At 44.4% G+C, this 64,092-nt stretch overlaps 9 non-coding genes across 9 annotated transcripts; 4 read left to right on the forward strand and 5 right to left on the reverse strand.

Annotated features, from left to right (window-relative positions):
* Positions 1-616: 616 nt before the first annotated feature.
* Positions 617-690, reverse strand: trnan-guu (transfer RNA asparagine (anticodon GUU)). Its single transcript has one exon. It is a non-coding gene; the product is annotated as a tRNA-Asn (tRNA).
* Positions 691-13,078: 12,388 nt separating this feature from the next.
* Positions 13,079-13,161, forward strand: trnal-cag (transfer RNA leucine (anticodon CAG)). Its single transcript has one exon. It is a non-coding gene; the product is annotated as a tRNA-Leu (tRNA).
* Positions 13,162-17,363: 4,202 nt separating this feature from the next.
* Positions 17,364-17,436, forward strand: trnak-cuu (transfer RNA lysine (anticodon CUU)). The gene has a single exon. It is a non-coding gene; the product is annotated as a tRNA-Lys (tRNA).
* A 7,418-nt stretch (positions 17,437-24,854) lies between these two features.
* Positions 24,855-24,927, reverse strand: trnav-uac (transfer RNA valine (anticodon UAC)). The gene has a single exon. It is a non-coding gene; the product is annotated as a tRNA-Val (tRNA).
* A 1,133-nt stretch (positions 24,928-26,060) lies between these two features.
* trnan-auu (transfer RNA asparagine (anticodon AUU)) lies at positions 26,061-26,133 on the forward strand. Its single transcript has one exon. It is a non-coding gene; the product is annotated as a tRNA-Asn (tRNA).
* A 78-nt stretch (positions 26,134-26,211) lies between these two features.
* trnal-cag (transfer RNA leucine (anticodon CAG)) lies at positions 26,212-26,294 on the forward strand. Its single transcript has one exon. It is a non-coding gene; the product is annotated as a tRNA-Leu (tRNA).
* A 10,552-nt stretch (positions 26,295-36,846) lies between these two features.
* trnal-cag (transfer RNA leucine (anticodon CAG)) lies at positions 36,847-36,929 on the reverse strand. The gene has a single exon. It is a non-coding gene; the product is annotated as a tRNA-Leu (tRNA).
* A 78-nt stretch (positions 36,930-37,007) lies between these two features.
* On the reverse strand, positions 37,008-37,080 carry trnak-cuu (transfer RNA lysine (anticodon CUU)). Its single transcript has one exon. It is a non-coding gene; the product is annotated as a tRNA-Lys (tRNA).
* A 10,885-nt stretch (positions 37,081-47,965) lies between these two features.
* trnag-ucc (transfer RNA glycine (anticodon UCC)) lies at positions 47,966-48,037 on the reverse strand. Its single transcript has one exon. It is a non-coding gene; the product is annotated as a tRNA-Gly (tRNA).
* Positions 48,038-64,092: the final 16,055 nt, after the last annotated feature.

Raw genomic sequence — 64,092 nt, forward strand, 5'->3', positions numbered from 1 at the left:
GAGACAGTATTGGAAGCAGCCTTCACCCCCAATATCACGCTGGCTTTCATAGCCTGCTCCGAGCGGACTGCACTAACACGGCTGGGAGATATGGACTTTGTTCACATTTAATCAGCAATGTGAATCGTAAAATATTTACTCATTTTTAATGGGAACAAGGTTTACAAAATGTTTCCACGCAGTTTCGAACCGAACACTTTTTAAGTGTTAGGGATATAACCCCTCAGCCAAACTAATTTCCGTATCACTGTCCAGGAGCTGATTTCACAGAGATACGTTTACTGCGCTGTATTTAGGAAGGCTGCAGAGAAGGATAGTCAGGCAGGAAATCCCAGAGCATCGCGGCGACACAAATCGTTCACAGTTTTATTTCATGTGCCTGAAATCCGACCGCAGTGTAAATTATGGCGAATGAGGCATGCTCAGATGACATTGTTCACAGAGTGCTTTCTTGCAGCCAAATCACACATTAGAAAACTTGAAATGAGATTAAGAGATCGGAGCCATTTAAAGTGCTCCCAGTTACTGCAGATCAGGAATTAAAACCTTGCATCGGCTTCAAGGCGATCAGAATGAGGCAATGAATAATAAAGTGGGAAGAAAATTGTGCAATTTTCGTCCCTGGGTGGGCTCGAATCTCTAACCTTTCGGTTAACAGCCGAACGCGCTAACCGATTGCGCCACAGAGACTGCCCGGTTCGCTCTTTTGCAAGATACACTAAAGTAACGTGTCACCTAGCCAAAATTTCATGTTGCAGCCACAGAAATGCAGTTGTTCACTGTCAGTGTTAATTTTCAAGAAATAAAGGAGGGGTCATTGTTTGTGGAAACAGTCTGGTCTCGCTCACAGCATCGATATCACCGCCAACCAGCTCTCCTGCAACCGGCACGCTAATCAGTGCTTTGTCTATTACTAAGTCGCACTGTGGGAGAGCCTTCGCCACACTGACTGCAGCGGTTCAAGGAGGCGGCTCACCACCACCTTCTCAAGGGCAATTAGGGATGGGCAATAAATGCTGGCCTCGCCGGCGACACCCACATCCCATTGGGACCTTGTCAAAAGCCTTGCTAAAATCCATGTAGACTGCATCAAAGTACTCCAGGTGTGTTCTCACCCAAGCCCTATTTAATTGCAGCAAGACTTCTTTACTCTTGTACTCCAACCTCCTTCCAAAAAGGGCAACATACCATTTTCTTCCTAATTGCTTGCTGTACCTGCATGTTAACTTTCTGTGATGTGTTTACAATTACGCCCAACTCCCTCTGAATACCAACATTTATTGGACCCTCACCTTTCAAAAAATATTCTGCTTTTCTATTCTTCCTACAAAAGTGGACAATTTCACATTTTCCCACCTTATAATCCAACTGCCACCTTCTTACCCAATCACTTAAACTGTCCACCTCCATTTGCGTCCTCCTCACGGCTTACTTTCCCACCTACCTTTGCATCATCAGCAAACTTGGATATATTATACTCGGTCCCCTCTTCTAAGTCATTAATATAGAATGTAAACAGCAATTGCAACATAAATTATCCGCCCAGGATCGAAAGCAGGGCCATTTGTGTGTAAAGTGAACTGGTAACCACTACACCACAAAAAACCGCTGGTGACTTATACCGGACAGAGGGGAACCGACCAGTCACCTCTCTCTGCTCTGATTGGGACAGTTTTACTTCTCTTGAAACAACAACTCTCCTGTCCCACACTAAAATCATGGAAAAGAATCATAGAATATTACAGGACAGAAGGTGGCCATTCGGCCGTGTTGCCCTGCCTACTCTTTGAAAGAGCTGTCCAATTTCGTCCAAAAAACCCAGCCTTTTCCCCGTATCCTTGCAAATCAGTCCTCTTCAAGTACCTGTCCAATTGCCTTTTGAAAGTTCCTATGAAAGCTGCTTCCACCACCCTTTCAGGGAGTGGCTACCAGATCGTAACAACCATCTGTGCGAAAAAAAAAATCTCCTCATTTCCCCTCTGGTCCTAAAAGCTCTCAATCCTTCTCCACGGATGCCTTTTTACAAACATTTCATTCATCAAAACTACACAAGCTACACAGGAAAAATACTTCATTTTCAAGTAATTAACGTTCCGAAGGAGCTCCCTAAGTTCCCTCCCCAAACCTTATGAATCAGATGATTCTCGTCCGGATCCATTTCCACCTGAACTGGTCTCCCCCCGCCTCAGGAAGTAGCCATTCTGATTCTGTTACTGTGGCCATCTTTGGTCGGCAGTTGGTTTGACAGGGACCTCACACCGCACCCTCCTCCCGTGTTTTCTTTCACATCCGCAGATTGGGGTCGGGCCTGGTCTGATTTTTTTTTCTCTGTCTCACCCGGGGCCGCTGACTCTCCAACTCAGATCACAAACCAGCTCTCCTACACCCGATCATCAACTCACCGAGTTGGTAAATTGAAACCGGAGCAAGTGCCTCGTCAGAGGGCAAGAGATGTAGGGGAGGCAGCAAATCTGACAAAATATCAGGCTGATCAGAGAGGTTTGTGTATCTGAACCCCGAATGACCTTCTGCTCCTTTTAAAGTTTCAGACCATTGCACAATATGCGGCACTGACAGACTCGTTTCTTGCACTGACAGTCAAGCAAGCGGAGGGTTCACTCCCGAAAGCAGCGTAAAAGTTTAAAATAGAATTCGCCCAACGTGGGGTTCGAACCCACGACCCTGAAATTAAAGGTTTTATGGTTCACTGACTGAATTAGCCGGAACGGTATCAAGTCCCTAGCCACAACCACCACATATCAGTTAACCTCAGAAGCAGCCTTCACCTGTCCGCGGCAGCATGACTGCAGCAAATCCAATGACACACACCCGGCCCCCAGAATCATCACATCACAGGAAAGGAACTGCTCAAAATGCAGAACAGGACGGGCAGCATCTGAAAAAACGCTGAGACTTTCGGTGTGTGGACTTTGTTCAGGGCTGCGAACAGGACGGTATGAAAATTTAAGCTATGGATGTCATGCTTCTTCATGAAGTGAGTGTTTATGTTATGTGTGCCATTTATAAATGTATTTGATTATTTTTAACAATATGATATATCTTGATATAAATATATATGATTGCATCTGTGAGACTTATAAATACATTTGGGTGTAACTGTGTGATGGTTATCATTATATCTCTGTGTATCTGTGTTTTGTATTTGTGTGTAATAAAAAATAAGACATCGAGAAATAAATATCCAAAATATATTTACAATATATACACCCCATTAAATGAATAATTAATACAGATACATGTAAATACATTTACAATATATACACCCCAATAAATGAATAAATAATACAGATACATGTAAATACATTTACAATATATACACACCAATAAATGAATAAATAATACAGATACATGTAAATACATTTACAATATATACACACCAATAAATGAATAAATAATACAGATACATGTAAACACATTTACAATATATACACCCCAATAAATGAATAAATAATGCAAATACATGTAAATACATTTACATTGTGTACACCCCATTAAATGAATAATTAATACAGATACATGTAAATCCATTTACAATATATACACCCCAATAAATGAATAAATAATACAGATACATGTAAATACATTTACAATATATACACCCCAAAAAATGAATAATTAATACAGATACATGTAAATACATTTACAATATATACACACCAATAAATGAATAAATAATACAGATACATGCAAACACATTTACAATATATACACACCGATAAATGAATAAATAATACAGATACATGTAAATCCATTTACAATATATACACCCCAATAAATGAATAAACAATACAGATATATGTAAATACATTTACAATATATACACCACAATAATTGAATAAATAATACAGAAACATCGAAATACATTTGTAAGCAGCAGTCATGAAATGCATTTACATCTAACAAATCAGAAATATATTTTTAATCTAACACGGCTGCAGCCCAATATATTTATAACTATAGCAAACATCCGTTGATAATGTAACAAATAGAGCTCCCTGGTGGTCCAGTAGTTAGGATTCGGCGCTTTCACCAGCCTCGGTTCGCTTTCACGTCAAAAAACGTGTTTTCACAAAACAGTACACTTAATTGCACAAAATAATTCAAATGTCTGAGTTGACTCTTTCAATTACCATTAATAAACCCACAACTTTCTGTTTCACACTGAACGAAATGCTAACAAGTTTGCCTAGTGACTGTCGAAGCTAAGCTGACATTCATCCCTTCTCATTTTACGCACTTTATTTTTGGAGTCTGCTTAAAAGTGTTCAGTGGTTATGAGACCAGGAATCTGGTGCAGCCGTTGTTGAATGTGAAAGGATTGCAGCCCAATTTACCCGAGAGAAAGCCATGGTTTGTGCCTCAAGTTTCTTTAGGGTAAAGAGCCCGTTATTTTAATATAAAACTAAACCTTGTGGAGATAAACAGTCATTGCCCCAAATTAAAGTGTAAAATCACTTTGTACCTTTTTATTCCTCCATCTGTATCACGTGTAACTTTCCCAGTGAGCTGCTGGATTCTGTAATAAATCACAATGTACTCTTACCCCTTCTGCTGTGTTACTAAACTGCTCTGTTACTGTTACAAATACTGTTCTTGTTTCAGATTAAAGAAAAAATATGAATAATGGAGAAATTAACCAAATCCCAGATCAGAACTACATTCAGATTGAGTCCAATTTTTTACTGATTTATTTGGTAGAAACTAGAATTACAAACTCTATTCAAAATGGCTCATTTGACCTTTCCTCCGAATGTCTGGTCTCTCCTTCTCTGTCAGAATTAAGGCCAAATAACCAAATGTTAATCCATTGTTTGCAGAAGTTCACATTTTGGTCTTTATTTCCCTCACTGCACCGCTGTCTTTGTGTTAAACACCAGCTAGTGCCAGTCTCACTCAGTTTGTATTGTTCACAATAGTGCAGCTGTGATTTAACAGGAACACCAAATGAACTCTCTCCGTGTATCTCACCATAACAAGCTCCACCTTGCCCCTCAGTAAGATGGCTGCCTTATTGGCGGCCATTAGATTTCAGGATCATGGCGGCCATTTTGTTTAAGCTTCATGGCGGCTAATTTGTTCAAAATATCCATCTTGCCCCCAGTAAGTTGGCCGCCTTGCCCCTCACTTAAATATCTGCCTTGCCCCTCAGTAAGATGTCCAGCTTGCCCCTCAGTAAGATGACTGCCATACTGGTGTCCATTTTGTCTCAGGTTCATGGCATTGAAGTTGTTGTTCAAATATTCATAGTTCCATGGAAAGTATGGGAGAAGAGGAGGCCATTCAGCCCACTGTGCATTTGCCTGCTCTTTGAAAGGGATGACGAATTAATCCCATTTCCCCCTCTGCTCTTTCCCCACAGCCTTTATGGAGGCTTTGTAATAGCAGTTGTATTATGGAAATACATATATATGTATATTTGCAAATTGATGTTGTAGTAGTTGCTGTAATATATAAATACAAGTTGTTGTAGTCGATAAAGATTGTCTCTCAATCTTTTACTCTTCAGATTCTTCTCCTTTATAAACTGAACTTTGTTTCTGTGTAAATGAATGTTGCTGAGAGATTGTCCCTGTAACTGAGTGAGGGATCATGCTGTGTATTAGGTTTTTCAAAAAAACTTTTTAACCTTGGCTGTTTTAAACGTCATGAATTTGTTTGAACTCTTTGGCTATTTGGAAAAAGCCACGAACTGTAAGTTGACCACAAACGACAGGCTTTTTGTCCACTGCTCATTAAAACAAGAGAAAAGTGCCAAGGTAAAGATCGTTCACCTTTGCAAACTGCAACATAAAGGGTGAAGTAGCTAAAAATGCCCAGGGTTTTTGTCCCCTGCTCCAGGGACAGAAGTGAAAATGAGCACGGGAGCAATTTGGACCAGGCAGCAAACACTAACTTGAACAGACAGACATACCAGCACCTTTTAGGGGAGGAGTGGGGAGCGGGAGTTGGTGGGTGAGGGATTGAGTGGCAAAACAGGAGAGAAAACCCTGCAACTTGTATTAGAGAGAGAGAAGCAACTTGTGCTCTTCAGTCTGACCAGAGTGCCTTTCTGTCTCTCTCTATCTCCCAACTTTTCTCACTTTTCTTTCGATTCTCTGCTTTCTAACTGAGGATTTTGTTTGTCAGTGGTGTTTGCTGAGAGATTGCCTGCCTGTGTAATGGAATAAGTGAGTGAGTGAGTGTGAATGTGTGTGAGTGAGTGAGTGAGTGAGTGTGAGGGAGCTCTGGGCTCTTGCTGTGCCTTTTTAATCGCTTACTTTCTTTTTAATCAATTCATTTTCACTCTCTCTCTCTCCCTCCAGAGGATATTTTTGTAGAAATGCTGTAACATGAAGATGTGGAAAGTTAATTTTTGGGAGGAGGAGGATTCTTTGGGAAGAAGTTTGCTCTCCACAGGGGACTGGTCGAGGCCTTCACCACAGGCTGCACGCAATGGGGCTCACGTGAGTTGTGTCTGGGTCACTGTTGGATAACGAGGAGCACTGTGGGATCACGGGTTGCTATGGCATCACTAAGATACTGCAGGTTCACTGGGACATTGTGGGACCACTGGGACACTGTGTGATCAGTGGGACACTGGGACCATTAGGTTACTCTGGGATCACTTGGTCACTGCAAGTTCACTGGGACACTGTGGGATCACTGAAACAACGTGGGATCACTGGAACAACGTGGGGTCACTGGAACACTGTGGGATCAGTGGAACACTGGGATCACTGGAACCACTGTGGGATCACTGGTTTACTGTGGGATCACTGGGTTACTCTGCGATCACTGTGGAATCACTGGGTGAACTGTAGATCATTGGGACACTGTGTATGAGTGGGGCCCTGTCACTGGGTGCACTGTAAGATCACTGGGTCACTCTGCGATCACTGTGGAATCACTGGGTGCACTGTGAATCACTGGGACACTGTTGATTAATGGGGCACTAACACTGGGTGGACTCGATGATCACTTGGTCACTGCCGGAACACTGTGGGATATTTACTTACCCAGTTGGGCCGAAAGGCACCTTTTTCCCTGCAGTTCATTCGATGTAATTCTATGCATATAAAAATAGATATAATGCCGTTGTTGTTGTAGTAAAACAGGGAATCCCGGAGAGACTTCTTTGCCCAGATGGGCCATGACCTCATTCTGTGCCGTGCTGTATTCTACGCAGTATCTGTCTAAACATAAATATATTATATATACAAGAAGATGTTGTAAAATCGAAATAGCTGTTGGGCCGAATGGCCTCTGTGATATATGTGCTGTACTGTACATTCAAAGTAAAAGATATAAATATATTATATTATAAAACATATTCAAGATTTTGTTGTTGTTGTCAAATGAGGAATTCAAGGGAAAATCTTTACCCAGATGGGCCGAGTGGCCTGTTTCTGTGACGTGGTGCATTCTATGTAATATTTATGTAAAGATATATTACATTGTATTATACATACAAGAAGTAGTTGTTGTAAAATAGAAATAGCAGTCGGGTCGAATGGCCTCTCTACTGTGCTGTGCATTCGTTGTTAAATATATATAAACGTATTATTAGATTATATATTGTATCATATCTTCCACTCCAGAAGTTGTTGTTGACAAATAAGAAATTCAGAGGAATTTCTTTACCCAGATGGGCTGAATGGCCTGTTTCTGTGCCGTGCTGTATTCTATGTAAAATATATATAAAGATATGCACGAGGTTAAATTCGATAACGCCCGAATCTGGGGGCGGAAACGATTAACCCCCACGTGATTAACCTGCACCCGGTCGTTGAGATGCAGACAGCCCGTGAAATTGGTGCTGCCTGGTGATTTACCTGATTCCTGCGAGCAGTCAGGCCTGGCTGCGCTGTTGAGCGGCTTCTCACCAGCAGGGGGTCCCCGATATAGCGTGAGTGGTCAGCACCTCTCAAAGGCAGCCTGCACCTCTGAAAGTCAGGCTGCAATTCACAAAGTCAAACATTTGATTCAGATACAAACCTCCGGGGTCATTTCTTCTCGTACACTTTTGATTGGCAGCTTCTTTTGAATTAAACAGACCATTGCTTAAAAAGACTGGCTCCCAGTCGCTGTTTTGAAGGCATTTATCAGCCTGTCTTTTTCAAACTGGTGAGTCTGTTTGGAATCTCTGAGAATGTTAAACAAGTCGACAGCTTCCATAGTTTGTGAGAAAAAGACAACAAAGAACCAGGATGTTCGAAAGTTCGGTCACAGTTTCGTATAGTATTTGTGAATTATTTATTATTTTCTTTTCCAATCAGGATCTGGTTGAGCTTCACAGTAAAACTGTTGCCTTACTGCTACTATTTCTTTATTCTCTTATTGTTTCATCAATTTGTTTGGCAGTTAAAGTCTAAAACAAGGCATAGTGTAGTGTGAATCTGTCACCCTCGGAAGAGCAGGCACTATGAGGCACTGGATAGAACGAGTGGGCTGAGATAATCTGAAGGGGTTTCACTGTTCATTACCTGGAGTCCTTCAAATGTTACACTGATATCAGAACAAGCGGAAACACTGAGACATTGGGAGTGAAGCCTCACCTAACAGAGGAGCTGCTTTTTCAAGCTTAGAAATACAGCTGATTTTAAATCAGCAAAATTTCACTTCATTAAAGTTGACAAAAAGGCAACTATCTCTGAACTGTCTCCACTATCTGAAAAACACGGACATTTTACTAATCGGGGAATAATGATCTTGTTCAAACTGTACAAAATAAAACTCAATTGTAATCTTTTTACAATAACGATCTGATATAAAGCATTCTCCAAACAAACAAAAGCTCCAAGCATCCCCGGGACATTGAGAGATTATGTGAGTGGGCAAAACTGTGGCAAATGGAGTTTAATGAGGGGAAATGTGAGGTCATCCACTTCGGATCTAAGAAAGATAGATCAGAGAATTTTCTAAATGGTGAGGAGCTCAGAACTGTGGAGGAGCAGAGAGATTTAGGGGTCCAAGTACAGAAATCATTGAAAGCTAGTGGACAAAAATAATTCAAAAGGCGAAGAGAATGTTGGCCTTTATTTCAAGAGGGCTGGAATATAAAGGGGTGGAAGTTATGTTCCAGCTGTACAGAGCTCTGGTTAGAGCCCATCTGGAGGACTGCATTCAGTTCTGGGCACTGCACCTCAGGAAGGATATATTGGCCTTGGAAGGGCTGCAGCGCAGATTCACCAGAATGATATCGGGGTTAAAAGGGTTAAATTATGAGGACAGGTTGAATAGACAAGGCTTGTATTCCCCTGAATATAGAAGATTAAGGCTTGATTGAATTGAGGTGTTGAAGATGATGAAAGGAGTTTTTAGGGGAAATAGAGAGAAACTACTTCCTCTGTCGGGGGAGTCGAGAACAAAGGGGCATAACCTTAAAATTAGATCTAGGCCGTCCAAGGGTGATGTCAGGAAGCACTTCTTCACAAAAGGGTAGTGGAAATCTGGAACTCTCTCCCACCAAAGTCTGTTGAAGCTGGGGGTCAATCCGAAATTTCAAAACGGAGATTGATAGACATTTGTTAGGCAAGGGTATTAAGGATTAAGGAACCAAGGCGGGTAGATGGATTTAAGATACAGATCAGCCATGATCTAATTGAATGGCGGAACAGGTTGAGGAGCTGAATTGTCTACTCCTGTTCCTATGTAACAGGCTCGTGTGGCTTAATGGACTCCCCTTCTTCCTATGTAACATGCGCGAGGGGCTGAATTGCATCCAGACCCTGTTTAACAGTTTCGAAGGGCTGAATGGCCTCCTCCTGTTCCAATGCCACAAGCTCAAGGGGCTTAATGGCCGAGTCCTATTCCAGTGTAATAGGCTCGAGGTGCTGAATGGCCTTCAGTTCCCGTATAACACACTCGAGGGGCTGAATGTCCTGCTGCTGTTCCTATGTAACAGGCTTGAGGGGCTGATTGGCCTCCAGGGCTGGTGTAACGGGCTCGGGGGCTGAATGGCCTCCTCTTGTTGCTATCTGACAAGCTTGAAGGGTTGATTGGCGGCAAGTTCCTGTATAACTGGCTCGAAGGGTTGAATGTCCTCCTCCTGTTCCTATATAACAGGCTGGAGGGTCTGTCTGGCCTCCAGTTCCGGTGTAATGGGCTCGAAGGGCTGAATGGCCTTCAGTTCCCGTATAACACGCTCGAGGGACTGAGTGGCTTCCTCCTGTTCCTATGTAACAGGATTGAGGGGCTTTTTGGCCACCAGATCTGGTGTAAGGGGCTCCAGGGCCTGAATGGCCTCCTCCTTTTGCTATCTGACAGGCTTGAAGGGTTGATTGGCGTCCAGTTCCTGAATAAAAGGCGCGAAGTGCTGAATGGCCTTCAGATCCCATATAAGAGGCTCGAGGGGCTGAATGGCCTCCTCCTTTTGCTATTTGACAGGCTTGAGGGGTTGATTGGCCTCAAGTTACTGTATAACAGGCTCGAAGGGCTGAATGGCCTCCTCCTGATTCTATGTAACAGGCTTGAGGGGATGATCGGCCTCCAGTAACGTTGTAACGGGCTTGAGGGGCTGAATGGCCTCCTCCTTTCCCTGTGCAACAGCTTTCAGAGGCTGAATGACCTTCAGTTCCGATATAAGAGGCTTGAGGAGTTCAATGGCCTCCTTCTGTTCCTGTGGAACAGCCGTGAACGACTTGCCGCCAATTTGTCCAAGATGGCCGCCGTACTTACAGCCATTTTGTCCAACATGTCCGGCGAACTTGCCTCCATTTTGTCTCAAAATTAGAGCCGGACCTTTCAGGAGCAAGATTAGAAAACATTTCTGCACACAAAGTGTGGTGGAAGTTTGGAACTCTCTTCTACAAACGGCAATTGATACGAGCTCAATTGCTAAATTTAGGTCTGAGATAGATAGCTTTTTGGCAATCAAAGGTATGAAGGGATATGGGCCAAAGGCGGGTATATGGAGTTAGATCACAGATCAGCCATGATCATATCAAATGACGGAGCAGGAACGAGGGCCGTGATTGGCCGACTCCTGTTCCTATGTTCCTATGATATTATTTACATAGAATTCCGACAGGCATTTGATAAGGTTCCACACAAGAGACCGTTGGAAAAAATGAAAGTGCATGAAACTTGAGGCAATGCATTGACATGGGTAGAGAATTGGTTCGGTGATAGGAGACAGAGAGTAGGGATAAAGGATACATCCTCCAATGGGCAGCATGGGACTAGTGGTGTCCCCCAGGGATCTGTAACTGGGGTCTCAGCTTGTCATCATATTTATCAATGACTTAGATGAAGGAACAGGGAGTCGTATATCCAAGTTTGCTGATGAAACTAATTCAGGTGGTACAGTGAGTAGTGTGGAATGCGATTGGAAAGTTGCAAAGGGACATTGATAGATTAAGTGAGTGGGCAAAACAATGGCAGATGGAGTTCAATGTGGGGTAATCCACTTTGGACCTATGGTCAGGATATTTTCCAAAAGGTAAGAAGCTAGGAACTGTGGAGAAGCAGAGAGAATTAACGGTTCATTTCCATAAATCAGTAAAAGCTAACGGATGGGTCCAAAAATAATTTAAAAGGCTAACGGAGTGTGAGCCTTTATCTCAGGGGCTGGAATATAAAGAAGTGGAAGTTATGTTCCAGTTATATAAAGCTCTGGTTAGACTGCGTCTGGAGTAACTGCGTTCAGTTTTGGACACTGCACCTCAGGAAGGATAGATTGGCCTTGGAGGGGGTGCAGAGCAGATTCACCAGAATGTTACCGGGGCTGAAAAGGTTAAATTATGAGGACAGGCTGCATGGACTCGGCTCGTATTCCCCCGAGTATAGAAGATTGAGGGGCAGTCTGAGCGAGGTGTTTCACATCTTTAAATGATTCGATAGAATAGAGAGAGAGAATCAATTTCCTCTGGGGAATCAAGAACGAGGGGGACATAACCTTAAAATTAGAACCATGCCATTCAGGTTCGAAATCAGGAAGCACTTTTTTACACAATGGGCAGTAGAAGTCGGGAACTCTGTCCCCCAAAAGCCTGTGGATGCTGGGGCCAATTGAAGCTTTCAAGACTGAGATCGATCGATTTTTGTTGGGTCAGGGTATCGAGGGATAGGGAGCAAAGGCAGGAAAATGGATTTGAGGTTCAGATCATCTCTGATCCAATTGAAGGGCGGAAGAGGTTCAAGGGGCGAAATGGCCTCCTCCTGTTCCCAATGGAAATGTTGAGAATATGCTTTGTTGAGGCTGTGACGTCAGGGTCATCCCCTGTCCAAACAAGGCAGGCCACATTTGGGAGTTTAATAACTTTGAAATGAACATTTTTCTTTTGTGACTTGTGCAACTTCGATCAATTGAATTGTTATGAAAGATAATCAATGCCGTCATTCGAACTTCTGGCTGATGATTGAACAGAGGTTTCTGTAGTATAGTGGTTATCACGTTTGCTTTACACGCGAAAAGTCCCCCGTTCAATCCCGGGCAGAAACATTATGTTGGGGCATTTTTATTTTCTCATTGTGAAATAGCCGGTCCTGTTAAATTGAACACAAATTCGTGGTCTCACGAGCACTGAACATTTTAAACCGAGCCCTTAAAAATACAGTGTGTAAAATGAGAAGGGATAAAAAGTTCATCGCATAAAAGAAATTATTAAAGTTTTCCAAATTCCCTCAGTGGCCTTTCATTCTGCAAAATAACCTTATCGGTTAATTAATGGTGATTAAAACAATGATTGTCTTTTTTTTCTCTTCCATGCGATTAACATAACAAATGTTCAAAAGTTGCTTTCCTGACCGGGAATCGCACCGAGGCTACGAAAGTAACAGCGCCAAATCCTAACCACTAGACCACCAGGGAACTCTGCTGGTTGTATTATCAGATTTAACATGGAATTCCCTTTCTCTGTGATTCAGCTTTTAATTCTTTTTAGCTCCTGATTGCGGATATTCCCGTGTTTCAATAGGAATAAAGTGCAATCGGCTCAGGAAAACCCGGGGAGGTGGCATCCCGCTCACCGAGCCTTTCCAGCAGCATTTATCTTACCAAGCACTGGAGTGAGTGAAACTGTCTCCTGGCGTGGGGTCTCAATGTGGAAAGGGTGGCGAATGAGGGAATCATTTGTCAGTGAGGGTGGCCGAGCGGACTAAGGCGCTGCGTTCAGATCGCAGTTTCATTTGGAGGCGTGGGTTCGAATCCCACTTCTGACATCTGCTATTTTATTTGTCATGTTGTGGAGATGCCGGTGATGGACTGGGGTTGACAATTGTAAACAATTTTACAACACCAAGTTATAGTCCAGCAATTTTATTTTAAATTCACAAGCTTTCGGAGGCTTCCTCCTTAGTCTGTACTAAGCAATTGTCAACAATGTACATTGCTGACAATTGCTTCGTACAGACGAAGGAGGAAGCCTCCGAAAGCTTGTGAATTTAAAATAAAATTGCTGGACTATAACTTGGTGTTGTAAAATTGTTTACAATTTTATTTGTCGCTTGAGCTGCAGTTGATTTTTCGGCCCAGTTGATTTGCTCTTCCCGCAACAACCAACCCGGTCTCGATCCACGGCACGTTTTGACGCCCACCGGCTCGTCCCTGAACCGAGCTTTGAACGAAAATATGCTGGAAGCACAAGGCGGTCATTCAACAACTATGGAGAGAACAGACACTTGGGGAAATGTACCATAGGAACAGGAGTCGGCCATTCAGCACCTCGAGCCCGCTCATCCATTTGATAAGATCATGGCTGATCTGTGATCTAACTCCATATACCTGCCTTTGGCCCATATCCCTTAATAGCTTTGGTTGCCAAAAAGCTGTCTATCTCAGATTTAAAATTAACAATTAAGCTAGCATCAATTGCCCTTTGCGGAAGAGAGCTCTAAACTTCTACCATCCTTTGTTTGTAGAAGTGTTTTCTAATCTCACTCCTGAAAGGTCTGGCTCTAATTTTTGGACTGTGCCCCCGAGTCCTAGAATCCCCAACCAGAGGAAATAGTTTCTCTCTATCCAAAAAACGTCAATGACACAGTCAACGAAAGGTGCAGTTCACGAAGGCGGGTCACCAGCACCTTCTCAAGAGCTATTAGGGATGATCAATAAATGCTGACCTTGCCATTGACACCCACATCCCATGAATGAAGACAAAAAAAGTCGCCTGCATGGCCGAGTAATTTCGTGCTGCTAAACGACGGGAAGAATGAAACCATCGGCTTCAGACCTTTGAACGAACTGTATACACTTGCCGTCGAGCTCAATCCCCACTTGGTCCTCTGCCCCGAATATCCACTACATCAGAAAATCCTCCATAACATAGAATCACAGCGTGAAAACATCACAGAAGGAGGCCATTCGGCCCATCGTGTCCGTGCCAACTCTTTGAAAGAGCTATCCAATTAGACCCGCTCCCCTTCCCTTTCCCCATCGCCCTGCAACATTTTCCCCTTCAAGTATTTATCCAGTTCCCCTTTGAATGTTATTATTGAATCTTTTTCCACCATCCTTTCAGGCAGCGCATTCCAGATCATGACAACTCGCTGCGTAAAAACATTCTCCCCGTCTGACCTCTGTTGCCAATTACCTTAAATCTGTGTCCTCTGGTTACCATCCTTTCTGGCACTGGAAATAGTTTCTCCTGATTTATTCTATCAAAACCGTTCATGATTTTGAACACCTCTGTTAAATCTCCCCTTAACCGTCTCTGCTCAAAGGAGAACAACCCCAGCTTCTCCAGTCTCTCCACCTCACTGAAATCCCTCATCCCTGGCACCATTCTAGTAAATCACCTCTCCACCCTCTCCAAGGCCTTGACATCCTTCCTAAAGTGTGGTGGGCAGAATTGTGTGATGGCCAGCTGGGGCCTAACCAGTGATTTATAAATGTTTATCATAAGTTCCTTGCTTTTGTACTCTATGCCTCTATTAATGAAGTCAACGATTCCGGACATTTTTTTTTACAATCTATTCAACTTGTCCTGCCACCTTCAAAGATTTGTGTACGTATGCCCCCAGGTCTCTCTGTTCCTGCAACCCCTTTAAAATTGCACTATTTAGTTTAAAGAGCTGGCACAGGCACGATGGGCCGAATGTCCTCCTGTGATTCTATGATTCTATGTTTTTGATTACACCTCTGTGAAGCGCTTTGGGATATCCCCCAGATGTGGGAGTCACCAGTTCACTTTCTCCTTTAACACTTCCATCTGACCTGGGCTGGACTAAATCGATATTTTCGCGGTGTACTTGTTATCATGTTGGCCTCACACGAAAAACTCCCGGTTTAATCCCGGGTCAGAAACAATTTGATGGAACTTGCTCCTCACAAACTTCCAGGCGCGAGCTTTCTATCGTGCAAATTGGGCTGCAATCCTTTCACATTCAACAACGGCTGCTCCAGATTCCTGGTCTCAAAACCAGTGAACAGTTTTAAGCATTGCGTAAAATGAGAAGGGATGAAAGTTAAAAAAGTTAGCGTCGTTTCGACAGTCACTCGGCAAACTTGTTAGCATTTCATTCAGTGCGAAACAGAAAGTTGTGGGTTTATTAATGGTGATTAAAAGAATCATCTGAGATACTTGAATTATTTTGTGTAATTCAGTGAACTGTTTGGTTAAAATAGATTCCCTGATCGGAAAACGAACCCGAGCTGAGGTGATGAAAGCGCCGAATCTTAACCACGAGACCACCAGCGAGTTTTGCTCACAATATTATTAGATTTAACGTGGATTTCCCTTTCTCTGTGATTCAGCTTTTAACCCTTTTTAGCTGCTGATTGCGGATATTCCCATGATTAAATAGGAATAAAGTATATTAGGCTCAGGAAAACCCGGGGAGGTGGCATTCCGCTCACCGAGCCTTTCCAGCAGCATTCATCTTACCAAGCACTGGAGTGAGTGAAACTTTCTCCGGGGTGGGGGCGGGCTTTCAATCTGGAAAAGGTGGCAAATGAAGGGATCATTTATCAGTCAGGATGGCGTTCAGGTCGCAGTCTCCTTTGGAGGCGTGGGTTCGAATCCCACTTTTGACATCTGTTATTTTGACTCCTATTTTATTTGTTGCTTGAGCTGCAGTTGATTTTTCGGCCCAGTTGATTTGCTCTTCCCGCAATAACCAACCCGGTCTCCGTCCACGGCACGTTTTGACGCCCAACGGCTCATCCCGAAGCCATTCGAAGTAATTGCCTTTCATGACTGCTGCTTACAAATGCATTTACATGTATCTGTATTATTTATTCATTTATTGGGGTATATATAATGTCAATGTATTTTCCGGATATTTATTTCTCTATTTCTTATTTTTTATTACACACAAATACATAACACAGATACACAGAGATATAATGATAACCACCACACAGTTACACCCAAATGTATTTATAAGTGTCACAGATGCAATCATATATATTTATAACAAGATATATCATATTGTAAAAATAATCAAAATAAATTTATAAATGGCACACATAATATAAACACTCACTTTATAAAGAAGCATGGCATCCATTTATGCACATCCATTGTTTAAATTTTCACACCGTCTTGTTCGCAGTCCTGAACAAAGTCCACACACAGAAAGTCTCAGCGTTTTTTCAGATGCTGCCGGTCCTGTTATGCATTTTGAGCAGTTCCTTTCCTGTGATGTGATGATTCTGGGTGCCGGGTGTGTGTCATTGGATTTGCTGCAGTCATGTTGCCACGGACAGGTGACGGCTGCTTCTGAGGCTGCCTGACACCCGGTGGGAGTGGGCGGGGATTTGGTAATCTGAAATAAATTAAACGGTGTATGAGAAACTTTCATAAAGGTAAACATACAAATCTTTGTTATCAGACCTCGTGGCGCAACGGTAGCGCGTCTGAATCCCCATCAGATGGTTGTGTGTTTCAATCACGTCGGGGTCACGGTTGTCCTTATTGTTTTTAGGAGGCTGGATAATGCCCGCTTCCTTATTGCAATCCCTTTTTCACAATAAACAGAACCCTGCTCTGAATTCTGCCTCACTCGTTCCCCAGTGTCAGGGAGAGAAGAGTCTGATTCCCTCATTATTAATTGCAAGAAACATACACAAACACACTTATTAATTCAAAATCAGCCTGCAGCTCCACACGCACAGAAATAAACACAGCCAGAGAGACAGGCAAACACCGGGAAATACATAAAGCGGTTTCTCAGAGAATTGCCTGTACCTCCACGGTCGAATGTAAGGGCTTTCGTTGTTCGCTTTCGTTCCACAACTTGGAATTCAGGAGAATCTGGTACATGGTTTGTCGGACAAGGCACGGGCGCGATGGCCCGAATGGCCTGCTTCTGAGCTGCATCCTTCTCTGATTCTGAACTCAGCCCCTTCGGGGGGGGGGTGGGGGGGGGCAGCCAGCAGCCGCCTCACTGCAATAACAGACCAAAGTGAGATATTTCAGCCGGCCCGGCTAGCTCGGTCGGTAGAGCATGAGACTCTTAATCTTAGGGTAGTGGGTTTGAGCCCCACGTTGGGCGAATTCTGTTTTAAACTTTTCCGCTGCTTTCACGAGTGAACCGTCCGCTTGCTTGACTGTTGTTGCAAGAGACGAGTCTGTTCGTGCCGCGTCGTGTGCAATGGTCAAAACTTTAAAAGGAGCAGAAGGTTATTCGGGATTCAGATACACAAACCTCTCTCATGAGCCTGAGATTTTGTCAGAGGTTGCTGCCTCCCCTACATCTCTTGCCCTCTGACGAGGTACTTGCTCCGGTTTCAATTTACAAACTGGGTGAGTTGATGATCGGGTGTAGGAGAGCTGGTTTGTGATCTGCATAGGAGACTCAGCGGCCCCGGGTGAGAGGGAGAAAAAAAAAATCAGTCGAGGCCCGGCCCTAATCTGCGGATGTGGAAGAAAACACGGGAGGAGAGTGCGGTGTGAGGTCCCTGTCAAACCAACTGCCCGAACAAAGCTGGCCACAGTCACAGAATCAGAATGGCTACTTCCTGAGGGGGGAGGCCGGTTCATGTGGAAAAGGATCCGGTCGAGCATGATCTGATTCATAAGGTTAGGGGAGGGAAATTAGGGAGCTCCTTCGGAACGTTAATTACTTGAAAATGAAGACTTTTTCCTGTGTTGCTTGTGTGGTTTTGATGAATGAAATGTTTGTAAAAAGGCATCCGTGGAGAAGGATTGAGAGCTTTTAGGACTAGAGGGGAAATGAGGAGATTTTTTTTTCACACAGAGGGTTGTTACGATCTGGTAGCCACTCCCTGAAAGGGCGGTGGAAGCAGCTTTCATAGGAACTTTCAAAAGGCAATTGGACAGGCACTTGAAGAGAACTGATTTGCAAGTTTACGGGGAAAAGGCTGCGTTTTTTGGACTAAATTGGACAGCTCTTTCAAAGAGTCGGCAGGGCAACACAGCCGAATGGCCTCCTTCTGTGCTGTAATATTCTATGATTCTATTCCATTATTTTAGTGTGGGACAGGAGAGATGTTGTTTAAAGAGAAGTAAAACTGTCCCAATCAGAGCAGAGAGAGATGACTGGTCAGTTCCCCTCTGTCCGGTATCAGTCACCAGCGGTTTTTTTGTGGTGTAGTGGTTAACAGTTCGCTTTACACGTGAACGGCCCTGCTTTCGATCCTGGGCGGACAATTTATATTGCAGTTACTGTTCACATTCTATATTAATGACTTAGATGAGGGGACCGAGTTTAATGGATCCAAGTTTGCTGATGATAAAGAGATAGATGGGAAAGTAAGCCGTGAGGAGGACGCAAAGGGAGGTGGACAGGTTAAGTGATTGGGTAAGAAAGTGGCAGTTGGAGTATAAGGTGGGAAAATGTGAAATTGTCCACTTTGGTAGGAAGAATAGAAAAGCAGAATATTTTTCAAAAGGTGAGAGTCCAATAAATGTTGGTATTCAGAGGGAGTTGGGTTTACTTGTAAATAAATCACAGAAATTTAACATGCAGGTACAGCAAGCAATTAGGAAGAAAAATGGGATGTTGGCCTTATTGCAAGGAGGTTGGAGTATAAGGAAGTCTTGCTGCAATTAAATAGGGTTTGGGTGAGAACACACCTGGAGTACTTTGATGTAGTCCGCATAGATTTTAGCAAGGCTTTTGACAAGGTCCCAATTGGCAGACTGGTCAAAAAAGATGGAAATGCACGAGAGAGGGGACAAAGGAAATTTACGAGGGGGTTGCCATGGCTGGAGAATGTTGGCTGTGAGGAAAGATTGGATAGGCTGGGGTTGATTTCTTTGCAACGGAGGAGGCTGAGGGGTGATTTAATTGAGGTGTACAAAATTATGAAGGGCCTTGATAGAGGCGATTGGAAGGACCTATTTACCTTTGCAGGGAGGTCAATAACCAGGGAGCATAGATTTAAAGTGATTGGTGGAAGGATTAGAGGGGAGCTGAGGGGAATTTTTTTCACCCAGAGGGTGGTGGGTGTATGGAACGCACTGCCTGAAAGGGTGGGAGAGGCAGAATTCCTCGTTACATTTAAATAATACTTGGATATGCACCTGAAGAGGCGGAACGTAAAATGCTACGGACCGAGTGCTGGAAAGTGGGATTAGACTGGGTGGCTTATTTTCGGCCGGCGCGGAAGCGATGGGCAGAATGGCCTCCTTCTGTGCGGTAAATTTGCCATGATTCGACAAAATTTGCGTTTGTTTTTTGTAAAAGCAAAATTCCCGAACCGAGAATCGAACCCAGGCCACAGCTGTGAAAGTCCCGAATTCTAACGACAAGACCACCAGGGAAGCCATGGCAGATTTTCAAATACATCTGGGAGTGTTTACATTAGGTACCAATAACATTTCTGGTTTCGTGACTCTGTTATTTACAAATGTATTATTGTATTATTTGTATAATTTATTTATTTATTTATTGGGGGGTATATATTGTGAAGCTACTTTTGGCGCTGATATGAGTCTGTATAATTCCGCAATTAATGCTTCATTTGCGTTTTCACAATAACAAGTCTGTCTCACTTGTTCCCCAGTGTCAGGGAGGGAAGTGTCTGATGCCCTCTTTTATTTAATGTTAAAAACAGAAGACAAACACTCGGATTCGTTCAATATCAACCTGCAGGTCGACAGAGACACAGAGATAATCACAGCCAATGATATGGACAGCCAGGGTCGAGTTCACTGAGACGACAGACAAGAGTGATTGCAACTTCCAGGCCCGGCCAACTCATTCGGCAGCACATGAGCCTCTTAAACTCAGTGGTCGTGGGTTCGAGCCCCACGTTGGGCGAATGCTCTTTTAAACTGTTTCTGTTGCTTTCAGAGGCAAACCCCAGCTCTGACTTCCCCCTGACCTCCCGTGCAGTGTCACCGCGCACATTGTGGCCGCGCCCGGGCTGATTTCTCTCTCTCTCACCCGGGACCGCTGAGTCTGCTATACCGTGATCACCAACTCATCCAGTTTGTAAATTTAAACCGGAACAGGTGCCTCACAAAGGGCAAGAGAAGTAGGGAAGGCTGCAACCTCTGACAAAATCTCATTCCCATTCGAGGTTTGTGTATCTGAACCCCGAACACTTACTGCAACTTTTAAAAGTTTTGACATTCACTGTACAGGACGCGGCACCTTGAGACTCGTCTCTGACACTCACAGTGATGCGTATGGCCGTTTTCACTCGTTAAACAGAGATTGTGACATTGTGATATTGTCTTAGACACCCTCACCAGCGGAAAGGTTTTGTCTATCTACCTTTCAAAATCCTAAAAAGCCTTCTATATTCCAGGGAATACAAGTGTGTAACCGCTGCTCATAATTTAACCCTTCGAGCCCTGCTAACGTTCTGGTAAATCTGGGTTGCGCTCCTTCCAAGAGCAATATACCCTTTTGGAATAAAAGGGAATAAAACTTGAAATGAGCATCACTGAGGATCAGTTTTCTCTCACTCAAAGTTTCGTGAAGTAAAAGATACAGCTTTTCAATAATAAGGGAGCAGCCACTGTCGCCTTTTTTGGCAGGAGAAAAAAACTCCTCCCTGGATTTTTATGGAAAGCAAGTTTCAACATAATATTTATGCTCTGGAACCTTTCGTGTGTTAAAGCAAACGCGATAACCGCTGCACTACGGAAACTGCTACTATTTCATTAACAACAATGGTGAACTGACTTACTCTCCTGTCTCTGTTCTGATTTGGAATGTGTTGCTTCTCCGTCCAACAACACTTAACATGTTACAAAACAGAAGGAGATCATTCGGCCCATCGTGCCTGTGCTAGCTCTTTGAAAGTGCTATCCAATGGTCTCACCACCCATAAGCTCTTTCCTCAGAAGCCCTGCAATTTATTTTCCTTTTCAAGTATTTATCCAATCCACTTTTGAAAGTTACTATTGAATCTGCTTCCACCGTCCTTTCAGGCAGCGCATTCCAGATCATAACAACTCGCTGTGTAAATTATGTTCCCTCATGTCGGCTCTGGCTCTTTTGCCAATTACCTGAAATCTGTGTCCTCTGGTTACCGACCCGTCTGCCACTGAAAACAGTTTCTCCTTATTTGCTCTATCAAAACCTTTCATTATTTTGAACACTTCTGTCAAATCTCCCCTTAACCTTCTCTGCTCCAAGGGGATAATCCCAGCTTCTCCATTCTCGCCATATAACTGAAGTCCCTCATCCCTGTTACCATTCTAGTAAATCTCCTCTGCACCCTCTCCAAGGCCTTGACATCTTTCCTAAAGTGCGGTGCCCAGAATTGAACACAATACTCCAGCTGCAGCTTAATCAGTGTTTTGTAAACATTTGTCATAACTTTGTTGCTTTTTTACTCTATGCCCCTATTAATAAAGTCCATTTCACAAGGCTGTCTATGTCCTCCTGAAGTCTGATAGTATCCATCACATTGTTTGATCGATTTCCGAGTTTCATGCCATCTGCAAACTTTGAAATTATACCCTGTACACCCAAGTGCAGGTCATTAATGTATGTAAGAAAAATGAAAACTTTTTGCAGTGTGACTTGTGTGACTTTAAGCCGAGTTGATAGAACATCTTCTCATAATTTAAGGCATCGCACCCTGGTAACAATCTGGTGAATCTGTGCTGCACTCCTTCCAAGGCCAATATATCCTTTCAGATTCAAAGGGTATAAACTTGAAATAAGCGTCACTGTGGATCAGTTTTCGCTCACTCAAAGTTATCTGTTGAGTGAAATAAAAGAAAGCGCTTTTAAAGAATAAGGAAGCAGCCACTATCGCCCCTTTTGACAAGCCTATTTTGTGGCACTTTATCAAACGCCTTTTGAAAGGCCATATACAAAACATCAACCACATTGCCCTCATCAGCCGTCTCTGTTAACTAATCAGAAAACTCAATCACGATTTGCCTTTAACAAATCCACAGTGGCTTTCTTGTCCAAATGACAATTGATTTTGTCCCGGATTATCATTTCTAAAAGCTTCCCACTACCGTGGTTAAACTGACTGGCCTGTAATTGCTGCGTTTATCCTTTCACTCTTTTTTGAGCAAGGGTGTAAAATCTGCAATTCTCCAGTTCTCTGGCACCAAACCCTGTATCTGAGGAGGATTGAAAGGTTATGGCCAGGACCTCTATAATTTACACCCTTACTTCCCTCAGCAACCAAGGATGCATTCTATTCGGACCAGGTGACTTATCTACTTTAAGTACAGCCAGCCTTTCTAGTATCTCCTCTTTATCAATTTTCACCCCATCCAGTATCCCAACGACCTCCCCTTTTACTGTCATTTAGGCAGCATTTTCTTCCTCGGTAAAGACAGATGCAGAATACTCATTTAGTACCTAAGCAATGCCCTATGCCTTCATGTGTAGATCTCCTTTTTGGTCCCTAATCGGTCTTACCCCTCCTCTTACTACCCGTTTACTATGTATATGCCTATAGAAGACTTTTAATGACTTGATGAAGGGATCGAGTTTAACGTATCCAAGTTTGCTGATGATACAAAGCTAGGTGGGAAAGTAAGCTGTGAGGAGGACACAAAGAGTCTGCAAAGGGATATGGACAGTTTTAGTGTGTGGGCAAGAAGGTGGCAGATGGAGTATAATGTGGGGAAATGTGAGGTTATTCACTTTGGTAGGAAGAACAGAAAAACAGTATATTTTTGAAATGGTGAGAAACTATTAAATGTTGATGTCCACAGAAACTTGGGTGTCCTGGACACCTGATCTCCAGGTTGTACTAACCTAGTATAAGCATATAAAACGTGATGACGGAGAAAGGCTAAATAAACACGAAGACATGAAACAATCCTTGGTGGTTTCTGAGAGTCAGCAAAGTCGGATGGTTTACGATCATGAGTTAAGATCAGTGGTGTTAACGTACAGAACAATGTAGCCGAATCGTATAAAGATAGGGCATGCTCCCTTCTCAAATGTTAGAGCTCTCAATAGGGGTCAGTCAGAAGTCCATTGCCACAGGCAGTCCGCAAAGGTCAGGTCTGATATATCTGGATTCGCAGACAGGTCAAGTTGTGTTGATTGCTTGACATTAATGTAATCTGTAGACAGTTATATTATAATAATAATCCTGTTTAATGTAATGTTGAAGACAGCTGTGGTACAACTCTGTTGTAAGTCAATCTACTAAACTTGCTATTTTGTAACCACTCGGGCTAAAATCTAGCGGAAGTTATTGTTGATGAATTAACAACCCATAGTTGCGACAGTAACGGGAGAAATCCGCTAACATTCACTTTATATATAAACATCACACCCATAGTTTATATTTTCACACGTTCTCTTTTGCAGTTCTAACCAAAGTCCAAACATCGAATGTCCACGTGTTTTTCAGAAGTTTCCCGTCCTGTTATGTATTTTGAGCAGTTTCCGACAGACAGAAACATCGCACCCACAGTTTATATTTTCACACGTTCTTTTTTGCAGTTCTAATCGAAGTCTAAACACCGAAAGTCTAAGTGTTTTTTAGAAGTTTCCCCTCCTGTTCTGTAACTTGAGCAGTTCCCCACATCCTTTTCCTGTGATGTGATAATTCTGGGTGCAGGATGAATGTAATTGGATTTGCTGCAGTCCGCTGACAGCAGGCGATGGAAGCGAGCGCCATGCTGCCCCTGACAGGTGAAGGATGCTTCTGATGCTGCCTGACATCCGGTGGGAGTGGGCGGGGATTTGAAAGCCAACCCATTCGACCAATCTTGGAGCTCAAAAGCGGTGCTTGACAAACATTGATAGAAACAATCACCCATTAAAACACCCAGGCATCGTAGAGCAACGGTAGCGCGTCTGACTCCAGATCAGAAGGTTGCGTGTTCAAATCACGTCGGGGTCATAGTTTTTTCCCTGAGAGCCGGTTTAAACAATTCTGCAATTCAAGTTTTCTTTGCGTCTTCACAATTAACAGAACCCTGCTCGAAAGTCTGCCTCGAGCCGGGAGGGAAGCACCTGATGACCTCATTTATTTAATGCAAATAACAGAAGACAAACACTCATCTTCGTTCAAAAACCACCCTTCAGGTGGACACATAGTGAGATAAACACAGGGCAGAGATGCAGACAGTATCCGGAAACATAGGGAAATAGACAAGAGAAATAGATTGAGCGCTTTGTTATCAGAAAATTGTCTGAACCTCCACGGTCAATGAAAGGGCTTTTGTTGGTCGGTTTCCCATTGAACCGGAGAATTCGGGAGAACTTGGTGGATGGTTGGTTCGTATTCCCTTGTCCCCCACCATTGGAAAAGGTTTGTCCATCCCACCGGACTAACTCCTTTCAAAAGCCACTCTGTCCAAAGCCAATATATCCTTCCAGATGAGAAGGGAATAAAACTTGAAAAGAGCGTCACTGTGGATCAGTTTTCTCTCACTCAAAATTTTCTGTTCAATGAAGTAAAATATGCAGGTGACAAAGAATACGGCAACAGCCACTGTCTCCCTTTTTGGCAGGAGAAGAAAATCGATCTGTCTGTTTGTGGAGACCAAGTTCAAACATAATGTTTCCGCCCGGGATCGAACTGGGGACCTTTCGCGTGTAAAGCGAACGTGATAACCGCTACACTACGGAAACCGATGGCATAGTATGTAACACAATGGGTAGCTGAATGGTGTGCTCTCTCTGCTCGGACTTGGAATGTGTTCTTTCCATTGCAGCTGGAGACACAGACAGTGGCTGCTCCCCCTTAACTTTAAAAACTCTCAGGGTAGTGGGTTTGAGCCCCACGTTGGGCGAGTACCGTTTTAAACTTTTATGCTGCTTCCACCCGCCCTCCTCCGTCTCACCGCACACGATGGGGCCGCGCCCGGGCTGAATCTCTCCATTTCGGTTTCCGCCCCTGTCGCAGCATGAAATGGTCCTTATCAAAGTCACAAATGATGCCCTATGTGACTCCAACCATGATAAACTATCCCTCCTCATCCTTCTCAAATACAATATCTCACCGTGCTGTTATGCTGTTAGACTAGTTTCCTCTCTCTGCTCTTATTTGGAATGTGTTGCTTTTCCATCTGACAACACTTAGTATCATGGTATTATGTTAGTCCACAAGAGGAGATCATTCGGCCCATCGTGCCTGTGCCGGGTCAAACACGCGTATTCGTTCAAAATAAGTTCAGAGACAGATTGAGTGTTTTTTTTTATCAGAAAATTGCCTGAACCCCCACATTCCACAGCTTTCCTCCTCGCTATCAACCACACGGCCTACTTTTATGTCAACCGCAAATTTCTCAATCATGCCCCCTACGCTTAAGTCCAAATCGTTAATGTACACCACAAAAAGCAAAGGACCAAGTACCGAGCCCTGCGACACCCCACTAGAAACAGCCTTCCAGCCGCAAAAACACCCGTTGACCATTACACATTGCTTTCTACCACTCAGCTAATTTTGGATCCAATAAGCCACATTCCCTTGGAGCCCATGGGCCTTTACTTTTTCGACCAATCTGCCATGTGGGAATTTTTCAAAAGCCTTGCTACAATCCATGTAGACTACATCAATTGCGCTACTCTCATCGATCCTCCTTGTCATCTCCTCGAAAAATTCAATCAGGTGAGTTGGACACGACCTCCCCTCAACAAATCCATGCTGACTGCCCTTGATTGGTCCGTGCCTTTCGAAGTGACAGTTGATCCTGTCCCTCATTTGAAATGGAGTCTTTCTCCTGCTTGCTGCAATAATAGATAAGGAGGTTATTAGTACTCAGGCCTGGCTAGCTCAGTTGGTAGAATATGAGACTATTAATCTCAGGATCGTGGGTTCGAGCCCCACATTAGGCGAGGACCATTTTTAAGTTTCATGCTGCTATCACTGGCCAACAGTGCAGAAATAATGCAGAATAAAACATGGTATTGGTTGTCAGAATGGCCGAGCGGTCTAAGGCGCTGCGTTCAGGTCGCAGTCTCTTCTGGAGGCGTGGGTTCGAATCCCACTTCTGACATTATTCATTTTTACCAAGACGTGGAAATATTTTATTTGTGGATTGGGCTGCAGCTGATGATTCTGCCAAGTTGATTTGCTCCTCCCACAAAAGCAACTGGCTTTGTCATGCATATGTGACTTGAGAAGTTTTGAATGGTGAAATGTTTGACATATTAATGACCGGGACAAAGAAATAGAACAGCAGTGGGAAACATTTAAAACGAAGATCGATAGAGTCCAGGAGAAATATATCCCACGACAAAGCAAGAAAAAACTAGCCAGAAATGATACAACAGGGATGAATAAAGAAATAAGGACAAAATTGAAACTAAAGAAAAAGGCACACACGAGACAAGAAAGGAGAGAGGGGAATGTGAAAATACTGGGAAAGTAGTCTAAAGAACTATTGGAAAGGCAAAAAGGAATATCAAAAAAGCGAAGTATTCTGGACACATCAACAGCCAAAGAAAATTTAGGATTGGAATAGGGCCACTCAGGGATACACATGACAAACTCACAGGCAATGACAGCGAAATGGCAGAAATATTAAATAATCACTTTGCTTCAGTATTTACCAGGGAGACGAATATTGTGGGCATGACAGGAGAAGAAGAGATCAAAAAAAATATAAAGACATTTAAGATCGAAAGGGGGGAGATAATTCATAAACTAATCAAACTTAGAGAGGAAATTTCCTGTTAGGAGCCGAACGACAGTTTCAAACCGCTCAGCCACGCTAATTTCCGTATTACTGTTCAGGAGCTCAGTTCACAGGGACACGATTACTGCGCTCCATTTAGAGAGGCTTATTGGCAGGTGGAAATTGACCTATTAATAGAATCATAGAATAGGACAGCGCCATTCGGATGCCATTCGGCCCATCGTGCCTGTGCCAGCTCTCTGAAAGTGCTGTCCAGTTAGTCCCACTCGCCTGCTGTTTCCCCATAGCCCTGAAAAAGTTTCCATTCAAGCGTTTATCCAATTCCCTTTTGAAAACTGTGAGTTAAGAAAAACAATATTGAAAGGGGTGCTGGGGCCTCTGCAGAGTCGATGTAGAGTGTGTGATGATTGAAGTTATCAAGATGGTTGCTTTACACATGGTATGTTGTGCAATCATCCTGAAATATCTTCAATATCCAATACAAATTGAATTGCAAATCTGACGGACAAACACTGGAAAACAAGTCACGAGTGAACGCAAATCATCTGGGACCCGTTTTCAGCCTCACCGCACTTTAAATAAAGTGAAATAACTTTGCATTGAAAAGATTTGGAACTTGCATCTGTGCCTTTATCTGTTCCATTTCTTAAAGTTGCTGGCGTCTGATGATGTACACGCCTCTGCTCCCTCCATTGAACAAGAAAGGAGGTGTTTGACGTTGACGGGACCTGTTGGTTCTGAGTTCATTCTTTACATTGAGTGGGTTCGCGTCCTTCAACTTGAGCCCAGCGGTGAACTTCGCAGCAAACAAGTTCGACACCGTCTCACCGCGGACGCTGACTGCCATGTTTATTGTAAACAATTTTACAACACCAAGTTATCGTCCAGCAATTTTATTTTAAATTCACAAGCTTTCGGAGGCTTCCTCCTTCTTCAGGTGAACGTTTGTTGGAAATGACAAACGTTTCCAACAAACGTTCACCTGAGGAAGGAGGAAGCCTCCGAAAGCTTGTGAATTTAAAATAAAATTGCTGGAATTTAACTTGGTGTTGTAAAATTGTTTACAATTGTCAACCCCAGTCCATCACCGGCATCTCCACATCATGCCATGTTTATTGTTATTTCTTTCAGCCCTAAATAAATAGTGACAGTGATTTTAAATTTGCACTCAGTGATTTTTAGGTAGTCTCCTTTCAGTGTTTCAAAGGCGACCCCTAATTTATGATAGTCCGGCCATTTCACCAGCCGTGTTGAAAACAAAATATGTCTCTGCTTTTCGCGTCTTTTTTCGAAAGGCAAAAAATATTTTTCCCGTGACCTCTGAAGGATGGACAAGTACAGTTCAGAAAGCAGAAGCAAGTTCACCGAGCTTAAATCGTCTGACCACGTTAAAGGCGATATATACAGATATATATATATATATATATATATATATATACACAAGTAGTTGCTGTCTGTTTCTGTGGTTGTCTTTTTTCTGTGTGTGTCCATCTGCAGGTCGATTTTGAATCAATACCAGTATTCGTGTCAGTTTGTTGCATGAAATAAATGAGGGTATCAGGCGCTCCCCTCCCTGCCACTGGGGAGGTACTGAGTCAGGGTTTAGACCAAACTTCTGTTTTGTTTTGTGTGAAAAAGCAATTGAAACCTTCATTCGGGAATTATCCAGTCTCATGTGAGCGGTGAAAGAAACAGTGACCCCGATGTGATGTGAACACGCAGCCTTTTGACCTGGAGTCAGACCTTTGCGCCACGCACTCTGAAGACAGGATCCTGGATGTTATTATATTTTTTGAATGTTTCTCAAACACCGTTTCATATATTGGTTAAATAGATTGGGCTTATCAAATCTCCGCCAGATCCCACCGGGTGTGAGACAGTCTTGGAAGCAGCCTTCACCCCCAATATCACGCTGGCATTCATCGCCTGCTCCCAGCGGGCTGCATGAACAGGGCGAGGAGATATGGACTTTGTTCACATCATTCAGCAATGTGAATCGTTAAATATTTAATCATTTTTAATGGGGACAAGGTTTCAAATTGCTCCCGCCCGGATTCGAACCGGGGACCTTTCACTTGCTTGGCAAACGTGATAACCATGAAAGTACGGAAAACTGATGCGTCAAGCTCTGTGATATGGATATAACCCCTCAGCCAAACTAATTTCCTTATGACTGTCCAGGAGCTCATTTCACAGGGATACATTTACTGCGCTGTATTTCGGAAGGCTGCAGAGAAGGACAGGTAGCGATGGTCAGGCAGGGAATCCCAGAGCATCGCGCCCACACAAACATTTCACTGTTTTTTTCATGTACCTGTTATCCGACCGCAGTTTAAACTATTGCGAATGGCATGCTCAGATGATATTGTTCATTGAATGTTTTCTTGCTCGAAACATCAGCCTTTACGGTTAACAGCCGAACGCGCGAACCGATTGCGCCACAGAGACCAACCGGTGTGGTTTCTTGCAAGATACACGAAAGCAGCGTGTCACCTGGCCAAAGTTTCATGTTGCAGCCACAGAAATGTAGTTGTCCATTATCAGTGTTACTTTTACAGAAATAAAGGAAGGAACATTGTTTGTGGAAACATGGAAACGGTCTGATCTCGCTCACAGCATCGATATCACCGCCAACCAGCTCTCCTGCAACCGGCGCGCTAATCGCTGCTTTGTCTGTTACTTGTTAGCACTGCGGGAGAGCATTCGTCACACGGATTGCAGCGGTTCAACAAGGCGGCTCACCACCACCTTCTCAAGGGTAATTAGGGATGGGCAATAAATACCGGCCTCGCCAGCGACACCCACATCCCATTAACGAATAAAAAAAATTATTAATTTCAGATTCTGCATCAGTTTGAGGTGCTGTAGTGGATTAAGCTGTTGTATTTGTTTGAGGTACTTTATTGCTTTGAGATACTGTATTAGATTGCGATGCTGTATGAGTTTGAGGTATTAATTTATGTTTCAGGTTCTGTATCGGTTTGAGGTACTGTATTCGTTTAAGGTGTTGTATTTGATTGAGGTACTGTATTAGTTTGAGGTACTTTATTAGTTTGAGATGATGTATTAGCTTGAGGTATTATATTAGTTTCAGATTCTCTATCCGTTTCAGGTATTGTATTAGCTTGAGGTACCGTATTAGTTTGAGGTACTGTTTTAATTTGAGAAGCTCTATCAGTTTGAGGTGTTATATTAGTTTGGGGTATCTGTATTGTAAGGAAAGAGTTAGTCTTTATATTGAATTAATATTAACCTTTACCTTTTGCCTCTTAAGTAAGGAAGTATAAATCTCTGTTGGGAGAATGAAACTACAATCATAAGACAGATTTGCTTCATTTTATATGCATGCATATGTTTAATATGGAGACGAGTAGATTCTGAAGTCCAGAAACTCTTGGATCGGAGCTGATATCATAATACTCATAAGTTTAATTATCCTTTTGATATAAACAATTCTCTGACAATCATAACAAGGCCTTTAAATCATTCAGAGCTGGTGTGTTTGTGTGTCAGACAGCATTGTGTACTATTCGTCTTACCAGCTTCACAGGAAAGCAGGAGAGGTGTGACATCTGTATGATTGCTACGTATCATTCCAAGCTGACTCAGCGGGAAAGGGCTGCACTGGTGAGAGATAAACACCATTCTGCTCTCTGGTCAATGGGCAAGGCCATATGTTTTAACAAACAAGTTCAAAAGTTATAGTTATAATTAATGCCTAAAGCAGAACACCTGGCTGTGCCGAAGGAGCCTGTTTGCACCACAAGGCTGCATCAAGTGGAGGAGTGTAGTTTGGTGATGAGGGAAGTGATACTCTGATGTCATAGAAAATTCTGGAAACCCTCAGCAGGTCAGGCAGAATCTGTGGAGAGAGTAACAGAGTTAATGTTTCAGGTCAATGACCTTTCATCAGAACCACGTTGGGCAGTTGTGTTTGGTAATAGTATGAAACATTAGAATTGTTTCACTCATGTGGGGTGATTTGGGTACTTTTCTGTCTTTGGAAGTTGAAGAGTAAAATAAGGGCTCATCCGGGATTTGAACACGGGACCTCTCACATATTTGGACAGACAACCCCGAAGCGAGAATCATACCCCTAGACCAACGAGCCCGTTGAAAAAATCAATGCATTCAAGAGCCAGCCGTCGTAAAACCCTTTTTGTTGGCTATCCTTGATAAGCAATTATGAGGACAGGTTGCAAAGACCAGACTTGCATTCCCTTGAGTGCAGAATATTAAGGGGTGATCTAATTGAGGTGTTTGGATTATTAAAGGATTTGACAGGGCAGATAGAGACTATTTCCTCTGGTGGGGAGAGTCCAGTACAAGGGGGCATAACCTTAAAATTAGAGGTGGGCCGTTCAGGGTTGATGTCAGGAAGCACTTCTTCACACAAAGGGGAGTGGAATTCTGGAACACTCTCCCTCAAAAAGCAGTTGAGGCTGGGGGTCAATTGAAAATTTCAAAACTGAGATTGATAGATTTTGGGGCTAATTCGGGAGTTTAATGACTTTGACATTTTTTCCCTGTGACTTGGAGAGTTTCGATCGATGAAATATTCGTGAAAAGAGTCAGTGCAAAGAGAGTCAACAGTTCATGTTTTCCCGAGACACTTCCTTCAGAGCTAAGAACGAAAAGTTTCTCATTTCCATAGTGCAGCGGTTATCATGTTCACCAGTTACACGCAGAAAGTCCCCGATTTAACCTCGGAGGGAAGCATTTTGTTGGGACTTGCTCCCCATCAACCTTCAGGGTCGAGTTTGTTCATGCATGAAAGGGGCGACAAACCTTTTTAAATTTAACAACGGCTACACCAGATTCCTGGTACAATAAGCACTAAACACTTTTAAGCAGACTCCTAAAATACAGTATGTAAAACGGGAAGGGATAAAAGTTCATGACATACAAAACACAAAGATTTATTGACGTTTTAATTGTCACTTGGCAAACAAGTTAGCATTTCCTTCAGTGTGCAACAGAACGTATTAATGGCGATTAAAAAAACATTAAATGTCTCACAGACTTGAATTATTTTTGTGCAATGAACTATTCCCAACCACAAGGGAACACTGCATCAAACATATATATTTAAGTATATAATAAGTATATATAATATATATATATATATAATCTATGCCATCAGTAGACCTCGTGGTGAAACGGTAGCCCGTCTGACTCTGGATTCTGAAGGCTGCGTATTTAAATCATGTCGAAATCACTACTTCTTATACCATTCATATCAGCCTGGATAATTTCGGAATCACTGCTTTTTAATAATAAACGAAACTTTGCTCACTAGTTCATTTTTCATTGCTCCCTGTCATTGATAATTGAAATGAAATATTAATCTAGCTAAGCCGGAGAACAAAATATTAAACAAGCGAAACAAATACTGAGCAAAATTATTTGCAATGTTTGGGGGGAAGTGCAGCTGAAAAGCAGAAGATCTGAATGGAATGATCAATGATTGAGCGGAATACATTGCTCGACTTGTTACTCGATTGCCTTCTTGCACAGCACCTCACAAACCCGTGACATCAACCACCTAGAAGGACAAAGGCAGCAAGTACATGGGAATAACACCACCTGCACGTTCCCCTCCAAGTCACACACCATCCCGACTTGGAAATATATCGGCCGTTCCTTCATCGCCGTTGGATCCTGGAACTCCCTACCTAACAACACTGAGGGAGAACCTTCACCACACTGACTGCACCGGTTCAAGAAGACGGCTCACCACCACCTTCTCAAGGGCAATTACGTGTGGACAATAAATTCTGGCCTTGCCAGCGACACCCACATCCCATGAACGAATAAAAAAAATCTCTGTGCTCCTCCAATTCTGGCCTCTTGCGCATCCCCGATTTAAAGCGCTCCACCATTGGCGGCTGTGCCTTCAGCAACCTAAGCTCTGGAAATGCCTCCTTAAACCTCTCCGCCTCTCGCTCCTTCAACACATACCTTAAAACCTACCTCTTCGACTAAGCTTTTGGTCACCTGTCTCAATATCTCCTCATGTGGCTTAGTGTCAAATTTTGTTTAACAACGCTCCCGTGAAGCACCTTGTGACGTTTTACTACGTTAAAGGCGCTCGACAAATGCAGGCTGTGTCCTCTGGTTATCGACCCTCCTGCCAATGGAAACAGCTTCTCCCCATCCATTCTATCAAAATCCCCTCATAATTTTGAATACCTCGATTAAATCTCCCCTTAACCTTATTTTGCTCGAAGGAGAACAATCCCAGCTTCTACAGTCTCTCCACATAACCCATCACTGGACACGATGCAAGGCGGAGGTTTGCAACCAGGTTTGCAAATTATTGCCAGTCGGGAGCTGGACAAATCGAAAGGAACCGAAATGACAAACAGCTTTGTGAATCTATAGATACGCTTTGGGAAACGGAATTGGAGGCGAATAAAAGACTGACCAGACAGGCGGCCAAGACGCAGCTGAGTCGGCATGTCCCCCTGGAACAGTTACTCTGATGTTGTGGATGAAATTAAGAGGTCAGAGCCATTTAAAGCGCTCCCAGTTACTGCAGATCAGGGATCAAAACCTGACATCAGCGTCCGGACGCTCAGAATACTTTTTCTTTATTTGTTCATGGGATGTGGGCGTCGCTGGCGAGGCCGGCATTTAATGCCCATCCCTGATTGCCCTTGAGAAGGTGGTGGTGAGCCGCCTCCTTGAACCGCTGCAGTCAGTGTGGTGAAGGTTCTCCCACAGTGCTGCTGAGTGACAGACAAAGCACCGGTGGGCGCGCCGGTTGCAGGAGAGCTGGTTGGCGGTGATATCGATGCTGTGAGCGAGACCAGACTGTTCCCATGTTTCCACAAACAATGTCCCATCCTTTGTTTCTGGAAAAGTAACACTGATAGTGGACAATTGCATTTATGTGGCTGCAACTTGTAACTTTGGCTAGGTGACACACTGCTTTAGTGCATCTTGCAAACACATGCATTGGGTGGTCTCTGTGGCGCAATCGGTTAGCGCGTTCGGTTATTAACCAAAAGCTTTGGTGGTTTGAGCCCACCCATGGACGAAAATTGCACCTTTTTCTTCCCACTTTCGGATTCATTGCCTCATTCTGATCGCCCTGAAGCCGGTGCCAGGTTTTAATTCCTGATCTGCAGTAACTGGGAGCACTTTAAATGGCTCCGATCTCGTAATCTCATTTCAAGTTTTCGAATGTGTGATTTGGCTGCAAGAAAACACTCTGTGAACAATGTCATCTGAGCATGCCTGATTCGCTACAGTTCAAACTGCGGTCGGATATCAGGCACATGAAAAACAGTGAAATGTTTGTGTGGGCGCGATGCTCTGGGATTCCCTGCCTGACCATCGCCACCGATCCTTCTCTGCAGCCTTCCGAAATACAGCGCAGTAAATGTATCCCTGTGAAATCAGCTTGGCTGAGGCGTTATGTCCCGAACACGGGACTGCATGCTTCAGGTTTCCGTCGTGTCGTGGTTATCACGTTCGCCTAACACGCGAAAGGTCCCCAGTTCGAAACCGGGCGTAAACCTTGTTCCCATTAAAAATGAGTGAATATTTAACGATTCACACTGCTGATTAAATGTGAACAAAGTCCATAACTTGCAGCCCGCTGAGAGCAGGCGATGAAAGACCCGTGATATTGGGGGTGAAGGCTGCTTCCAATACTGTCCCACACCCGGTGGGACCTGGCGGAAATTTGGTCAGTCCTATCTATTCAACCAAGGTGGGATAAATGAAACGATGTTTGAGAAACATTCATACATACAATAACATCCTGGATCCTGTCTTCAGAGTGCGTGGCGCAAAGTTCTGACTCCAGATCAAAAGTCTGCGTGTTCACATCACATCGGGGTCACTGTTTCTTTCACCGCTCACATGAGACTGGATAATTCTCGAATGAAGGTTTTAATTGCTTTTTCACAGAAAAGAAACAGGTGTTTGGCCTAAAACCTGACTCAGTACCGACCCAGTGGCAGGGAGGGGAGCGCCTGATATCCTCATTTATTTCATGCAACAAACTGACACGAACACTGGTATTGATTCAAAATCGACCTGCAGATGGACACACAGAAGAAAGAGAACCACAGAAACAGGCAGCAACTACTTGCATATATATCTGTATACATTGCCTTTAACGTGGTCAGACGATTTAAGCTCGGTGAACTTGCTTCAGCTTTCTGAAATGTACTTGTCCATCCTTCAGAGGCCAGGGGAAATATATGTTTTGCCTTTCGAAAAAAGACGCGAAAAGCAGAGACATGTTTTGTTTTCAACACGGCTGGTGAAATGGCCGGACTATCATAAATTAGGAGTCGCCTTTGAAACATTTAAAGGCGACTATCTAAAAATCACTTAGTGCAAATTTAAAATCACGGTCACTATTCATTTTGGTCTGAAAGAAATAACAATAAACATGTCAGTCAATGCCCGCGGTGAGACGGTGTCGAACTTGTTTGTTGTGAAGTTCACCGCTGGGCTAAAGCTGACGCCGTTTAAAAAACGCGAACCCACTCAATGTAAAGGATGAGCTCATAAGCAACAGGTCCCGTCATCGTCAAACACCTCCTTTCTTGTTCAATGGAGGGAGCAGAGGCGTGTACATCATCAGACACCAGCAACTTTTACAAATGGAACAGATAAAGGCACAGATGCAAGTTCCAAATATTTTCAATGCAAAGTTATTTCACTTTATTTAAAGTGCCGTGAGGCTGAAAACGGGTCCCAGATGATTTGCGTTCACTCGTGACTTGTTTTCCAGTGTTTGTCCGTCAGGTTTGCAATTCAATTTGTATTGGATGTTGAAGATATTTCAGGATGATTGCACAACATACCATGTGTAAAGCAACCATCTTGATAACTCCAATCATCACACACTCTACATCGACGGTGCAGAGACCCCATCACCCCTTTCAATATTGTTTTTCTTAACTCACAGTTTTCAAAAGGGAATTGGATAAACGCTTGGATGGAAACATTTTCAGGGCAATGGAGAAACAGCAGGCGAGTGGTACTAACTGGACAGCTCGTTCAGAGAGCAGGCACAGGCACGATGGGCCGAATGGTATCCGAATAGCGCTGTCTTATTCTATGATTCGATTAATAGATCAATTTCCGCCTTTCACTGAGCCTCCCTAAATGGAGCGCAGTAATCGTGTCCCTGTGAAATGAGCTCCTGAACAGTAATACGGAAATTAGCGTGGCTGAGCGGTTTGAAACTCTGGTTAGGCTCCTAACAGGAAATTTCCTCTCTGAGTTTGATTAGTTTATCAATTATCTCCCCGCTTTCCATCTTAAATGTCTTTACATATTTTTTGATCTCTTCTTCTACTGCCATGCCCACAATACCAGTCTCCCTGGTAAATACTGAAGCAAAGTGATTATTTAATATTTCTGCCATTTTGCTGTCATTGCCTGTGAGTTTGTCGTGTGTCTCGGTAAGTGACCCGATTCCTGTCCTAAATTTTCTTTGGCTGTTGTTGTGTCTCGAATACTTTGCTTTTTTTTATATTCCTTTTTGCCTTTCCAACAGTTCTTTAGACTTCTTTCCCAGTCTTTTCACATTCCCCTCTCTCTTTTATTGTCCAGTGTGTGCCTTTTTCTTCAGTTTCAATTTTACCCTTATTTCTTTATTCATCCCTGGTGTGTCATTTCTGGCTAGTTTGTTCTTGCTTTTCAGTGGGATATATTTCTCCTGGACTCTATTGATCACCGTTTTAAATGTTTCCCACTGCTGTTCTATTTCTTTGTCCAGGTCATTAATATGTCAAACATTTCACCGTTTGAAACTTCTCAAGTCACATTTCCATCACAAAGCCAGTTGCTTTTGTGGGAGGAGCAACTCAACTTGGTCGAAAAATCAGCTGCAGCCCAATCCACCAATAAAATATTTTCACGTCTTAGTAAAAGTAAGGAATGTCAGAAGTGGGATTCGAACCCACGCCTCCAGAAGAGACTGCGACCTGAACGCAGCGCCTTAGACCGCTCGGCCATCCTGACTACCGAATGCATATTCCATTCTGCATTATTTCTGCACTGTTGGTCAGTGAACTGAGCATAAAATTTGAAAATCGCACTCGCCCAAAGTGGGGCTCGAACCCACGACCCTGAGATTAAGAATCTCATGCTCTACCGACTGAGCTAGCCGGGCATGGTTACTTTAATCGCCTTGTCTGTTATTGCAGCAACCAGGAGAAAGACTCCATTTCAAATTATTGGAATAATTTCTGAGGGCTCGGATAAACTGTCACTTCGAAAGGCACGGACTCATCAAGGACAGTCAGCATGGATTTGTTCAGGGGAGGTCGTGTCTGACTAACCTGATTGAATTTTTCGAGGAGGTGACAGGAGGATCGATGAGGGTAGCGCAATTGATGTCGTCGACATGGATTTTAGCAAGGCTTTTGAAAAATTCCCAAATGGCAGATTGATCGAAAAATTAAAGGCCCATGGGATCCAAGGGAATGTGGCTTGTTGGATCCAAAATTAGCTCAGTGGCAGGAAGCAAAGGGTAATGGTCGATGGGTGTTTTTGCGGCTGGAAGGCTGTTTCCAGTGGGGTGCCTGAGGGCTCGGTACATGGTCCTTTGCTTTTTGTGGTATACATTAACGATTTGGACTTAAACGTAGGGGGCATGATGAAGAAATTTGCGGGTGACACAAAAATAGGCCGTGTGGTTGATATCGAGGTGGAAAGCTGTAGACTGTCGGGGTTCAGGCAATTTTCTGATAACAAAGCACTCAATCTATTCCTGAACGAATTTTGAACGAAAATGTGCGTTTGACCCGGCACAGGCACGACGGGCCGAATGATCTCCTCTTGTGGACTAACATAATACGATGATACTAAGTGTTGTCAGACGGAAAAGCAACACATTCCAAATAAGAGCAGAGAGAGGAAACTAGTCTAACAGCATAACAGCACGGTGAGATATTGTATTTGAGAAGGATGAGGAGGGATAGTTTATCATGGTGGTAGTAACATCCGGTATCATTTGTGACTTTGACAAGGAACATTTCATGCTGCGACAGGGGCGGAAACCTAATTGGAGAGATTCAGCCCGGGCGCGGCCCCATCGTGCGCGGTGAGACAGAGGGGGGTGGGGGAAGTGTCAGAGCTGGGGCTCACCGGTGGAAGCAGCATAAAAGTTTAAAACGGTACTCGCCCAACGTGGGCTCAAACGCACCACCCTGAGAGTTTTTAAAGCAAAGGGGGAACAGCCACTGTCTGTATCTCTTTCTGCACTTGAAACAACACAGTCCAACTGCGAGCAGAGAGAGAACACCATTCAGTTGCCCATTGTTTAGTGAAATATTATCCATTTCCGTAGTGTAGCGGTTATCACGTCTGCTTTGTATTCAAAAAGTCCCCCGTTCGATTCCGGGCAGGGACATTATGTTGGAACTTGGTCTCCATCAACATCCACATCGATTTCCTTCTCCTGCCAAAAAGGGAGACAGTGGCTGTTCCCTGATTCTTTGGAAGGTGCATCTTTTACTTCATGAAACAGTTTACTTTGAGTGAGAGAAAACTGATCCACAGTGACGCTCTTTTCAAGTTTTATTCCCTTTTAATCTGGAAGGATACATTTGCTTTGGACAGAGTGGCTTTTGAAACGAGTTGTCAGGTGGGATCGACAAACCTTTTCCGCTGGTGGGGTCAAGGGAACCGAAACAAACATCTACCAAGTTCTCCCGAATTATCCGGTTCAATGGGAAACCGACCAACAAAAGCCCTTTCATTGACCGTGGAGGTTCAGACATTTTTCTGATAACAAAGCGCTCAATCTATTTCTCTTGTCTACTTCCCGATGTTTCCGGATACTGTCTGCATCTCTGCCCTGTGTTTATCTCACTCCGTGTCCACCTGCAGGGTGGTTTTTGAACGAAGACGTGTGTTTGTCTTCTGTTCGTGATAAAGTCAGTGCGGTTTGACGTGTTGTTACTCAAAGTTGCACTTGCCCTGCTGGTGAGCAGAGGCAAGTGCTCGAGCAAAACAGACGTTTTCGGGCAGATGCACAAAGCTTTCAGGTTGAAGAAAGGAACGGAGGGCTCCTGTGCCTCAGCGGCAACATGTTAAACTGTAGGCTGTCTGTAAAGTAAAGAAAACGGCTTTGAGCTAATTTCTGCTCACTCCAAAAGCACGTTCGCTGGTTCCAACCAGAATCCTAAGGATGACTTTTATCTGTTAATTGTATTACAGTCCTCCGCTGTACCAGCTGATCGATCAAAGGGAAGCAGCAAAGATTGCTCTCTTTGGTAAATGTTCATTGTGCGCCTTTTGACACTCCCGGACTCGTGGAGTCACATGTGCATGACCGAGACTGACTCGGTTCCTGCTCATAGCGCATCGTTGTGGGAGTGTGAGCTGTTACTTTCTCTGCACACCCGAGAGGCGAATGCAGCAGTGGACACCGTGTCTTATGACAAATCAGAAGATTGTCTGGTCAACTCCAACCTGACTGGATTGTTTTTGCAAACTGTCCATTACTTTATGACTTTTAATAGCTTGCAAATTGCCCTAATTGGAAGTGCTGCCTGGAAGTCTCCACCGTTCGTGCACTCTTAACAGAGCAGGAAATGCATTAGTTTTATTCACTTTGCAAATCCTGAGTTCAATCCAAAGAAAAGATACCAGGACCCGTGAAGCTTTTTTCCATGTCTCACTTTATCTTTCCATCTTTGCGAAACACCAAAATCAAAAACGTTTGCTGACTGCAGCACACCAAAAGATTTAATGCCCCTTGACCTCTATTTATCGAAGCTCAGGATTCACGTGGGTTATGGATTTGCTGAAAACTGGAACCATTTTTGTTTCGGGACAATTCCCCAAGGTAAAAAAAGTGAGTGGAAAATGCGGACATCGATCCCAGTATTTCTCGCATGCTAAGCGAGCACTCTACCATTTGAGCTAATTCCCCAGTTGCAGTGGTGACTTTGCCCTTCATAATAATCGCTTAACACTCGTCTCCAGGCAGTGCCACGAATTGCCCCCTCCCTGAATGCATTCAATGCTCCAATCCGCGGTCTCGATTGTTCGCAATTGAGCAACAGCAGAACGGGAAGGCACTGTAATCGTGAATGATGCCGAGAAGAGCCCGAGCCTGCGGAACGCAGACGAGGTCATCGGAAAAGAACAGCAGCCCGAGCTTGAGGAAACAGCGAGAGCTCTGTCTGTCTGTCGGTCTGACTGACTGATGGAAGGCTTATTTGCCTGAAAATGAGTGCGGTTTGACGTGTTGTTATTCAAAGGTACGCCCTGCTGGTGAGCAGAGGCAAGTGCTCGAGCAAAACAGCCGTTTTCGGGCAGACACAAAAAACTTTCAGGTTGAAGAAAGGAAAGGAGGTCTCCTGTGCCTCAGCGCCAACATGTTAAGCTTTTGGTTGTCTGTAAAGTAAAGAAAACGGCCATGAACTAATTTCTGCTCACTCCAAAAGCACGTTTGCTAGTTCCAACCAGAAACCTAAGGATGACTTTTCTCTGTTAATTGTATTGCAGTCCTCCGCTGTACCAGCTGAACGATCGAAGGGAAGCAGCCAGGATTGCTCTCTTTGGTCAATATTGACTTTGCGCCTTTTGACACTCCCGGACTCGTGGAGTCACGTGTGCATGACCGAGACTGACTCATTCCCTGCTCAGACCGCAGCGCTGTGGCAGTGTAAGCTGCTACTTTCTCTGCACACCCGAGACCAGTGGAGCAGTGGATTTCGTGTCTAATGACAAATCAGAAGATTGTCTGGACAACTCCTACCTGACTGGATTGTTTTTGCCAACTGTCCATTGCTTCATGACTATAGATAGCTTGCAAACTTACCTTATTGGTAATGCTGCCTTGCAGTCTCCACCGTTCATGCGCTTTTCATGCAGCAGGGAGTGCATTAGTTTTATTAACTTTGTAAATCCTGAGTTCAATCCATAGAAAAGATATCAGGACCTGTGAAGCTTTTTTCCATGTCTCACTTCATCTTTCCATCTTTGCTAAATACCAGAATCAAAAACTTTTGCTTACTGCAGCACACCAAAAGATTTGCTGCTCTTTGATCTCTCTTCATCGAAGCTGAGGATTGACGTGGGTTCTGGATTTGCTGAAAACTGACACCATTTTTGTTTCGGGACAATTCCCCAAGGGAAAAAAGTGAGTGGAGAATGCGGGCATCGATCCCGCTACTTCTCGCATGCTAAGCGAGCGCTCTACCATTTGAGCTAATTCCCCTGCGTAACGGGATCAGTTGCCCTTCACAATAGTCGCTTAACACTCGCCTCCAAACAGCGCCACGAATTGCCACCTCCCTGAATTTCCTCAATACTTTGCTCCAATCCGCGGTATCGAGTATTCGCAAGTGAGCAACCGCAGAATGGAAAGGCACAGTAATCGTGAATGATGCCGAGAAGAGCCCGAGCCTGCGGAACGCAGACGAGGTCATCGGAAAAGAACAGCAGCCCGAGCTTGAGGAAACAGCGAGAGCTCTGTCTGTCTGTCGGTCTGACTGACTGATGGAAGGCTTATTTGCCTGAAAATGAGTGCGGTTTGACGTGTTGTTATTCAAAGGTACGCCCTGCTGGTGAGCAGAGGCAAGTGCTCGAGCAAAACAGCCGTTTTCGGGCAGACACAAAAAACTTTCAGGTTTAAGAAAGGAAAGGAGGTCTCCTGTGCCTCAGCGCCAACATGTTAAGCTTTTGGTTGTCTGTAAAGTAAAGAAAACGGCCTTGAGCTAATTTCTGCTCACTCCAAAAGCACGTTCGCTAGTTCCAACCAGAAACCTAAGGATGACTTTTCTCTGTTAATTGTATTGCAGTCCTCCGCTGTACCAGCTGAACGATCGAAGGGAAGCAGCCAGGATTGCTCTCTTTGGTCAATATTGACTTTGCGCCTTTTGACACTCCCGGACTCGTGGAGTCACGTGTGCATGACCGAGACTGACTCATTTCCTGCTCAGACCGCAGCGCTGTGGCAGTGTGAGCTGCTACTTTCTCGGCACACCCGAGACCAGTGGAGCAGTGGATTTCGTGTCTAATGAGAAATCAGAAGATTGTCTGGACAACTCCTACCTGACTGGATTGTTTTTGCCAACTGTCCATTGCTTTATGACTATAGATAGCTTGCAAACTTACCTTATTGATAATGCTGCCTGGCAGTCTCCACCGTTCATGCGCTTTTCACACAGCAGGGAGTGCATTAGTTTTATTAACTTTGTAAATCCTGAGTTCAATCCATAGAAAAGATATCAGGACCTGTGAAGCTTTTTTCCATGTCTCACTTCATCTTTCCATCTTTGCTAAACACCAAAATCAAAAACTTTTGCTCGCTGCAGCACACCAAAAGATTTGCTGCTCCTTGACCTCTCTTTATCGAAGCTGAGGATTGACGTGGCTTCTGGATTTGCTGAGAACTGACACCATTTTCGTTTCGGGACAATTCCCCAAGGTAAAAAAGTGAGTGGAGAATGCGGGCATCGATCCCGCTACTTCTCGCATGCTGAGCGAGCGCTCTACCATTTGAGCTAATTCCCCTGTTTGGCGGGTCTATTTGCCCTTCACAATAGTCGCTTTACACTCGCCTCCAAGCAGCGCCACGAATTGCAACCTCCATGAATTTTTTCAATGCTTTGCTCCAATACGCGGTATCGAGTATTCGCAAGTGAGCAACAGCAGAACGGGAAGGCACAGTAATCGTGAATGATGCCGAGAAGAGCCCGAGCCTGCGGAAGGCATACGAGGTCATCGGAAAAGAACAGCCGCCCGAGTTTGAGGAAAATGTGAGAGCTCTGTCTGACTGAAGAATGGAAGGCTTATTTGCCTGAAAGTGAGCGCGGTTTGACGCGTTGTTACTCAAAGGTACGCCCTGCTGATCAGCAGAGGCAAGTGCTCGAGCAAAACAGCCGTTTTCGGGCAGACACAAAAAGCTTTTGGTTTCAGAAAGGAAAGGACGTCTCCTGTGCCTCAGCGCCAACATGTGAAGCTGTAGGCTGTCTGTAAAATAAAGAAAACGGCCTTGAGCTAATTTCTGCTTACTCCAAAAGCACGTTCGCTCGTTCCAACCAGAAAGCTAAGGATGACTTTTATCTGTTAATACTATTACAGTCCTCCGCTGTACCAGCTGAACGATCGAAGGGAAGCAGCAAAGATTGCTCTCTTTGGTAAATGTTCACTGTGCGCCTTTTGACACTCCAGGACTCGTGGAGTCACATGTGCATGACCGAGACTGACTCGGTTCCTGCTCATAGCGCATCGTTGTGGCAGTGTGAGCTGCTACTTTCTCTGCACACCCGAGGCGAATGCAGCAGTGGATACCGTGTCCAATGACAAATCAGAAGATTGTCTGGTCAACTCCAACCTGACTGCATTGTTTTTGAGAACTGTCCATTACCTTATGACTTTTGATAGCTTGCAAACTGACCTAATTGGAAGTGCTGCCTGGCAGTCTCCACCGTTCGTGCGCTTTTAACACAGCAGGAAATGCATTAGGTTTATTCACTTCGTGAATCCTGAGTTCAATCCACAAAAAAGATACCAGGACCCATGAAGCTTTTTTCCATGTCTCACTTCATCTTTCCATCTTTGCGAAACACGAAAATCAAAAACTTTTGCTTACTGCAGCACACCAAAAGATTTATTACCCCTTGACCTCTCTTTATCGAAGCTTAGGATTCACGTGGGTTATGGATTTGCTGAAAACTGACACCATTTTTGTTTCGGGACAATTCCCCAAGGTAAAAAAGTGAGTGGAGAATGCGGGCATCGATCCCACTATTTCTCGCATGCTAAGCGATCACTCTACCATTTGAGCTAATTCACCAGTTGCGGCCGTCAATTTGCCCTTCACAATAATCGCTTAACATTCGTCTCCAGGCAGCGCCGCGATGCCCCCTCCCTGAATGCATTCAATACTTTGCTCCAATCCGCGGTATCGAGTGTTCGCAATTGAGCAACAGCAGAACGGGAAGGCACAGTAATCGTGAATGATGCTGAGAAGAGCCCGAGCCTGCAGAAGGCATACGAGGTCATCGGAAAAGAGCAGCCGCCCGAGTTTGAGGAAACAGTGAGAGCTCTGTCTGACTGACGAATGGAAGGCTAATTTGCCTGAAAGTGATCGCGGTTTGACGCGTTGTTATTCAAAGGCACTCCCTGCTGGTGAGCAGAAGCAAGTACTCGAGCAAAACAGCCGTTTTCGGGGAGACACAAAAAGCTTTCAGGTTTCAGAAAGGAAAGGAGGTCTCCTGTGCCTCAGCGCCAACATGTTAAGCTTTTGGCTGTCTGTGAAGTAAAGAAAACGGCCTTGAGCTAATTTCTGCTTACTCCAAAAGCACGTTCGCTAGTTCCAACCAGAAACCTAAGGATGACTTTTATCTGTTAATTGTATTGCAGTCCTCCGCTGTACCAGCTGAACGATCGAAGGGAAGCAGCCAAGATTGCTCTCTTTGGTAAATATTCACTGTGCGCCTTTTGACACTCCCGGACTCGTGGAGTCACATGTACATGACCGAGACTGACTCATTTCCTGCTCATACCGCAGCGCTGTGGCAGTGTGAGCTGCTACTTTCTCTGCAAACCCTCGACCAGTGGAGCAGTGGATATCGTGTCCAATGACAAATCAGAAGATTGTCTGGACAGCTCCGACCTGACTGGATTGTTTTTGCAAACTGTCCATTACTTTATGACTTTAGATAGCTTGCAAACTAACCTAATTGTCAGTGCTGCCTGGCAGTCTCCACCGTTCATGCGCTTTTCACACAGCAGGGCGTGCATTAGTTTTATTAACTTTGTGAATCCTGCGTTCAATCCACAGAAGAGATATCAGGACCTGTGAAGCTTTCTTCCATGTCTCACTTCATCTTTCCATCTTTGCTCAACACCAAAATCAAAAACTTTTGCTTACTGCAGCACACCAAAAGATTGATTACCCATTGACCTCTCTTTGTCGAAGCTGAGGATTCACGTGGGTTTTGGATTGGCTGAAAACTGACACCATTTTTGTTTCGGGACAACTCCCCAAGGTAAAAAAGTGAGTAGAGAAAGGGGGTATCAATCCCGCTACTTCTCGCATGCAAAGCGAGCAGTCTACCATTTGAGCTAATTCCCCTGCTTGTCAAATCAAATTGCCCTTCACAATAGTTGCTTCACACTCGCCTCCAAGCAGCGCCACGAATTGCCACCTCACTGAATTTTTTCAATACTTTTCTCCAATCCGCGGTATCGACTACCTGCAAGTGAGCAACCGCTGAACGGGAAGGCACTGTAATCGTGAATGATGCCGAGAAGAGCCCGAGCCTGCGGAACGCAGACGAGGTCATCGGAAAAGAACATCAGCCCGAGCTTGAGGAAACAGCGAGAGCTCTGTCTGTCTGTCGGTCTGACTGACTGATGGAAGGCTTATTTGCCTGAAAGTGAGTGCGGTTTGACGTGTTGTTATTCAAAGGCACTCCCTGCTGGTGAGCAGAGGCAAGTGCTCGAGCAAAACAGCCGTGTTCGGGCAGACACAGAAAGCTTTTAGGTTTGAGAAAGGAAAGGAGGTCTCCTGTGCCTCAGCACCAACATGTTAAGCTGTAGGCTGTCTGTAAAGTTAGGAGAACGGCCTTGAGCTAATTTCTGCTTCGTCCAAAAGCACGTTTGCTAGTTCCAACCAGAAACCTGAGGATGATTTTCTCCACTTGCTGAGGATTTCCAGCATTTTCTCTTTATATTTCACATTTCCAGCATCCGCATTATTTTGCTTTTGATTGGATGAACCTCGTCCTTCTCAACCCCATCACAGAATCATCAGCGAGATGGGTTTACAATGGCGGATGACCTTACCCAGAATGCCGCGCGCGGTAGAATACGGTCTGTCTCCATTCGAAGGGGCGCAGCGCGCAGGCGCGGCAAGGGCAGCCGGCCGGATAAATCAGCGCCTTGGAGAGATAGAGGGGTTTCTGGGGCGCGTTGGATTGTGGGCTCTCCGGCCGCCATTAGTCGCAGGTTGTGGGTCAGTGTTTTGTTGCCCGCGTCGCCCACAGACCGTTTCTGGAAATACAGACTGAGGAATTCAGAGCGGGTTTGCTGAACAGACACTGACCGTACAATGTAGAACAGAGTTTATCAAACTATTTTTCTCGTGACACAGTGGAAGAAAAACACTTCCCCCAGGGACCCCAAACAATAATAACTTCAGACTGGAGTTTTCATCAAATCCCAATAAAGGTGAGTCCATGCTCGCTCTTCAATTCACTTCAAGTAATAATTAAAATTAGACATCGACGTTGCTTGAAAAACATTTTAAATACAGTATAAATACAGTAAAAGAAGATCAGGTTGAGTTTCACTTCCTCAATGTGAGGGGTGGGTCTGTCAGTTGGTCATGATCTCGTTCCAATCTGGATCACAGGATGAAAGTGCTTCACGCATCTCAGGTGCGCTGTGAGTTTCTTTCTCTTGTTTTTAACCTTGTCAAAGTCGAAAATCCCATTTCGCACAGGTAGGTTGTTGTGAACGGCAGCAACAACAGAACACGAATCATAACAGAGGATATTCTTTGAAAGCACTGATCCAAAAAGATGACAATCTGAATGACTTGTGGCGTGTTTTCAATGTGTTCACAGGTGAGTCGCACCGGCTCGTTTTCTTGCTCAGGCATCAAGTTTAGCCTCATTATTGATTCAGGATTTCCCAAAGCAAACGGATTTTCACCCAACGCTTTTCCTTCAAATTTTCAAATCCCTCTACAGGGAAGTAGCGACAAAAATGGTCAGACAGAGCAGCGAGATGTAACTGTGTGACACATTTCATTTCATTCCCTTTATCTTCATTGATGCTGTTCTCCTCAATGTGTTGTAACAGTGTGAAGCAGGAAATGAGCTCCGCTCCCATTTCTGATCATAACTCTTCAAAAACCCTGTATTTCAGTGAGCTTCCTTTATTGAAAAACCCCTTCTCATTCCAAGCCATTAGAGAGAGTGCGGTGCCCAGAACTGAGCACGGAACTCTAAATGATGCCTCACCAGAGCACTGCTTTTTTTCCAATTCCCTTGAGATAAAGATCAAAATTTAATCTCCATTTTAACATTGTTTTAGTGAATTAGTGATCACTTTTAGTGATTTCTGTATTGGACCCCCTAAATCTCTATCCTCCCCCACAGTTCCTAGCTTCTTGCCATTTAGAAAATACACTGATCTATCGTTTTATGGTCCAAAGGGATAACCTCACACTTCCCCACGTTGAACTCCATCTGCCACAGTTTCACCCATTCACTTAATCTATCAATGTCCCTTTGCAAATGTCTGCTCCCATCTCCAATGTTTACTGTGCTACCTAAATTATTGTCGTCAGCACACTTGGAAATAAAGCTCTTTACATAAGAACATAAGAAATAGCAGCAGAATAGGCCATATGGCCCATCGAGCCTGCTCCGCCATTCAATAAGATCATGGCTGATCTTCGATCTCAACTCCACTTTCCCGCCGATCCCCATATCCCTTGATTCCCCTCGAGTCCAACAATCTATCGATCTCAGCTTTGAATATAACTCAACGACTGAGCATCCACAGCCCTCTGGGGTGTAGAGAATTCCAAAGATTCACAATCCTTTGAGTGAAGAAATGTTTCCTCATGTCGGTCCTAAATGGCCGACCCCTTATCTTGAGACTATGAGCTCGAGTTCTTGACTCTCCAGCCAGAGAAATCAGACTCTCAGCATCTACCCTGTCAAGCCGTCTAAGAATTTTATACATTTCAATGCGATCAACTCTCATTCTTCTAAACTCCAACCAATATTGGCCAATTTTGCACAATATTTCCTCATACTACAATTGCAGCAAGACCTCCTTCCTCTTATATTCCAACACCCTTCCAATAAAGGCTAACAGATCATGTCCCTTCCTCACTCTCATTAGACCCTTGGTAAATCAGTATTTCCAGCATGTTTTTCCTCTTTTCCTTCGATCGGGAAAAGAAATGAAGGTTGATAACATTTTACAATAATTACACTCGATTATGAACTGCATCAAATTCGATTGGAAACTAAAGAGTTTCTGATGGAAATAAACTAATAAGAACACTTAATTGCGATGGCCGGGAATCGAACCCGGGTCAACTGCTTGGAAGGCAGCTATGCTCACCACTATACCACCACCGCTGAAAATAATCAACAATAAAATAGTTCCCAAACATCAGATCCTGAACAGACACTGCAGGCTGTTGGATTTTGTTCTTCATTTGAACTGGTTTCTGACGGATCCTTTCTCGCTCTGTTGCAGTTCCTGTTTCCGCCCAGTAGATGTCGCCAACCCCCAATCAATGGAAATTCCACACCAGCCAGTAATTCTTCACCTGATATCGGACTGAAGAGACAGTCGATACCTGCAATACTTGACCAGCTGGAAATACATTTTACCACAGCTCACATCAGCCATTGAGTAAAGTTAAATAATTACATTAAATCATTACAGAGACCTGACTACCAACTGGACAGGAATGGCAGCTTTATATTCAAGTCTATAAGATGTTTAGAAAGGACAGGGAAATAGGGAAAGGAGGAGGAGCAGCAATATTACTAAAGGTCAATGTTACAGCAGTTCAAAGATAGAATATCAGTGAGGGTGAGCGGGCAGTGTAAACACTCTGAGAGAGACCCATCACAAGTGCCCCCGCTGTACTCCTCCAGAAGGTATAAGAAGGGCGAGTGCGGGAGGATTTCTTCATTCTTTGTGAAAGTGTTTGTGAGATTGTGGAAATGTCTGGAAGAGGAAAAACAGGCGGTAAAGCTCGGTCAAAAGCCAAGTCTCGCTCATCCCGGGGCGGACTGTAGTTCCCTGTTACCCGTGTTCACAGGCTCCTGCGGAAGGGGAACTATGCTGTACGTGTGGGTGCCGGAGCACCGGTCTATCTGGCTGCTGTGCATCGAGTATCTGACGGCTGAAATCCTCCAGCTGGCCGGCCACGCGGCCCGGGACAAACAAGAAGACCCGCATCATCCCCAGACACCTGCAGCTGGCCATCCGCAACGACGAGGAGCTCAACAAGCTGCTGGGACGGGTGACCATCGTTCAGGGTGTTGTCTGATATCCAGGCCGTGCTGCTGCCGAAGAAAACCAGCATTGTGAGCTCCAAGAGCAAGTAAACCGGCCAAGGCTTAATCTGATAACTCAAAGGACAGGACCAACCTGATTGAAATCTTTGAAGAAGGAACAGAAAGTGCAGACAAGTTTAATGCAGTAGATGTGATATATTTGGATTTTCCGAAGGCCTTCTGTAATGTACCACATTGTAGACTCATGGCTAAGTTCAGAGCAAGTGGAGTCAGGTCAGGTGGCAGAATGGATAGTAAGTTGGCTACAAAACTGAAAGCCGAGAATAGAGGTTAAGGGTCGCTACTCAGACTGGCAAAAGGTGGGAAGTGGAATTCCAGTTGCTGGGACGACTGTTCTTCACAATTTACATTGACGATTTGGATTCGGGAATCGGAAGTACAATTCCAAAATTTGTGGACGACACCAAATTGGGGGATTAAGTTAATACAAAGGAAGAATGCATCAAAATGCAAGAGGACATTAATAAACTTGCAGAATGAAGAATCAGGAGGTCACACACTGCTTGGATAATAAGAGCCTAAACGGGATAGAGGAGCAAAGGGATCTAGTGGGACAGATACACAAATTACTAAAAGTAGCGACCCACGTTAATCAGGTCATAAAAAGACAAATCAAACACTGGGATTCATTTCTGGAGGGATAGAGTTGAAAAGCAAAGAAGTTATGTTAAACTTGTACAGAACCTTGTTTAGACCAGACTTGGAATACTGCGAACAGGTCTCGTCTCCATATTATAGACACCGGGGCACTGGAGAAGGTGCAAACAAGATTCACAAGGATGATACCAGAAATGAGAGGATATTCTTATCAGGAAAGGCTGCACAGACTGGGTCTCGTTTCACTAGAAAAGAGAAGGCTGAGGGTTGATCTGATCGAGATTTTGAAGATAATGACAGGGTTTGTTAGGATAGATGTAGAGAAAATGTTTCCACTTGTGGGGAGTCCAAAACTTCAGGTAATAAAAATAAAATAGTCGCTAATAAATCAAATAGGGAATTCAGGAGAAATTGCTTTACCCAGAGAGTGGTTGGAATGTGGAACTTGCAACTACGAGGAGTAGCTGAGGCAAATAACAGAGAGGCATTTAAGGGGAAGATAGATCAGCACATGAGGGAGAAAGGAATAGAAGGATATGCCGATAGGGTTAGATGAAGTAAGGAAGGAGGAGGCTCATGAGCAGCATAAACGCCGGCATAGACTAGTTGGGCCGAATGGCCTGTTTCTGTGCTGTAATTTCAATGTAACTCGATGTAAAGGCTCTTTTCAGAGCCACCCTCTGTATCTGTGAAAGGACTGGTTACTGTGTGAAGGGAGACGCTGATATCATGCTACCAGTGTGGCTTTGAGCTGCTTTTGTCTCGTTGTGGACGAGATGAGGTATTAATGGGACTGGAGTCGGGGCAGTGACCACAGTCCGGTACTTTAAACGGTGACTTATAGACCCCAGCCCACACATCACCAGGTTTCTTGTATTTATTTAAACAACTTGCCATATTGGGCTCGTAAAGAATCACCAGAACTGCTCGACTAACCTTTCTACATCTGTGGCATTCAGCGCTTCGCTCCGTTTCTGTTCTATTTTGTTGGATTATTTACATAACACATCAAACTCACTGGGGAATCACCGAAATGTAACTCTGTACAGAAACAAATAACAGTGAATTGCCTGGTGCCCAGGAGATCAGGAACATTACTCGCCTTTCGTCCTGTTATCGAATAAACCGTGTTTAGAGTCCACCGACCCGCTTTGGTTCCATATGGGGGATTAAACAGAGAAATCGGGAGGGGAGGAGACAGTCAGAGTGACAGAGCGGAGAGCGGCCTCTGATCTTCCAGCTCCACCTCCAGTTCTCTCCATCCGACAGTTTCAAACCGTTTATCGATAATAGAACCGAACCTCAGCGCTCCGCACAAACCCTGACAGACCCGGGCTTCATATTCAAGGATTCCCAAAACCCGAAGCTTTCAAATAAGCCCCGTTACAATGAGAAATCGTTAATATTCCTGCCTCAATACAGTCCATTCAATAACAAGTCAACTCGGCTCCTCCATTTCAGTCTGTTTCCCTGTTCTATCTCCCCACACATCCCCTCCCAGACGGGTTCAGCGTTTTACAAACACCTTATTCCAGCTTATTTGGAGAATCTCATGTGTTGGGGTTTGAGTTATGACGCGGAGTTTCTCCGCCAGTGTTATCGTCTCACAGAGACTCTCGCCCTGAATCTGTGAAAAGATTATGACCATGAACTGGGACTGGAGACGAACACATCCCCAGTTACAGTGAGGCCCGGCCCGGACATCTCATTCTCTCTATTTTATATCAGACAGTATCCCACTTTCATGTCCAGCAATAGAGAGAGAGATAGAGACAGTATCAGTCTTACACTTCCTATCTGTGTCCAAATCACGCACAATAGCAGTATCCACCTTCATATACAGCACCAGAGAGAGAGGGGGAGGCAGACACGGTGAGAGAGACAGAGAGAGCGGTGAGACACAGTGACAGACAGACGTTAACAGTATTAGTTCCAGACTGACCGGGAAAGTGCCGTTTTATCCAGAAAGATCGCGTTGGAGAGACAGAAGATGCAATCCCATCTCTCATTGATATTGTACAAGGGTCAGACACACTATTAATCCCACACTCAGGGACAATACAGAGAGGGACAGAAACAATGGGTCACATTTAACCCTCTAATGCCTGTTGTACTATCTGCAGTTTTACAGCTCAGGGCTGTTCGATATTACTCTCAGTGACCTACAGTTTCACTCCGGTTAAATTAATCTGCGACTGTTGCTGCCTGATATTAACCCTTCACGGTCCCAGCAAATACACCGACTCCCACTTTCCTCCCATGTTTCTCCAGGATTGGTTTGAGAAATCCTCTCTCAGTCACACATTATAGGGGCCATTAATGAAGAGAATCCATTGGCTGATTTCACAGCCGCTCACTTTATCTCTGAAAGGCTCTTTACCATCAAAAGACCCCGAGAGAAACAGCAGGGATGGAAACATCTAGTTTAATAGTTGGAGATTGTAAAGTCAGTCTGGATTCCAGAGTTCGGCACTGGTGGAATCCCATCTGTTTTCCATTCTGGTGCCTGTTCCTGCACTGCCTGTGGACCCCATTCCCTCTGACCTTTCCCCCAGCCCCACTTCCTTTGCTCAGACTCGGAAAAATTCCAATTGGGGAAAATTTCTATCGATTTTTGGATTGTGAATTGTGGGCGCCATTCCCTCAGTGAGCGGAAGAAGATGGTTTAAAACAGCCGGGAATGGAGAGATCACGGACCCCGGGGGAAGGGAGCAAAGAGCAGCCTCGTTACAGCAGATCATCGCTTCGGGACCGTGTCCGCGGGTGGGCTCAGAGATCGGCATTGAGTCCGGGGGAAGTTCAGAGGGAGTCCGGGGGGCTGTTTGTAAGAGGCGGAGTGGATTAGGAACTGGTCACGGAACATGGAGTGAGAGGGGGGAAAGGAGAGGTCATTCTCGGGCTGTGTGTGTACAGGGTGTGTCCAGGGGAAGGGAGAGAGAATGGGAGGAACCTGCTATTAAAATCATTGCTGCTTTCTCTCCCCAAACCAGTAGTGAATGGTCCTGGTTTAGTTCCAGTCTCACCCTGTTTATTGTTATTGGACAGTGAAGAGTGGAAACAGAGCCGGACAGTAAGGATGTGGGGAGTTATACAAAGAGAATCTATTGCAGGCATCAGGTGAGAAGTGTGAAGGACACATTTTAAACAGCGGCTGTTTGGTTTCGGTTGAACGGTTAGTCCCATGGGAGAGGGGATTAGAAACCTGACCTGTACAAAGGTCCCTGCCCCATCGGGTAGTCCCATCCATGGATCAGTGCAGGGGTTGGGCCGTGTCTGGATGTCATTGAATTGTTGTAAAACAGCCCAACACACCTGGTATGCAGAAGCTGAGTGCTGCAGTACTGCAGTGGAGTCAGACACTGACACTGTTTGTATCACTGGATTTCATTTTGTGGATATTCAAAATGATCATTAACAGAGATATTAAACTGATCACTTCTGAATTTTCTCCCTCACATGTTCCTGAGTAACAAGAGATAATTTTCTTTCCACAGGCAAACCCTTGAACGATCCAGAATAAATGTGATGCTTCCTCCACCCGAGACAGAAGGAACAATGCAGCCAGCTCCTTCTCACACACAGTAAGTATATTATCACTCACAGAGCACAGAGACACAGACATGTCATCAGTTCCACAGTCTCAGACAGCAGAAGTAGTCAGTCCCACACTGATCACAATTTCCAGAGACACATTTTCAATCCAACAGTCAAGCAGAGTAGGTGAGGCTGACACTGTTCCATTTCCCCCTAACTCAGTCCCGCTGACAGGTAGATACCAAAATCCCAGTCCAAAATCACACTCTCAGAGTGAAAGGCACTGTTATAATCTCACAGGAGAGCAACATTAGCTACAAATTAAATACCAGATAGAAATCACACATGGTACCCGATTCAAAGGTACAGAATGAATCCCAATAATGTTCCCCGAGATTCAAATTGAATACTAGCCCAGAACTCTCACACACATGACTTTAATACATGCAATATCCATTCGAAAAGTGTATCATATGATACAAATTGCATACAAGTCCAAAACTCAGGTAGAGTATCAGATTGAGAAATATTGAAAAATAGTAAACCTGAGAAACAAATTAGATACCTGTTCAGAATGTACTCGGAGAATGAGATTTAAAGAAAGAGTATCAATTCCATTAGTACAGACTGAGATACACATTCCATACCAGTCCAAAAATCTCATACACAAAGAGCAGGACAAATCCAATCCGGCCAATTACCGCCCCATCAGTCGACTCTCAATCATCAGCAAAGTGATGGAAGGTGTCGTCGACAGTGCTAACAAGTGGCACTTACTCACCAATAACCTGCTCACCGATGCTCAGTTTGGGTTCCGCCAGGACCACTCGGCTCCAGACCTCATTACAGCCTTGGTCCAAACATGGACAAAAGAGCTAAATTCCAGAGGTGAGGTGAGAGTGACTGCCCTTGACATCAAGGCAGCATTTGACCGAGTGTGGCACCAAGGAGCCCCAGTAAAATTGAAGTCAATAGGAGTCAGGGGGAAAGCTCTCCAGTGGCTGGAGTCTTACCTGGCACAAAGGAAGATTGTAGTGGTTGTTGGAGGCCAATCATCTCAGCCCCAAGGTATTGCGACAGGAGTTCCTCAGGGCAGTGTCCAAGGCCCAACCATCTTCAGCTGCTTCATCAATGACCTTCCCTCCATAATAAGGTCAGAAATGGGGCTATTCGCTGATGATTGCACAGTGTTCAGTTCCATTCGCAACCCCTCAAATAATGTAGCAGTCCGAGCCCGCATGCAGCAAGACCTGGACAACATCGAGGCTTGGGCTCATAAGTGGCAAGTAACATTCGCGCCAGATAAGTGCCAGGCAATGACCATCTCCAACAAGAGTGAATCTAACCCCTTGACATTCAACGGCATTACCATCGCCGAATCCCCCACCATCAACATCCTGGGGGTCACCATTGAACAGAATCTTAACTGGACCAGCCATATAAATACTGTGGCTACGAGAGCAAGTAAGAGGCTGGGTATTCTGCACCTCCTGACTCCCCAAAGCCTTTCCACCATCTCCAAGGCACAAGTCAGGAGTGTGATGGAATACTCTGAACTTGCTTGGATGAGTACAGCTCCAAAACACTCAAGAAGCTCGACACCATCCAAGATAAAGCAGCCCGCTTGATTGGCACCCCATCCACCACCCTAAACATTGAATCCCTTCACCATTGGCGCACAGTGGCTGCAGTGTGCACCATCCACAGGATGCACTGAAGTAACCCGCTAAGGCTTCTTCGACAGCACCTCCCAAACCCACGACCTCTACCACCTAGAAGGACAAGAGCAGCAGGCACATGGGAACAACACCCCCTGCACGTTCCCCTCCAAGTCACACACCATCCTGACTTGGAAATATATCGCCGTTACTTCATCGTCGCTGGGTCAAAATCCTGGAACTCCATTCCTCACAGCACTGTGGGAGAACTGTCACCACACGGACTGCAGCGGTTCAAGAAGCCAGGTCAGCACCAACTTCTAAAGGGCAATTAGGGATGGGCAATAAATGCTGGCCTTGCCAGCGATACCCACATCCTATGAAGGAATAAAAAAACAGTTATTAAACATAACAACGAGATCTGCACCTAGTTTTATCTGTGCAATTTCTGATCTCCATTCAGACCTGATTCTATGTTTCACTTTATATTTCCTGCCCTCTGTACAGTGTGTTTCTTTCCCAGTGAGGCGAGGTACTCTGTAATAAATGTCCCAGTGCTGTGTTGACAGAAAATGGTGGCCCTGAATAAACACAAAATTGAGACATATACCTGTAAAAAAATCAGTGCCTTTACATTTAAACAACATACCTCTCTCAGTGTGTCTCTCCTTCTCTGTACTTTACGGCCCTTGTATGGAACAGTGACAGCTCCTGGACATGTACAGTACACAGTGGGTAACAGGGAACCATTCACTCCCGCCCTGAACTGAAAACATAATGTCTGCCAGCAAGGCTTACTGAGGGGCAAGGCGGCCATCTTACTGAGGGGCAAGGCGGCCATCATACTGTGGGACGAGCTGGCTATTTTACTGAGGGGCAAGGCTTACTGAGGGGCAAGGCGGCCATCTTACTGAGGGGCAAGGCGGCCATCATACTGTGGGACCAGCTGGCGATTTTACTGAGGGGCAAGGCTTGCTGAGGGGCAAGGCGGCCATCTTACTGTGGGGCAAGCTGGCTATCTTCCTGAGGGGCAAGGCTTACTGAGGGGCAAGGCGGCCATCTTACTGTGGGGCAAGCTGGCTATCTTACTGTGGGGCAAGGCTTACTGAGGGGCAAGGCGGCCATCTTACTGTGGGGCAAGCTGGCTATCTTACTGTGGGGCAAGGATTACTGAGGGGCAAGGCGGCCATCATACTGTGGGGCAAGGCGGCCATCTTACTGTGGGGCAAGGCGGCCATCTTACTGTGGGGCAAGCTGGCTATCTTACTGTGCGGCAAAGCTTACTGAGGGGCAAGGCGGCCATCATAATGTGGGGCATGGCGGCCATCTTACTGTGGGGCAAGCTGGCTATCCTGCTGAGGTGCGAAGGCCATAAAAATGCAAACATTTCTCGAGGAATAGAATTGAAAAGCAGAGATATTATGTTGAACTTGTACAGGAGCTTGGTTAGACCAGTCTATGTGAAATGTAATTAATCAGATAATTCTGGACACACACAACAGGTCAGGCAGCATCTGTGGAGAGAGAAACAGTGTTAAGATTTCAGGTCTGTGAACAGTTCTGTTCTCCATATTATAAAAACGATACACGGTCACTGGAGAAGGTGCAAAAAATGAATCACTAGAATGATACCAGAACTGAGAGGTTATAAATATCAGGAAAGACTGAACAGGCTGGGTATTTTTATTCGAGAGAAGAGAAGGCTGAGGAGTGCCCTAATAGAGGTCTTTACAATTAGGAAGTGGTTTGATATGTTACAGGTCGGGAAGATGTTTCCACTTGTGGGGAGTCCAAAACTTGCAGTCATTAAGATAAAATAGTCACGAATAAACCCAATAAGGAATTCAGGAGAAACTTTTTTAACCATGAGAGTGGATGGAATTTTGAAACTTGCTCCTACCTGGAGTAGTTGAGGCGAATAGTAGAGATGTATTTAAGGGGAAGCTGGGTAAGTACACGAGGGAGAGAGGAACAGAAGTATATTCTGAAGTTAGGAGGAGGCTCGGGTGGAGCATACACACAGGAATGGAACAGTTGGGCCGAATGGCCTGTTTTTGTTTAAGATTTAAGTCTCGTCTTTTCTATTCCCATGGAAATAATCCTTTTTTTTCAAGTCTTTCCAAAAAAGTTTCCCTTCCCTGGCCACATTCGAGTGAATCCACATTGTGCTCTCCCTATGGCTTTAATGTTGTTTCTATAATGGGACACCGAAACTGCTCTGGAACTATGTGGTTTAACCGAATAGAATAACTAATAAATCTTCATCATAATCATCAGTCCCAGGGAGCAGTAAAACGGGTTATAATCAAAGAGTAAAAAGACAAATAACTAATAAATCTTCATCCTAGTCAGTGTTGCTTGTCTCCTATTAGATCAAGGATCCCCTAAAGGATCCCTCACGGTTGTACAAACCGATTTCAATGCGATGCCTGAACATAAACCAAGTTATGTTGTTCGAACAAAACGGTTTCCACGAGCAGTTTCCAATGTTTATTTATGTGAGCAAGTCTGTGTCTGATATAAATCTCTTTCTGGTACAAGAATATGATCCCAGAAACTACTTTTGCTCAGACAGTGGACAACTAATGAACACATTCCAATGAAAGTTAACAACAACTTGCATTCCCAGACTGCCTTTAATGGAATAAACATTCCCAAGCGGATTCACGGAGAAGTAAAAGGAATAAGAAGATATCAGGAGGACTGGCGAAAACCTTGGTCAAAGAGTGGGTTTAGGGAGGATGTAAAAGGAGGAGAAGTAAATGGAGAGTTGGAGGGGATATGATTGGTTTTCAAGAGTAGAATTTCGACGACCCCTGACCAAGGAAGGAAATAGTAGGAAGGACGGCAAAAGCTTGGAGCGAGAGATGGGTTTCTTGGAAGGTCTGAAAGAAGGAAAGAACTTGCTTTGAAATAGTGCCGTTCTTGACCTCGGCACGTCCCGAAACAATCAATGAAGTGCATTGTTAAGTGTAGTCGCTGTGTTAATGTAGGAAACGTGGCAGCCAATTTGAGCAAATCAAGCTCCCACACACTGCAATGAGATCAATGGCCAGAAATTCGGTTTTGTAAACATTGGTTGAAGGGTAAATATTGGCCAGGACACTGGAAGGAACTCCCCTGCTCTTTTTCGAATATTGCTGTGGGATCTTTTACATCGACCTGAGAGGGCAGATGGGCCCTCGGCTTAAAGTATCCTACCGTCGGCACCTTCAACAGTACAGCGCTCCCAGAGTACTGCCCGTCCGACAGTACTGCGCTCTTTTAGCACTGACCATCCAGCAGTGCGCCAGTCCCTCAGTACTGACACTCAGAGAGTAATGTGCTCCCTCAGTAGTGACCCTCCGATAGTCGAGTGCTCCCTCAGGACTGCACTGCAGTGTCAGCCGGGATTATATGTTCAAGTCTCTGGAATTAGACTTCAATGCACAGACTTCTATCTCACAGGTGAGACTGCAACCACTGAGCCACGTCTGACACGTGAAAGGAGGAATGGAGATGGAGGGGCTTAGGGAGGGCAATCAGGAGCGTGGATATGGCTGAAGGCACGCCTGTCAGAAGTAGGACAAATGGACTCCAGATGCACAAGCGGCCAGAGGGGGAGGAGCAGAATGTTTGGGAGGGGCTGTCGGAACTGGTAGTTTATAGAGATAGGGAGGGGTGAGACACTGATGGATTCAAGTGTGAGAAAGAATAAAAATAAACTAAAGGCTGAGGAGATTGGAATCCAAAGCAAGTCAGTAAGGGCTTGAGTGATTGGTGAGTGACTCACCAATCAAAAAACCAGGGGTGAGGATGGAATCCCTGGCCAGGATGTGGAGATTGTGGGGCCAAAGATCATGACTTCTCAATTTTTAACTGGAGGAACTGGTGGCTCATCTAAAACAGAATGTGGGTCTGACAACACAAAGATATTGGAAGGGTCAAGAGAGGCGGTGGTTTTGTCAGCGTCCATCTGAAAGCTGGTCCGTGTCTGTGGACTGTGTCACCAAAGGGCAGCATGTGGATGAGGAAGAGGAGGGAGCCAAGGATTGAATCTTTAGAAACATCAGAGATAACGGTGATAGGGTGGGAAGAGAAGCTTCTCCTGGCTCTGATCAGATAGGTGAGTGGAATCAAGTGAGGGGACTCCCAGCAAAAGAGGCCAGTGTCCGATGAATGAGATGGTGACCGGTGGGTTGTCTGTAGGTATGGAAATGGGGAGCGATTTAAACCCAAGGATGAGAATTTTAAATTTATTGAATATGTAACTGGGAGCTAGTGAGGGTCAGTGAGTCCGAGCAGGACCTGGTGCTGGTTGGACACGGACAAGACTTTTGGACGAGCTCACGTTTATGGAAGGTGGGGGTTGGGTGGCCGGTCAGGAGTGCATTGGAGGAATGGAGTCTGGAGGGGACAGAGGCATTGATGAGGGTTTCAATGGCAATGGGCTGAGGAAGGAATGGAGGCGGGTGAGGGAATCACGGGGCCTTTGTGATGGAGTTCAAAAAGGGTCATGAGCTCAGCTCGGTTTTACACGGGACCAATTTTACTGGAGCCGTTAACCAATGTAGAATAAACGGGTAAACATCTGCAGTAAAATAGCGGAGAGAGGAATGTCAATGGGACACGTTCAGTGTCCGTCCCCTAATATCACCCACAGTCATTTCTCGGCTGCAATTCTCAACCTGCCCTTTAACTGTCCTCGTATCAGAGACTCAAAATTCATATTTTAACTGGGAAACTGCAGGAACAGAGTGAAACGGGTCTGCTCGTGTCCCTGGGTTCAGTGCACACTGCGCAGACATCTGTCTAAATTATAAATGAAACACCAGGAGTGAACATGGTCAATATAGTTATATAAAAGCTGTAAATGAAGCCGTTTATTATTATTGGATCAGTCCTGTATGAGAACAGATTGAAGCTTTATTCCTGAGAGAGGTCTGATTAAGTAATATCGTGGACTTAGAGATTTTTGTGTTTTATTCACCACATTATTTACAGCGGAGTCAAAGCTGCTGATGTACTGTGTTTGTTAAACTGACTGTAACTAATAGCAATGATCAGGAGTATAACCGTGTCAGTGGAGACTTATCCCCTGTATAAATCAGGGCTTGTTGGAATGGATCAGCTCAGAGTGTCTGCCGAAGCTGTGGTTTCCAGGCCAACAGAAGTCAGTGCTTCTCACAGAAATGGGATATCCAGTAATATTTCTGGTACAAGATATTTATTTTCCTGTTCTTGCAGCGGTTGGAGTTCCAGGTAAGCCGTTATCTCAGCTGTTAATGACGTAAATCAGAGTTGACTCCGCTGCTGTACTTGGTACATGATTTTTTTCTCCTACCATGTTCAACACAGTCACCTGTTCTATCGGTTGAATGATGGAATATGTTAAGTCTCTGCTCTTTCGGTCTTGTCAGAGCTGTATTATATCCATAACGACCCTTTTATATCCAACCCTGGCATTGTTACTGGATTATTCTCTGTACTGAATGTTGTGTTGAATAATGGTATGTCCTTAGCTTTCAAATGTTCGATTTTGTAGGAGTTACATTGTATCTGTAATGACTTTATATATACAAAGCTGACATTGTTACTGGATTATTCTCTGTACTGAATGTATTGCAATCAGGTGTTTGGGCTAAGAATTGGTTTCAGACCATCAGGAGCTGTTAACAGTTTCTTGTGGAACTAACCTGTCCTGGAATATGTTTTCATCAATGTGTTTTCAGTGATTGATAATGAGACAGCTCATGGTCTCAGTGTTACAAGGAGGCAGTGCAGTGTCCTCCCTCCCCAATAACATGCTTCAATTCAACTGAGATGTCAATGTATTTATTGGTGATCACTGTTATGAAATATTATTTCATTATGTGTGTATCTGACGCCGCTTCAGATGTTTGGTTACTGATCTGAATTTACTGCTGACTCTTTCACATCTCCTTCTCTGCTTCACTGTGGATGAATTCACTGACTGTCACTGGACTTCACTGTTAAATGAAAAGTGTGGTTGTTATGTTATCTCAATTTGCACCGTATCTGTTGGAATCAGGAGCCCTTCTATATATCTGTCGATTATCCGTGTGATTTTGGCGTTTTGTTAATTGAACAATCCCGCCATCTATCACTTTACTTTATAATTACAGGAGAAGGAATCTCAATTATTGTGAGATCTGCCTGGGAGAGGGATTCGATTCTGTTTATTCCATGATTTGTAGATGAAGTGAACAGTGTCGGTGAACAGGTGGAAAATTGGGTGATCTGTAGAAATATTAAACTATTCCACAGAGGCTTCACTATTTAACAAACTGAGACTGAGAATAGGATCGGTGGAACACGGGGCTGGTGAACAGAATGCAGGCAAAGGATGATAGGATTTAATCGGATACGAAAATGGACTTGAGAAAGAGAGTAGAGTGCGTGATAGAGAGGGCGACTGAGAGGGAAAGCGAGAGGCTGTGGTGTGAATAATTCATCAGAATGAACTGCTGAAACTTCCAGTACAATTAAACAGAGAAAATGTGATTTGAAGCTGTTATTATGATGTGGTCAGATTGGGTGAGTTTTTATTGTGGGACTCGCTCCTCATGTTTATATCCCTGTCAGGTCCTCAATCTGTTTTTGTGAATGTTCTTTGTTTTCCAACTTAACACTCAACATAATTAAAATTTGCTGAAAAAAATATAATCAGAAATGTCTTGATCGGAATGACTAAATATAATTACAATTTACTTGAAGAGTAGAATTAGCAATTCATTTATCGTGATGAATTGTGAGGATTCTGTGTTTTAGAAGCTCGGCTGAATTCAATAAACAACAAGTTTGATATAATTAATACCCAACAAAGGTTGCCTGACACCAATAACCACAGAAATTAACTGTTGAATGCATTAGTTGGATTGTGTTCTTGGGACCTATAGATTAGATTTCCTCTCACACTCTGCTGCTTTCTCGCCCTGTAAATCACAGCCTCTCCTCTCACTGCATTGAATCCTCTGTCTCTTCTTCCCTTACTTCAGTTCGTGCAAGTTCCCAAATAATCTGCTCCTGACTACCCTCCAGCTCTGACATGTCCTTTTCCTTGTCTCCCTCCCAATCTGTCTCACTGGGACGGTCCTCAGCCGCCTTTCCCGTTTAGTGCCAGCCCCTGTCAGCTCTCTTAAACCAGAGCAACAAACTAAATGTACCTCTCTTTGTCCCCTCACCTTCCTGACCCTTCCCTCTCTTTCCCGTCAGTCTGGAGCCCAAATCCGGCTTTAATCCGCTGGATTCCCGGTGTGTAAAACCCCTTCTCCCTTCTCCACCGGCACTGCGCCCTCACTCAGCCCTTCCAGTGGATCCGGTGCTCACTTTATTCACTTTCTGTATCAATCTCCCAATTCATTATTGATCATTGTGTTTAAAAATATCTCTCTGCCCGAAAGCGCTGCCCAGGTCAATCAATCACTTTCCACCCTTCGATGCAGCAACAAAGCTGGAAATTTCACCTCAGATCCTCTCAATCTGCTGCTTTGGCGCCAGCTTTGAGCAGTAATTTCTCAGCTTCCTTTTCTCTTACAGTTAACTTGGTGGCGATTGTGATCCTGTCCCGAGGAAAGTGCGGTCTCTCCAAATGTATCAGTCGCTACCTGGTGGGAATGGCAGTGGCAGATCTCCTGGTCGTTATCATTGGTGTAATATTGAATTGGATTGGTGCGATTTATTTCCCAGGTTCATTCCTGTTCATTACTCCCGTGTGTAGTTTTATTTCCTCCTTGAGTGAAGCAGCCACGGGGGTTTCTGTCTGGTTCACAGTCGCTTTCACCTTTGATCGATTTGTGGCCATTTGTTGTGAGAAGCTGAAAACTAAATATTGCACCGAGAGAACGGCGGCTGTGGTTCTGGGAACAGTGAGTGTGCTGGGCTGTTTGGAGAGTGTCCCCTGGTAGTTGGATTTGAACCTTTAGATATAATTGATAATATTCCCTGGTTTTGTGTGACTAAACCGAGGTTCAGTACTTCCCCCGCATGGGCCGCATTTGACATGTTTCACCTCATTTTAACCCCTTGTGTCCCGTTCTGTCTGATTTTGCTGCTCAATGTTCTGACGGTCAGGCGTATTTTAATGTCCAGTCGAGTCCGCAGGGGACTCCGGGGCCGCAGCAATGGAGAGAATCAGAGTGATCCAGAGATGGAGAACCGAAAGAAATCCATCATTTTACTCTTCAGTATATCGGGCAGTTTTATACTGTTGTGGCTGATACGGGTTGTATTTTTCATTTATCTGCGAATTGCAGACATTTGATCTTATTACTCCACCGCTGACCCTGGTTATATCACACAACAGACAGCAGGAATGCTGCAGCTTCTCAGTTCCTGCACAAACACGTGTATTTATGTCCTGACCCAGACTAAATTCAGAGAGGAGCTGAAGAACGCGGTGAAATACCCACTCAATCTAATTGTTAAATTAGTGAAATCATTGAAAGAGCTGAAGGGTTTCAAGCACTAGAACTGAATCCCATTTCATACTCCATCCCCTACACTTCCCAGGGGACGGAAAGTACATTATATATTTGCAGCTCAGAGCCATTAAATGATCTGAAATATGGTTCTGATGTTATATTTTATTGAAAATCTGACCGATTAAGGCAGGATTTATTCTGCAGACGACACATGCATTTTGCTCGAAATTGCAGTCCTAAAGAGCCCAGCTGGACTTCAACTAAATGGTGATCCAGCAAAATGTGCAAAGCTGGGATTCAAAGTAGCTGCTTTGGGCCAGATCAGAATGGGTGCAGGGGGAGAGAGGGAGAGAGAGGGGGAGAGGGGGAGGGAGAGAAGGAGCGAGAGAGAGAAATTCATAGAGTTTGAGAAAGAGGGAGAGAGATTGAGAGAGGCCGAAATACAGAGAGGGAGAGAGAGAGGGGAGAGTGACTGACATAGAGTCAGAGAGGAACTTACTGCGATAAAGAGTGTGAGAGAGCGAGATAGTGATATAAAGAGCGAGGGAGAGACAGAAAGTGAGAGCGAGAAAGAGAGAGAGAGAGGCAAAGAGTGACACAGGGAGAGCGTGAGAGAGATCAGAGAGAAAGACAGGGAGATATTGGGACAGAGAGAGTAAGAAAGGCAGAAAGACAAGGAGGGAGACAGAGAAAGACAGAAGGAGAGAGAGATGGAGAGAGGAGTGGACAGAGTCAGAGAACACAGGGCAAAATAAATATAATGATTAAATAGCGCAGAAAATTAAAACAGGTTCACATAAAGGCGAGAGGGTCTGTGACAAAGAGAGAGAGAGATGGAAACAAAGAGGGGTAGAGACAGGGGTACACAGAGCTGGAGATAAATAAAGTG

Source organism: Heptranchias perlo, unplaced genomic scaffold, assembly GCF_035084215.1.
Source record: "Heptranchias perlo isolate sHepPer1 unplaced genomic scaffold, sHepPer1.hap1 HAP1_SCAFFOLD_52, whole genome shotgun sequence".
Taxonomy (NCBI): domain Eukaryota; kingdom Metazoa; phylum Chordata; class Chondrichthyes; order Hexanchiformes; family Hexanchidae; genus Heptranchias; species Heptranchias perlo.